The 66,529-nt window shown below is 44.6% G+C and overlaps 1 protein-coding gene, 2 long non-coding RNA genes and 1 other non-coding gene across 9 annotated transcripts; 2 read left to right on the top strand and 2 right to left on the bottom strand.

The window, feature by feature from the left end:
* The first annotated feature begins 32,785 nt into the window (after nt 1–32,785).
* On the top strand, nt 32,786–32,857 carry TRNAP-AGG (transfer RNA proline (anticodon AGG)). The gene has a single exon. It is a non-coding gene; the product is annotated as a tRNA-Pro (tRNA).
* An 11,150-nt stretch (nt 32,858–44,007) lies between these two features.
* On the bottom strand, nt 44,008–45,234 carry LOC123097326 (40S ribosomal protein S28). The gene is made up of 2 exons (XM_044519024.1): nt 45,058–45,234; nt 44,008–44,481 (listed from the first exon to the last, which is right to left on the bottom strand). Exon 2 carries the CDS (start codon nt 44,478–44,480, stop codon nt 44,283–44,285), a length of 198 nt encoding a protein of 65 aa, XP_044374959.1. The 5' UTR covers nt 44,481; nt 45,058–45,234; the 3' UTR covers nt 44,008–44,282.
* Nucleotides 45,235–46,164: 930 nt separating this feature from the next.
* On the top strand, nt 46,165–47,938 carry LOC123097327 (uncharacterized). Its single transcript, XR_006447043.1, has 2 exons — nt 46,165–46,409; nt 47,684–47,938. It is a non-coding gene; the product is annotated as an uncharacterized lncRNA (long non-coding RNA).
* A 650-nt stretch (nt 47,939–48,588) lies between these two features.
* LOC123099861 (uncharacterized) lies at nt 48,589–51,393 on the bottom strand. 6 transcript variants are annotated; one of them, XR_006448264.1, is made up of 5 exons: nt 51,135–51,393; nt 50,691–50,897; nt 49,570–49,827; nt 49,374–49,468; nt 48,589–49,007 (listed from the first exon to the last, which is right to left on the bottom strand). It is a non-coding gene; the product is annotated as an uncharacterized lncRNA (long non-coding RNA). The 6 variants fall into 6 exon arrangements; XR_006448266.1 differs by having other exon boundaries at nt 50,734–50,897; XR_006448265.1 differs by having other exon boundaries at nt 51,150–51,393.
* Nucleotides 51,394–66,529: the final 15,136 nt, after the last annotated feature.

The following is a 66,529-nucleotide window of genomic DNA, read 5'->3' as shown; positions in this document are numbered from 1 at the left end:
GAGGAGAAGAAGAAGAGGAAAAAGGAAAGGAAGAAGAAGAAGAGGAGGAGGAGAAGAAAAAAGAAGAAGAGGAAGAATAAGAAGAAAAAAGAGGAGAAGAAGAAGAGGAAAAAGGAAAGGAAGAAGAAGAAGAGGAGGAGGAGAAGAAAAAAGAAGAAGAGGAAGAAAAGGAAGAATAGGAAGAAGAAGAAAAGGAAAAAACCCCGACCCGACACGGCACCCCGACCCCGACCCGGCACCCCGACACGACACCCCGACCCCTAGACCCCGACCCCGACCCCGAGCCTGACCCGACACCCCGACCCCGACACCGACACGGCACCCCGACCCCGACCCCGACACCCCGACCCCGACCCCGACCCCGACACCCCGACCCCGAGCCTGACCCGACACCCCGACCCTGACACCGACACGGCACCCCGACCCCGACCCGGCATCCCGACCCGACACCCCGACCCCGAGACCCCGACCCCGACACCGACACGACACCCCGACACCGACACCCTGACACCACACCCACCCTTACCCCGACACCGACACGGCACCCCGACCCCGACCCGGCACCCCGACCCGACACCTCGACCCCGAGACCCCGACCCCGAGCCTGACCCGACACCCCGACCCCGACACCGACACGGCACCCCGACCCCGACCCGGCACCCCGACAAGACACCCCGACCCCGAGCCTGACCCGACACCCCGACACCGACACGGCACCCCGACCCCGACCCGGCACCCCGACCCCGAGACCCCGACCACGATACCCCGACCCGGACCCCGACCCCGACACCCCGACCCCGAGCCTGACCCGACACCCCGACCCCGACACCGACACGGCACACCGACCCCGACCCGGCACCCCGACCCGACACCCCGACCCCGAGACCCCGACCCCGACCCCGACACGGCACCCCGAGACCGACACGACACCCCGACCCCCGACACCTCCCGAAAAGGTGTTCTTTGGCCTTCCAGAAGCCGACGGGGTCATATATTTGTGAATTATTAGTTAGGTCATATATCTTTCGATTTTGTTATGAAAAACATCATATATAATTGTGTTGATCGGGTAGTTTTAAATGTGCAGTTGTTTCATCGCTGCGAGGTTTGGTGTTCGACGACCTCGCCGTGCGTTTGACGAGCTCTGCCCCTTCGTTCGTGGGTGAGCACAAATGACATGTCCTCCTCCCCCATTAATTATTTGATCTATTCCGATGAAACTTGATAGCTAGATATATATGTGTCTTGAATCATCAGTATGCGTAACCAATATGTGTCTCCCGTTCGAAAGCGTCATAGTTATAAATATGCATGCATTTGCATATTTATAACCTTGATTCTTTCGAATTGTCCAACGCTATCCATGGACAGCCCGAGTATGTTTAGATTGGGTTCGTTTTCCCATATGCTTTGCTCCGGATCCGACGCATAAATTTCGTCAGTGCCTCCCCTGTTGTTCTCCGGGTACACATCCTCCCTGTTTATTGCAGAGACGTGTATCAGGAGAACAGCGGGGAGGTGCTGCCGAAATTTTGCGTAGGATCCGGGGCATAGCATGGGAAAATGAACCCAATCTAAACATACTCGGGTGGGATTAGGACCTATCATTACCTATTAGAGTGTAGGTTGCATGGACGTAATAAAATTGACAAAGTAGATCAACTGATGAATACATACATGCTGAATTATATATATATATATATATTTGTTGTGTGTCTAGTAGCTCTGAAAGTCAAGATGAGTGATCGTGCGTGGATGTACACCGGTCACACTGGTCAGAACAAATGGAGCACTGAATGGTTCACAAAAACCAAGGGGTTTGTGCGAGCCGCATTTGCAAATGGCCAGAGGAAAACCTGGTGCCCCTGTTTACGGTGCGGCAATTGGGAAAAGAGGACAGAGGCTGAAATGGGCAAACACCTGCAGAAGAGTGGTTTTACGCCCGATTATACGGTGTGGACATTTCATGGTGAGTCTGCCCAACGTGACCGAGCTGAGGTGGATCGTCGTCGCACCGACGAGCATGGTACCGGGATGGAAAACATGGTGCAAGACTTTGATGATGCTCGGGATTCGGACGAGGAGATGGAGGAATCTGCAAAGGCCTTCAATGAAATGTTGGAGTCTTCAAAACGTCCGCTCCATGAGCACACTGAGCTTTGTCAGTTGGATGCCATCTCACAAGTAATGGCTCTGAAGGCTCAGTTCAACTTGGGCAGAGAATGCTACGATGCAATGATGACAGTATTTGGACGCTTTCTACCCAAAGGCCATGTAATGCCTGCAAACCTATACCAGTCGGACAAAATCCTCCGTGCACTGAAGATGCCCTATGATAAGATACATGCCTGTGAGAAAGGATGTGTCTTGTTTAGGCTTGACTATGCGGACTTGAACTATTGTCCCATTTGCAAGTCTTCCAGGTATGTTGTGGTAGACAACGGTATGGGTGAGAAGACACAGACCAAAATCCCCGTTAGTGTTCTTCGGTATATGCCAATCGTACCAAGACTTCAACGTCTTTTCATGGTCGAAGAGACGGCCAGACAGATGACATGGCACAAAACGGGCAAAAGAACCGAACTAGATGCAGATGGGAATCTGATGATTGTACACACATCGGATGGTGTTGCGTGGAAAAAGTTTGATGAATTACATGGTGACAAAGCGGCAGATCCGAGGCATCCTCGAGTCGGCATCAGCACGGATGGGTTCAGTGTGTTTGGTATGACGGCAGCCCAATACAGTTGTTGGCCCGTATTTGTCTTTCCACTCAATCTCCCCCCCGGACAGATTATGCAAAGAAAGAACATTTTCCTGACGTTGATAATTCCAGGGCCCAACTATCCGGGGAAAAATATGAATGTGTACATGCAACCGCTTAAGGACGAATTGCAAGAAGCCTGGGATAATGGGTTCAAGACATACGATGCCTATAGCAAACGGAACTTCATAATGCGTGTCTGGTACATGTACTCGACGCATGACTTGCCGGCGTATGCGCTATTCGTTGGCTGGTGTGTGCATGGAAGGTTCCCGTGCCCCACATGCAAGGGAGCTCTTGAGTTTCGTTGGCTTCAGGCCGGTCGCAAGTTTTCTTGCTTCGACATGCATAGAGAGTTCCTGAATCCTCGCCATAAGTTCAGGAAAGACAAGAAGAACTTCATCAGAGGTAGAGTTGTCAAAAACTCTGCACCACATGCATTGACAGGCCAACAGACCCTGGATCAGTTAAACGCTCTCGAGCCAGATCCCGAGCGTCCAGGGTACTTCAAGGGGTATAATTCTAAGCACGCCTGGACTCACAAAACATGCTTATGGGATCTGCCTTACTTCAAAGACCTCCTTTGCCCACACAACATCGACGTGATGCACACTGAGAAGAATATCGCCGAGGCACTTTTTGGTACATTGTTCGGCATAGATGGGAAGTCAAAGGATAATACTAAGGCTAGAGTCGATCTGGAGGCGCTATGTGATAGGCCGTTACAAAACATGAAAGAACCGAAAGGAAAGCAGAACTGGACGAAGCCAAAGGCATGGTTCAATCTTGGAAGGCCGGCTATGAGGGAAATTATCTTGTGGGTGAAAATGCAGTTGATGTTCCCCGATGGGTATGCAGCGAATCTACAGAGGGGAGCCAGTCTTGATAAATTGAAGATATTTGGTCTCAAGAGTCATGATTGGCACATATGGATTGAGCGGGTAATGCCGGTGATGTTGCGTGGCTTCATCCCTGAGGATGAATGGCTAGTACTGGCAGAACTCAGCTATTTCTTCCGTGTTCTTTGTGCGAAAGAACTATCGCCTGGCGTGCTAGAAGAAATGGAAGAGTTGGCGCCGGAGTTGATCTGCAAGTTAGAGAAGATCTTTCCACCGGGCTTCTTTAATCCAATGCAACATTTGATTTTGCATCTCCCGACCGAGGCAAGATTGGGGGGGCCCGTGCAAAATCGTTGGTGCTACCCAACTGAGAGGATGCAGAAGACGCTTCGACAAAAATGTAAAAATAAACGTAGAATTGAAGCATCGATGGCTGAGGCATTCATCACTGAGGAGGCGGCAAACTTCGTGACAGCACACTACGAAGCCAAAAATCGTCATTTGCATAATCCGAAGCCTCGGTACAATGCTGACGACCCTAAAAAGGGTGGATCCAACCTCAGCCTATTCAAAGGGAATCTCGCACCAGCCAGTGTTTCAAATCCAGTATCTTTGGATAACGAACAATGGCGGACCATTTCGTTGTATATCTTCAACAACCTGATAGAAGTGCGGCCGTACATCGAGTAAGTTCTCGGTACATAGTTTCGCAACTTCTATTTCCTTTGAACTGCTCTTATTCCTGGATATTTCATACAGTCGATACGTCGCCTTATTCTCGTATGGAGCGGTGATCCAAAAGGATTCTGTCGAAGAGTATGAGCTTCTCGCAAAGCAAGGAGGCGGCTATCCCGGTTTCATCTCTTGGTTCAAACAAACGGTAATTTCTATTAGACTTGTAGGCTAATTTGTAGGCGGCTATCCCGGTTTCATTCGCTAATTTGTGCGTAATGCAACAATCCTTTCATATTAAACTTGTAGGCTAATTCAGAGTCTATGGACGCCGAATTGAGACAAGTCGCTAATGGTTTTGACTATAAGGTCCGTTCATTTGACAAATACGACATCAACGGGTATCGCTTTCGTACCTATGGCAAAGAGCTATCTATGGCCGACCGAAAGTCTACAAATTGTTGTGTATCTGCTATCGGCGAAGGAGGTACCGAGTATTATGGGAGAGTTGAAGCAATTTATGAACTTCTATTCTATGGTGAAAACCCACCGAATGTCGTAGTCTTCAAATGTTATTGGTTTCAGCCGAAGGAGACTAGAAGGACTCATGAACATATAGGGCTAGTTGAAATCAACCAAAGCACCCATTTAGATGTTCCTGATGTCTATATTACGGCTCAACAGGCGACCCAAGTATTCTATCTACCGTGGGCCTGCCAAACTAATCCAAATCTGAAAGGTTGGGATGTCGTTTATGAAGTGCCGCCACGTGCTAGACTATCTCCCCCAAAGGAAGAGGATTATGAACCTCACATTAACCCAGACACATATGAAGGAGAATTCTTCCAAGAGACACGTCTTTCCAAAAAGCGTTTCAAGAACCGCTATACTTCACCCCAAAACATTGAAGTAGACAGCGACAGTGAATCCGACATCACCCCAGAGGAGGAACAAGAAGAGCCGGAACAAGAAGAGCCGGAACAAGAAGAGGTTACTGCTGCGGATGACCTGTCATTGCTTCACCGATTACGTCAAGGTGGCCTTGCACATGTTGATGCCACTGAACCCTATGAGCCCGTCATTGATTATAGTGATGATGATGATTATGCATTTATTGATGATACTGATCGAGATTATTAGTAGTGTCAGGTATTAAAAATTTTAATGTTGTACTTGATGATGATACACTTAAGTGATACACATATTATTATTCATGTCGGTCTTTTTTTTATGTTGTACTAATTTCGTTTACTGTTTGTCATGGCAGGTGTTGAAAGATGGTGGGCGCTGGTCGGGAGCGCGCCAAGGCCCCTTCTTCGTCGGCGCGTGGTCTGAGGTCTTCGATTCCAGACGTACCTCTCCGCCGAGCGTTGCTGGACAGTATGTCCACACCGCCGGGCCCTTCTTCGTCGACCGCGGTGCCCAGCAGGGGACGAGGTAGGAAGAGAGGAGGTGGGGCACGTGGTCGCGGGAGAGGAGGTAGGGTGACTGCTAGGGCACCTTCCTCGCCGCCACCCCCAGCTGTTTCACCCGAGCACGTGACTGCTAGGGTGGACTCGTCCGAGGAGGAGGCTACACGGACTCCGGTCCACGAGCCTCCGGTCCACGGGTCTTGGGCCCACGAGCCTCGGGTCGACTGGCCTTCGGCCCACGAGAGTTCGGCCCACGAGACCCCGGAGGAGCACACGTCCGGATGGGGTACCTGGCCGGATCAGCCCGAGGAGCCGAGTGGCCATGCTGGTGATGGCGGGGAGCCGACTGATCTTGAGGAGGAGGGTGGCACCGTGTACCAGCGTGGTGCTACACGGCTCCCGTCCGTGCCGGCGACCCGCGAGCAGAGGTGGTTGATCTTCCCTGATGGGGAGAGGTACGTAAGTGCATTTAATATTTTTGTACCTTCTGCATTCACGTTTCTTCAAATAACTAATGCGTTGGCCTTGTCATGCTGCAGGGGTTGGGACCACCATCATAGTGTCCGCCGGCCCAACTCCGTCCTTGGAGTTCTTTGCCGGCAAAACTTCCCGGGGTTTGTCACGTTGCCTGGTGAGGGTCGGCTTCCAGAGCTTGGGTTGAGCTGGGAGCACTACGTGGCTGCCCCGGCCCCGCCGGATGTCATTATCGACGGTGTCGTGTGCGACACGAGGGCAGACATGGTGATCAGGACGTTCTGGGTAATTTCTCCTTTACACATTTCAAAATCTTCAACTAGCTAGTTATTAATTGTACTAATCAATATTGTCTCATTTGATTGCAGACATTCTACAGGTGTGAGGAGGGATACGAGGAGGACTGCGCAAATGTTATCCAGAACGTCTGCAAGCGCCTACTCCAGAACTTACGGCACGAGGCTCGGGTGCAGGCTGTTCGAGACTACTACGCCTTGCGTGGTATCAAGAAGACCAAGCCGGCGTGCCGCGATAAGTTCCTGAGTAAGGAGCAGTACATGAAGGTAATTCTTAAGGCCTTCTACTTAAGTTCCTTCATTTAGTAATTCTTAGCCGTAGCGCTCAAGTTTCTATTTGCTAACTTAGGCGCCTCCGAGATGGTGTGCGGATCGGATGGATTGTTGGGAGGTGTTGGTCGATGAGTGGTGCTCACAAGAATGGCTAGCCCTCCACAACCAGGCCAAGGACAAACGTGCCCAAATGGAAGGTGTGCCACACCATCAAGGCAGCTCCAACTTATATCAGTTCGGGCGCAACTGGGTATGTGGTTTGCTTCATGATTCATGCAATTCATTCATCATGCTAGCTTGAGCCCTTTAATTACTAATTTTCATTGTTTCTCTCTTTCAGGCACGCCACAATAAGGCGGATAAGGTGCCAGAGGTGTACGACCTGTATGCCATGGCCCACACTGGCTCTTACAAGAAAGTCAAGGCTTTCTCTCAGTCTGACCTCGATGATGCAAACAACTTCACCAACATCTCCTCCCACAACAAGCTCGTGAGATATAGAGATGAGGGGAAGGCGAGGAAAGGGGAGGACTTTAACCCGAGCCAGGGTCCCATTGATCCAGAGCTGGTGATGATATCTGGTGGCGGGAGGTCCCATGGCTCCATAGCCATTGGAGATGGACTTATCCGTTGTCCTAGCACTCTCCCGGAGATCAAGGCGCGCCAGTCGAGCTCCGCTCCTGAGATAAGGCCTCGTGAACGGCCAGTGCAACTCGCCATCAAGGTTAGTGATACGTACTCAGTTATCTTTCTCCATTACATTGTGTGCGCTTCCATCAATGATTACAAATGGTCATGTGAGTGGTGTTGCAGGCTGCTATACAGACTGAGAGAGATAGAACGGAGAAACTTCTGGCGGAGGCGGCGGAGAGGCAGCGGGAGATGGAGGAGAGGACGAGAAAGATGATGGAGGAGGAGAGGGCACGGAATGACATGCAGGCAAGGGCCATGTACGAGCTCCTTGTGGTAAGTTTCTTCTGCAGATTACTTGCTAGTCTTAACATTTGAGTCTCATTACTAACTAGTATGACTCTGTTCTGAAAACCAAATGTGCAGTCTGTGTGCGAGAAGTCCGGTCAGCCCGCTCCGCCGATGCCAGTGATTGCTCCTGGGAGCACGGTGAGTTTAGTTTGAATGGACATTACTTGGTAGTCTTAACATTTGAGTGTCGTAATGCTAACGAGACATTGGAAATGATCTTTGGTGCAGCTTAACTCCAGAAACGCATCGCACGATCCTTCTCCAGGTAGCGGCACTAGCCACCCCGCTCCTACACCTCCCTGATCACGGTAAGTTTCTCTAGTGTTTTGCTTAACAAATGCATAAAGACCTAGACTTAGCTTTATTTCCTCCAATATGCTTACCATAATGACCTAGAGTTAGCTTATTTTCCTCCAAAATGACCCATTTTACCTAGGTTAGCTTATAAATGATGCAGTTCATCCAAGTTAGCTCAAAAATGACCCATTTTACCTACATTAGCTCCTAAATGATCCATTTTACCTACGTTAGCTTTAAAATGGCCCATTTCACCTAGGTTAACTCCAAAATGACCCATCTTACCTAGGTTATCTCATAAACGATCCATTTCAACTAATTTAGCTCATAAACGATCCATTTGACCTAAGTGAGCTAAAAAACGATCCATTTCACCTAAATTAGCTCTTAAATGATCCATTTCACCTAAGTTAGCTCAAAAAGATCCATTTCAACTAAATTAGCTCTAAAATGACCCATTTTACGTAGATGAGCTCCTAAATGATCCATTTTACCTACGTTAGCTTTAAAATGACCCATTTCACCTAGGTTAGCTCCAAAATGACCCATTTCACCTAGGTTAGCTCCAAAATGACCCATTTCACCTTACTTAGCTCAAAAACGATGCCCTTCACCTTAGTTAGCTCATAAACGACCCATTTCAACTAAGTTAGCTCATAAATGATCCATTTCAACTAAGTTAGCTCATAAACAACCCATTTCAACTTAGTTAGCTCATATATGATCCATTTCACCTAAGTTAGCTCATAAATGACATATACTTCTTGTTCTAGTCTTCTTCTTGTTCTAGTCTTCTTCTTGTTCTAGTCACCTATTTCTAACTTTCTTATTTACCATTTTCCAGATTTCATTCACTTGATGGAAGCTAGCTTGCTATGATGGAGTGCTTGCTTTTCCTTTGATGAAACTTTGCATTGTATCTAGCTTGCTATCTTCATGACACTTTGCATTGTAATATATATATGGATGGAACAATGTGTATGGATGGAACTTCCTTATGTATGAACAATGTGTATGGATGAAACTGATGTGATATGTGATATGAAACTTATGTGCTAGATATGTGTTGGATATGTGCTGGATATGAAACTTATATATGTGATATGTGCTGCAAATTGTGGGATTTAATAAAAAACAGAAAAAACAGACAATATGCAGGCTCTTTGCCGTCTGCCACCGACGGCAAAGAGCTCTTTGCCGTCTGCCGCGGACGGCAAAGAAGCCACGTGGCAGCCAACTGTGCTTCCTGGGAGCTGACCCATTTGGTCAGTTTGCCTACAGTGGCAGACGGCAAAGACTTTGCCGTCCGTGGCAGACGGCAAAGAACCTGCACTTTGCCATCAGTGGCAGACGGCAAAGAACCTGCCATCTAGTGACGTGTAGATGACATCATAAGGCGGACGGCAAAGACCAAAGGCTCTTTGCCGTCTGCGGCGGACGGCAAAGGTCTGCCGTTAGCCACTTAACGGACTGACAGCGCAATTATTGCCGTCCGCCCTCTTTGCCGTCCGCCGCAGATGGCAAAGAGCCTTTGCCGTCCGCCGCCAGGAAGCAGACGGCAAAGCAGCTGTTTACCGTAGCCTTCTTTGCCGGAGCCTTTTGCCGTCCGCAGCTGACGGCAAAGGTCTTTGCCGTCCGCCTTTCGAGCCTTTGCCGTCCGCCATGGCAGACGGCAAAGTAGTTGTTTCCTGTAGTGCATGGGAGGCGTAGGATGAAGATGGTCTCTCTCAAACAACCCTGCAACCAAATAACAAAGAGTCTCTTGTGTCCCCAACACACCCAATACAATGGTAAATTGTATAGGTGCACTAGTTCGGCGAAGAGATGGTTATACAGGTGCAATATGGATGGTAGATATAGGTTTTTGTAATCTGAAAATATAAAACAGCAACGTAACTAATGATAAAAGTGAGCACAAACGGTATTGCAATGCTAGGAAACAAGGCCTAGGGTTCATACTTTCAATAGTGCAAGTTCTCTCAACAATAATAACATAATTGGATCATATAACTATCCCTCAACATGCAACAAAGAGTCACTCCAAAGTCACTAATAGCGGAGAACAAACAAAGAGATTATGGTAGGTTCATAGCGCGACTGTGGTTTAACGGGGGAACTTTTGGGTTGTATTTGCATGCTGTTAACACTGGTACGCGTCGGTGCTATACAAACAGATTTGAACCCCTTTCCATGACGGCATTTGGAACCGTCGCCAAGTGAGTGTGGGCGATAGGGGGGGTACTTCCCACACGACCCAGAAACCGTCGGGGATAGGCCCTCCTAGCACACAGGCTGGGGCAAAATGAGCTCGTGTGCTATCGGGCGAGGCATCAAAACCCAATCGTTTCCGTTCGTATGTACATACCACACGGTGAATCCCAGAAAAACATTTCCATTCTTATGTATATAACACACAGTCAATCGAAGGAATACGTTTCCGTTCTTATGTACATCCCACACAGTCAATCCAGGGAAAACGTTTTCGTCCGTATGTATATATGATGTCTACTACACAACCTTCTTCTTGTAGATGTTGTTGGGCCTCCAAGTGCAGAGGTTTGTAGGACAATAGAAAATTTCCCTCAAGTTGATGACCTAAGGTTTATCAATCCGTGGGAGGCATAGGATGAAGATGGTCTCTCTCAAACAACCCTGCAACCAAATAACAAATAGTCTCTTGTGTCCCCAACACACCCAATACAATGGTAAATTGTATAGGTGCACTATTTCGGCGAAGAGATGGTGATACAAGTGCAATATGGATGGTAGATATAGGTTTTTGTAATCTGAAAATATAAAAACAGCAAGGTAACTAGTAGCAAAAGTGAGTGTAAACGGTATTGCAATGCTTCTAAACAAGGCCTAGGGTTCATACTTTCAATAATGCAAGTTCTCTCAACAATAATAACATAATTAGATCATATAACAATCCCTCAACGTGCAACAAAGAGTCACTCCAAAGTCACTAATAGCGGAGAACAAACGAAGAGATTATTGTAGGGTACGGAACCACCTCAAAGTTATTCTTTCCGATCAATCCATTGGGCTATTCCTATAAGTGTCACAAACAGCCCTAGAGTTCGTAGTAAAATAACACCTTAAGACACAAATCAACCAAAACCCTAATGTCACCTAGATACTCCAATGTCACCTCAAGTATCTGTGGGTATGATTATACGATATGCATCACACAATCTCAGATTCATCTATTCAACCAACACAAAGAACTTCAAAGAGTGCCTCAAAGTTTCTACCGGGGGGTCAAGACGAAAACATGTGCCAACCCCTATGCATAAGTTCACAAGGTCAGAGAACTCGCAAGTTGATCACCAAAACTTACATCAAGTGGATCACGTGAATATCCCATTGTCACCACAGATAAGCACATGAAAGACATACATCAAGTGTTCTCAAATCCTTAAAGACTCAATCCGATAAGGTAACTTCAAAGGGAAAACTCAATTCATCACAAGGGGATAGAGGGGGAGAAACATCATAAGATCCAACTATAATAGCAAAGCTCACGATACATCAAGATCGTGTCAAATCAAGAACACGAGAGAGAGAGAGAGAGAGAGAGAGAGAGAGATCAAACACATAGGTAATGGTACACACCCTCTGCCCCGAGGGTGAACTACTCCCTCCTCGTCATGGAGAGCGCCGGGATGATGAAGATGGCCACCGGTGAGGGATCCCCCCTTCGGCAGGGTGCCAAAACAGGGTCCCGATTGGTTTTTGGTGGCTACGGAGGCTTGCAGCGGCGGAACTCCCGATCTAGGTTTCTTTTCGTGGGTTTCTGTATTTATAGGAATTTTTGGTGTCAGTCTCACGTCAGGGGGGGCCTCCGAGTCGTCCACGATGCAGGGGGCGCGCCTATGGGGGTAAGGCTCGCCCTCCACCCTCGTGGACGGCTCAGGACTCTTCTGGCCCAACTACTTTACTCCGAGGGCTTCTTTTGGTCCATAAAAAATCATCAAAAATTGGCACATCAATTGGACTCCGTTTGGTATTCCTTTTCTATAGAACTCAAAAACAAGGAAAAACATAAACTGGCACTGGGCTCTAGGTTAATAGGTTAGTCCCAAAAATCATATAAAATAGCATATAAATGCATATAAAACATCCAAGATGGATAATATAATAGCATGGAACAATCAAAAATTATATAAGTTAGAGACGTATCAATATCATACACAGTCAATCCAAGGAATACGTTTCCGTTCTTATGTACATCCCACACAGTCAATCCAGGGAAAACGTTTTCGTTCGTATGTACATCCCACACAGTTTTATGTATAGGCTCGTGTGTGAAAAGTGTAACTATCACACACGCTCTGCCTTGGTTAACCGCTTGCTTTTATCAATTACATCACACACGATTTGATGAAGAAAACTATGTGGCATTGGGCTATCCATCACAAGCGCTTTTACTGCCAGAACCGTTTGCGAAGTTCCATGACCCATTTAGCAGGTTTATTAGTTTACAATTAATAATTCCAGTATTACGCAAATTCACATTTCATATCGAACAGTTGTTTGCCAATTTCATATCAGGCACATAAATATATTTTAACATCACAGTACGATAGCTACCTGAAAACAGCATAGTACAGCATATAGCTAGTTCAACTTCATAAGAACAATATTAGAACAATATAAACATTTCCCTAATCGAGATCATCCAGGGACGTCTTATCCACCTCTGCTTTCAGTTCAGTAAGAACCTGTTTTGCACTGTCCAACTGGGAAAGTGCCTCCTCCTTCGCCAACACCATCTTAACAAAGTCTGATTTAAAAAATCTGAGCTCATTCTCCACCTTCCTCTTTTTATCCCGCATCTTCAAATATTCTTCAACATTGACAACACTTTCTCTAAGCCTACCTCTGTTCTCTTCCTCATACATGCTCTAGAGCTTTACTAGGCACATCTTCAAAGACTGTGGCCACTCTTGATCAACCCACTCCAAGTAAGAACACTTCTGTTCATCCTATAATATTTAAAACTAGATCAATAAAAATTGTAGGGGAAATGGGTTTATAGCAACATAGAAAATCACCAATACTTATTTTAAAAAACTAAAGAAACAGGTTAATTATGACATATCTTCTCAAAACAATCAGTGTGCAAATGAATTAATTTCTACTGAGACAACAACCAAATTCTGAAACATCAGAAGCTATAATTAACTACAATAATGCTACAAGTTCTTACTCATGTACTATAAATAACAAATTGAACATTTTATGAGGAAGGTAAATAGAACTGCAACAGCATAGCGACAGGGTTTGGATGATAGCAAATTGATACTAACAGGTGTGTACATGCACAAATTTAGTAACAGAGAACTAATAGCACTAAGGCCGTCCACTTTGTATGCCAAAACCGGTGTAAAGACAATTGTTGCTACATCTCGCACCGGTGCCCTGCACTGGCGAGCCGATGCAGCGGAAAAAATCAGGGACCCGGACTCCGGAGCACCTAGTTGCTCTGATGCCCAGTTCCTTCGTGCCATAAAGATTTAGTATTTTACTGCTTGGCTGCTCGGATGTGTGGACCAAAGTTGGTTGCACAAACTACTGAAGCAGTGCCAAATAATTTTCTAATGGCACCGCTGATATGGCAACATTTTTATATACTAGGTACAAACTGTGACACTGTCTTAGGATGCGTTTGGTTGATGGTGTGGTATGAATGGGTTGGGACCATGGCAGTGTCTAAATCACATCTAACAAATGATTTGTAACAACGAAAGAGGGTCTCACCTTCTCTGCACATGCCAGAAACTTCCTCCCACTGTCCACAGATTCAAACGCAACTAGCTTCACGCATGGAGATTGATGGTGACAACGAGCAGACAGATCTTCAGCCACCCCGCTCCATTCTTTGCAAATGATGGTCCTAGGGAGCTACAAGAGGAAGAAATGACTCAAATCGACCGCCGGGTTAAAATTCTTCATTCCAAGTGATAGCCCAAGAGAGAGAAGAGAGGCATACCCGGGTGGTGAAGTAGTCGTCATCGGAGGATGAACCGCTGGAGAGGTCATTGAAGAAGACCATGGCGACCCCGGCGGTAGGATGCGAGACGGTGAAAGCGAGGAAGCGGCTATAGCTTAGCAAGGAAGGAAGGAATGAGGAAACAGGGGAAATGTGACTTTTGGTCAAGGAGAAAAGGGGGTGGGGAAGGGGGGTAGATATTTTGGCGGTAGGCCAAAATTTTGGAAATGTGGAGGGAAACTTTGCATGCGGTGCCGCCGGACACCATTCACTTTGAACGATTGTGTGCATCGCAAACGATTCTTCTGCTTTACGTGCATGGGATGAGTTTGATAATTCAAATTTTGGTGGAAATTTCCCCAGGTACATCATTGCATAATTTAACATTGCTTCCAAATTTAGGCACACAAAAGAGCGTACAGCACACAGACCACACTTACTGAATCGAGCAATTTTAGTAATTAAACAGAGCCAGTTGACCTAAACATTGCTCTAACAAAAGACCAGCATTAAAAAAGCCTAAGTGCGCATAATTTTAACAAATCCGCTGCCGCGCCGGCCTATGCATCGCCGGTGTGAGATGAGAGGTTAATGACTTGTCCTGGCGAAATGCCGCCGTTGGAGGACTCCGCGTCCCCCCTGCTGAAGTCGACCGCGTCCTCGTCCTCGTCCTCGGCGCCGTCCTCAAGGTTGTAGTACTCGTAGTAGTGGTTGCGCCAGAGCTCACATTGGTACTCCACCGCTGATTCCTCGACGGACAGAATCTTCTCTACCTCGAGCTCGGCCACGCGCAACTCCTCCTCCCGGCGCTCCTAGATCTCCGCCACCTCCTGCATCTCGAGCGCCCGCTCGGCGATCTCATGAGGAAGCAGGTGCTCCATGGCCACTGCCGCATTTTCGTATGTGGGTTGCTTGCTGGATTCCGAGGTGGCCTGGAATATCTTGGCATGTGCGTCCTCGATCTTGGTGTGGATGGCCTCGACCCGGGCCAGGGCGACATCGGCGGCACGGACGACAGCTCGAGCGCTCTCGGCGTTTGCAGCCACCGTCGCAGTAGCAGCCACATGCCGTCGCTGTAGCTGCCCTGTCGGCTGCCGCAGACGCCCTCTCGGTGGATGCGGCGGCACTCTCGGCGTAGGCGGCCGCGCTCTCGGCATAGGCGGTGGCGCTCGGGGAGGAGGCGACCATCGTACAGGCCTTCACGAAGCATTTCCACGACGTCATCTTTGCAAGAAGGCGGTGTGGGAATGGGGATCGACATTCGTGGATTCAAGGGTTGCCAGCACTGGAGCAGACGAGCCGGTGAAGCTTAAGGAGGAAGACTTAAATAGACCCCGAAATTTTCATCGCGAACGGGCCTACAAAAAAATTGTGTGATGTTGTGGATATTTTTTATTAGCTGTGAAAGACGAATTTGGAGTAAAGTGGCAACGGATGGTGTTTTAAATGTATGAGAAAATTTGTAGTACTAATACAACTGTAATGTAAAATTTTGGAAAATTTCAGGGGTCATTTGACCTTTTAAGACATTTAAGTGATTTTCTAGCAATTTAATGGCCGTAATTCAAATTTGAACTACATGTACATGCAACAGCTAACCATAACGGTTTGAAAGGTCATATTTTGTGTACTTGTGTGCGATTTAGTTCCATGTGTAGTAATTGGAAGGACTATTCAAACATATTGGTCTAACGGCTATGACACAACTAAGCATGGAGTGCCATGACATTTAAATTCCAAAAAATTAAAAATATCAGAAACACATAAAACCTTGCTTGATGTAATGTCAGGCCACCAAGATGATGTGGTAAAAAAATTGGCATGTTTGACGAAAGTTTGGACACACACCCCACACAAACCGAAGCAACTCACTAGAAGGCTCGTGTTTCCGAGAGGGAACAATGCATGTTTGATGATGAACGGGAGATAGCTTCCCCTTATGGCCTTCAAATTTTTCTACATTTAACATGCACTAATACAACTGTCATGTGAAAATTTGGAAAATTTCAGGGGTCATTTGACCTTTTAAAGACATTTAAGTGATTTTCTAGCCATTTAATGACCGTAATTCAAATTTGAATTACATCTACATGCAACGGCTAACCATAACAGTTTGAAAAATCATATTTGTGTACTTGTGTGCGATTTAATTTCATGTGCAATAAATTAGAAGGAATTTTCAAACATATTGGTCTCACGGCATGGACACATGCATGAAGTGCCATGGCATTTTAATTCCAAGAAATTAAAAAATGATCAAAAAAACATGAAACCTTGCTTGATGTAATGTCATGCCACCAAGATGATGTGGTAAAAAAATTGGCCTGTTTGATGAAAGTTTGGACACACACCCCTCACAAACCGGAGCAACTCACTAGAAGGCTCGTGGTTCCGAGAGGGAACAATGCATGTTTGATGATGAACGGGAGATAGATTTCTCTTACGGCCTTCAAATTTTTTCTATGTTTAACATGCACTACTACAACTATCATGTGAAAATTTGGAAAATTCTAGGGGTAATTTGACCTTTTAAAGACATTTAAGTGATTTTCTAGCCATTTAATGACCGTAATTAAAATTTCAACTACATCTACATGCAACGGCTAACCATAACGGTTTGAAAAATCATATTTTTGTACTTGAGTGCGAGTTAATTCCTTGTGCAGTAAATTAGAAGGAATTTTCAAACATATTGGTCTCACGACATGGACACATGCATGGAGTGCCATGGCATTTTAATTCCAAGAAATAAAAAAATGATCAGAAACACATGAAACCTTGCTTGATGTAATGTCATGCCACCAAGATGATGTGGTAAAAAAATTGGCATGTTTGACGAAAGTTTGGACACACACCCCTCACAAACCGAAGCAACTCGCTAGAAGGCTCATGTTTCCGAGAGGGAACAATGCATGTTTCATGACGAACAGGAGATAGCTTCCCCTTACGGCTTTCAATTTTTTTCCACATTTAGCGTGCAGTAATACAACTGTCATGTGAAAATTTGGAAAATTTCAGGGGTCATTTGACCTTTTATAGACATTTAAGTGATTTTCTAGCCATTTAATGACCGTAATTCAAATTTGAACTACATCTACAAGCAACAGCTAACCAGAACAGTTTGAAAAATCATATTTGTGTACTTGTGTGCGAGTTAATTCCATGTGCAATAAATTAGAAGGAATTTTCAAACATATTGGTCTCACGGCATGGACACATGCATGGAGTGCTTGCCATGGCATTTAAATTCCAAAAACTAAAAAAATGATCAGAAAAACATGAAACCTTGCTTGATGTAATGTCATGCCACCAAGATGATGTGGTAAAAAAATTGGCCTGCTTGATGAAAGTTTGGGCACACCCCCCTCACAAACCGGAGCAACTCACTAGAAGGCTCGTGGTTCCGAGAGGGAACAATGCATGTTTGATGACGAACGGGAGATAACTTCCTCTTACGGCCTTCAAATTTTTTCTACATTTAACGTGCAGTAATATAACTATCATGTGAAATTTGGAAAATTTCAGGCGTCATTTGACCTTTTAAAGACATTTAAGTGATTTTCTAGCCATTTAATGACCGTAATTCAAATTTGAACTTCATCTACATGCAACGGCTAACCATAATGGTTTGAAAAATCATATTTGTGTACTTGTGTGCGAGTTAATTCCATGTGAAGTAAATTAGAAGGAATTTTCAAACATATTGGTCTCACGGCATGGACACATGCATGGAGTGCCATGGCATTTTAATTCCAAAAAATTTAAAAATGATCAAAAAAACATGAAACCTTGCTTGATGTAATGTCATGCCACCAAGACGATGTGGTAAAAAAAATTGGCCTGTTTGACGAAAGTTTGGACACACACCCCTCACAAACCGGAGCAACTCACTAGAAGGATCGTGGTTCCGAGAGGGAACAATGCATATTTGATGACGAATGGGAGATAGCTTCCTCTTACAGCCTTCAAATTTTTTTCTACGTTTAACGTGCACTACTACAACTGTCATGTGAAAATTTGGAAAATTCTAGGGGTCATTTGACCTTTTAAAGACATTTAAGTGATTTGCTAGCCATTTAATGACCGTAATTCAAATTTGAACTACATCAACATGCAATGGCTAACCATAAAGGTTTGAAAAATCATATTTTGTGTACTTGTGTGCGAGTTAAAAAATCATCAGACAATGTAAATATCTGGTGTTCACAAGATATAAAGATGTGGCAAGACAACTGGCCCCTACACGGTTGGCACTATTCGCGGCTCGAGGTTTGGTAGGTGAGTGGCGGGGGTCATTAATCAGACACGGTTCTGTATTGGAAACCGTCAGCTATTATGTTCACACACGGATTTTGCTGCGGGAATCGTGTGTAATTCAAACTACAGTACTCGTAAATTCCGGAGACTGGCGTGTGTACGGTTCCGGTCGATCTAGATTCCGGCCGCCAATAAATACTACCTTGCTCAGGTCGTCCTGCCTGCATTCTCATCTACATCCTACCCTTGCTCACCCTCTCTCTCTCTCTCAAATTTCTGCCATGGCGCCGCCGGTCTTCCCACGCTCCTACGAGGAGTCGCCGCCCCCCCGAGGACGCTCACTCAAATAGCAGCGACGAGGACCCCTACGCGCCGCCGAACGAGGTTGCACTGGACCCCCCCAACTTTGGATTGGGGCCAGTACAATCTTTGTCTGTGGAAGTTGCTGCTGCCGACTGAGAAAGCCAGGCAAGTGGCATTTAAGAAGGAGATGGCGGAGGAGGAAGCCAGGTACGGCGGCCTGTGAAGCCCGTGATGCCGCCTGGAAAAAGGAGGTGGCGGAGCTTTGGGGGCGGGCGCGTCGTCGTGCGGAGGAGCTGTACAAAGACGGGTACTTCGCAAGGAAGGTCAAACGCGCTGGGCGCCTCATCGCTACATGGAGGTGGGCGATAAGCTCCAACGTGTCACCGACGAGGAGCTCCAGTGGGCACCCAACGAAATGGCAAGATCGTTCGCGCTCGTACGCCAGTAAGAGGCAGATTGATACGTCAAGCGCTCCGAGGAAGGGGAGGTGGAGTACTGCCTCCGCATTGGGAAGACACCGCGCACCATGGAGCTGCTGGCGAGGGGCTCCAGAATACTGGCCCCAGGAGGGATTATTAGTTCTAGTATTATTTGTTCTCAATTTTATGCATTGTACCTAGTAGTTAAGTATCATCACGTATATGTGATGATATTATATATTTTTTGTGATAAACTAATGAACAATTAATATATATATATATATGTGTGTGTGTATTATGAATTCCATTTTCTATCTGTTTTCGTATACTAATTTGAATCTAGCTGTTATCATCCACATATACAGAATGGAAAGCGTATGTACACACATTGAAACAGAACATATAACAACGGAAAACAGAGTACACACATTGAAACAGAGCAATACTATGATTGTTGTGAATACATAGCTATCCACGTCGAAACGACTCAACAAAATAAAACGCGTCCATGAGACCATGACCAGCAGCCCTTGCCTATGATAGCTCTTGGCTCTGCCTGAACTCGTGTTGGCGTTCGTCCAAGCGGCCGACACGCTCGCGGTACATCTGGAGCGCGATCTCGAGCTCCAAGTTGGCTATTTCATCAGATGAAAGAACATGTGGTGCCCCCATGTTTGGTTTTGGTAATTGACGACAATCTCTATGGACTAATGGTTGCCTTGAGTTATATTTGAAGGTTTTGTCCATATGCTTTTCTTGGAGTACATGTGTTGGTTTCAAGGAGAGTTTGTGTTGACCAAGGTGCAATTAAGGAATTATCCAAAGATTGGTCATGTGAGAGTTGAGCTTATTGCAAGCATGTCTTGAAGAAGAAGATTGTGTGATCATTCATGTTTACCTTCAAGACATCATCCAAATGAAGAGAGTTGGAAAGATTCTAGGTTGATCAAGACTAAGTCAAGAGTGAATCAAGTTGATCAACTCACAAAGCGTAGAAGATGTACCGAGAGGGATCAAGTGATCCCATGGTATGGTAAGCATTGCCCATTGTGCTTTGTGTACTAACCCATGGTCTATGTGAGAGTTCTATGTGGGGTTAGGTACGTGTTCATGGGCTTGCGTCAAGAGGAAGATATCACTCAACCCATGGAGAGGATGTCATCAAGTGGTGATCGTAATCAAGATTGCCGTGTGCAAGTTCAAGTGGAGCGTCACGAAGAGATCAAGTGCTTGAAGCTTGCCGTCCATTGTGGTGACAATGGACTTGTGAAGATGTGCCGAAGAGTGGCTCACCCATGGTGGACTATGGGGGAGTAATCATCTAGTCTTCATCGAGCCAACGCAATCAAGAAAGGCGGTCCAACTTGAGGGAGTCAAGATCGTCATCATCTAGCTCAAGTGGACCATGTGCAAGGCAAAGGTTTGCCCTTGATAGGTTTTCTATTTTACCGGTCTCATGGTGGTAGTTGGGAGACCGGGTTATAGGATCGATAGCCGTACTATCAAGGGGGGCTCTCAAGTGAGTAGCTTGATCGTATCGTTCGTCGAGAGCTCAAACCATTGCATCCTTGCATCATGTTTCTTGGTTCTTGTCTGGTTCTCTTTGTGAGTCTTAGAGCTTATGTTCATCTTGATGACAAGCTTGAGTTCATCGAAAACGGAGTTTGCATGCGTCTTCTATGATGTTTTCGATGTTGGAGGTTTTACCGGTCTTATCCGAGGAAGGGTTCTCATCATTTTCTTTTGGGACTTTTCTCATTTTCTTCTTATTGGTATTTCTATCAAGATTGTGTTAGCCCTTGTCGCTAGCTTTCCAACAAACTTGGTTTCGTCGAATTCGGAGTCCGTTTGCAGAAGTTGTGTCAGTTTTGGTGTTCTGAAAAGGCTGCAGCAGTACTACCGCGGACAGGAGCGGATGTAATTTTTTACTACCGCTCTTGGGAGCGGTACTACCGCTTGGAGCAGTACTACCGCGGCTACTTCCGCTCGGGACCAAAAACTCGTCACAAGTCCAGCGGTGGTAGGCACGGATGTAATTTTTTATTACCGCTCGCAAGCAGTAGTACCGCTACCCTTAGCAGTAGTACCGCTACCCCTAGCGGTAGTACCGTGAGGTCAAGCGGTACTACCGCTCTGACGGTTCTTCTGGCTTTTTTGCCTCCTCGCTGTTGTGTTTCAAAGGGCTACTACCGCCCTAGCGGTAGTACCGCTCCTTGGAGCGGTAGTACCGCTCGGTGCGGGCTGTGACCATAACGGTTGGATTTTTCCCCACCTATAAAAGGGGGTCTTCTTCCCCAATGAACCTTATCCTTTGAGCTCGTGTTCTTCCCCCATTGTTGACCTTCTTCGAGCTTGCTAACTCTCAATCCCTCCATGGATTCTTGCTAGTTTTTGAGGGAAAAGAGAGAGGAGATCTAGATCCACATTTCCACCAATCACTTTATCCTCTATGTGAGGGGAACCCCTTGGATCTAGATCTTGGAGTTCTTGGTGTTCTCCTTCTTGTTCTTCCTCTCATTTTCCTCCCTAGCATTAGTTGCTTCGGTGGGATTTGAGAGAGAAGGACTTGGGCACTCCGTGTGCCCTTGCCATTGCATTTGGTGCATCGGTTTGAGTTCTCCACGGTGATACGTGGAAGTTACAAGTTGAGAAGCTTATTACTCTTGGGTGCTTGGTACCCTTGAGCTTGTTCCTCTTGGGTGCTTGGGCGCCCTAGACGGTTGGTGGTGTTCGGAGCTCAATCATTGTGGTGTAAAGCTCCGGGCAAGCGTCGGGGTCTCCAATTAGGTTGTGGAGATCGCCCCGAGCAATTTGACGGGTTCCGGTGACCGCCCCCAAGGGTTGCCAAAGTGTACGGGTTCGGTGACCGCCCCCAAGGGTTGCCATTTGTACGGGTTCGGTGACCGCCCTCAAGGGTCCCTTAGTGGAATCACGGCATCTTGCATTGTGCGAGGGCGTGAGGAGATTACGGTGGCCCTAGTGGCTTCTTGGGGAGCATTGTGCCTCCACACCGCTCCAAACGGAGATTAGCATCCGCAAGGGTGTGAACTTCGGGATACATCGTCGTCTCCGCGTGCCTCGGTTATCTCTTACCCGAGCCCTTTACTTATGCACTTTACTTTGTGATAGCCATATTGTTTCTTGTCATATATCTTGATATCACCTAAGTAGTTTTTCTTGCTTAGCATAAGTTGTTGGTGCACATAGGTGAGCCTAGTTGTTGTAGGTTTTGTGCTTGACAAATTAACCGCTAGGTTTATTCCGCATTTGTTCAAGCCTCAACCGTAATTATTTTAAAGCGCCTATTCACCCCCCCCCTCTAGGCGACATCCACGATCTTTCAATTGGTATCAGAGCCTCGTCTCTCTTTGTTAGGCTTAACCGCCTAGAGAGTAAAGATGTCGACTAGGGGATTAGGATTCTGTGACACACTTAGTTTCGATGGCACAAATTTTGATGTTTGGGTAATTCGCATGCTTAATCTCTTTAGGGTCATGGACCCAAATTTAGAGCGAATTGTAGATATGGGTTTTTCTCCTCCAAAAGATCCCCAAAGATTATCTTTAGAGGATGAGAAAAACTCTTATCTCAATGCTCAAGCTTCTAATATGCTTTTCGATGCTTTGAGCAATGTAGTTATATTTCAACTCATGCCTTTCCGGGATGCTCATGAGTTGTGGACAAAGCTTCAAGATAAATATGGCGTGTCCAAGTTTTGTGGGGATGATTGTTCTCCCTCCACCTCCGGTCGTGTTGTGTTCTCAACTTCTTCTACTTCACCTACATGTGGTTTGCCACAAGGTAATGACATGGTGAGTAGTGGTGTTCATTGCAATGATGATAGTGGGCTTAGTTTTGATAATCCTTCATCACTTTCTTGTTGCGATGCTTCATCTTTGGACTCTAGCACTTCGAGCACTCCAAATGTTTCACATGCTTGTGTTGATAGTCCTTGCATATCATGTACAAATTGCTTGACTAAATCTCATGATGATATGCTTGCTATGTCTTGTTGGCATGATAAAAATGCATGTATTTCCTCGAGTTGTTGTGCTAACAATGTAGAGGAAACCCAACACTCCATGGAACAAGATGTGGTCTTGAATGGTGCTTCAAGGGATCCCACATCATCATCTATTGCTTTTTGCCTTATGGCCAAGGCTTCAAAGGTATCTCCCACTTTGAATCCCAATATATCTTGTGATAATATTGATGATGGCAAGAGTGATGATGATGTCGATTATGATGAAGAGAATGATGATGTTGCCTCCTTAAAAGTTAAGGGGGAAATAATTTTTAAAGCTCTTCTTAAGAATAAAATTGCTCGTTCCAACTTCATGGAAATCATGTCTATTGCTATTGAGGGCAAGAAATATATTGATGAGTTGGAATCTCGTCTTGAGGAGCATGAGGTCACCATTGATAAAATGGAAGGTCATGAGCGTGATTACGCTAATGAGATTGCGGACCTCTCTCAAGCTCTTGAACTTGAACAAACCACCAAGGAATCTCTTGAGGAGACTTTTGCTCTAGAGTTATCTAGAGTGAAGGAATCTCATGATAGAGCTCTTGAGGTGGCCAATGTTTTTGAAACTAAAAATGCTAAGCTTGAAGTTGCTCATGCTAGACTCCTTGAGGATTTTGAGCACCTCGAAAATGGCTCAAGGGTCATCAAGGGTGAGCTCATCAAACTCACCGAGTCTCATGCTCAACTTGAAGCTTCTTATTTAAAAGAGCTTGCCAAGTTGCCTTCTCCTCTTGTTGTTAATGATGATGCTTGTGCTACTAACTCTATTTCTTGTGAAGCATCCATTTTAAAGGAGAACGTTGAGCTACGGGCTCAACTTGAGTTGCTATCTAGCAATTATGGGAAATTGGAAGAAAGCCATGAAAAGCTCTCAAGCTCTCATGATGATCTTCTAGTATCCCATAATGTGCTAAAGATAGCTCATGAGGCCATGATTGCTAAGGTAACATCTAGTGAGCCTCATGTGGACACTAGCACTACTTTTAGTCAAAATGCTATATTGCCTTGTGCTAGTCCTCGCGATTCATCCATGCATAACGTTGGTACATCTTGTGATGAATTGCTTTCCTTGCCTTGTTGCTCTAACGATGAAGCTTATACTTCCTCTAGTGCTTGTGTTGAGACTAACCATGTAGAGGAAATCAAAGAGCTCAAGGCCCAAGTCACTTCTTTGAAGAAAGACTTGGAAAAGAGTCATGAAGGGAAATTTACACTCAACAACATCTTGAGAGTGCAAAAATCCCCCAATGACAAAGGTGGACTTGGATTCAACTCCAACAAGAAGAAGAAGTCCAAGATGAACAAAAAGAAGGGCCAAGAACAAGTCAAGAATTCGGCCAAGATTGTTTGCTTCAAGTGCAAAGTAGAAGGGCATCATGTTAGATCTTGCCCATTGAAGAAGAAGGCCATTAGTGACAAGCAACAAGGGAAGCGGCCACAAGTTCGATCTCATGCTCAACCACAAGTTGAAGAAAGTCCTCTTCCCAAGAATCCTCAAGCTAATGCTTCTCAAGTTGAGAAATCAAGTGAGAAGAAAGTGAAGAGTAGACGTTGCTACTTATGTCGTGAGAAAGGTCACCTCGCCTCTTCATGCACTAGTGGTAACTTATCCAACCCAATTATTATTGATGATATCTATTCTCTTGGGAAGGATAATGTTGGCCATGTGTTTGCCAAATTTGTTGGTGCTCAAAGTGGTGTCAAGAAAAGAACCATTTGGGTAGCCAAGCCTATTGTGACTAACCTCTTAGGACCCAACTTGGTTGGGGACCAACTAGCTCAAACTTGATCAATAGGTGTTGTTGGAGGGCATTGGAGACTTGGCTACATTATGAAGATTTAAGGGGACTTCATCATTCTTATTGTCTCAAGCCAAGTCAATTGGGTTATCAAGTTTCTATTCTAGATCCAATGTGCCTCCTTCCGGTAACTTGTACTTAAATTGTTTACATCGAAAGTTACTTGCCCCTTTGCATGTTTTGGTTTTGTTCCTTGCATGTGGTTGTATATGTTGTGCCTCCAATTTGCTTATCTTGAGTAATCAAGTATGTGTGTGTTGGTTTGCACATCATGTACGTGTGTGTAGTGCGTTGAGCCTTTGCGCATCTTGTTTGTATGTTAGTTGGCTCTTGTGAGAGATTAATGGAACATCCCATTTTGGGGGAGTGATGTGCTTTGTGCACCTCACGGTCCCATAAATGTGTTTACATGAGGAATACCACCTAGTATTGATATTGCAAGCTTATCTAGTCACTATGTGGTATGTCTTCTCATGAGAAATTCAAATTCTAAATAGTCCATTAATTATCTCTTGTTGGATCCTCTTTTTGCCTCTTGTTAAGTTTTCTTTAATTGGTATCACATTATGGGGGAGTAATATGCTATGTATATTACTAGCCTAGAAAATGTGTACATTTGAGATATTGTCACCTAGAATTGATATTGTAAATTATCTTGTTCCTACGTGGCATGTTAGCTCTACAAGTTGCAATTTGCTTGTGTTTGGTGTGAAGATGATGTCGGATATCCTTGCTATCTACCACCGGGAATTATTTCCAAATACTTCTTGTCTTTTGACAATTGGTACTCACTTATGTGTGGTAGAAATTATTGATCATCTTCACGTTGGCGTTTGCTTTTTATTTGCCTTATCTCTTGCCAAGTTTGTGTCAACTCCCATTGCCTTCCGTGCCACTTGAGGATCTTGTTGTTTTCTTGATCTTGTCTAGTGTTTTCCTTGATATAGTGAACGTGGTGATCCTACCTTGTGCATTTTGTATTCAAATGCAAATTCTCTATAATGCACAACTCGTGGGGGAGCTATCCTATTTTCTATAAAACACTAAACTTGTGATCCATTTTAAGTGTGTGTTGGTGGACGGCAAGCCGTTTCTTTTTGGTACTTGTGCCATCATGAAACTTTGTAGAGAGCTTGGTTTGTTTGGAACCATCCTCTCTTTTGGGAGTTTGATATCATTTTGTGGGTTCCAATGGATATCTCATTCCTTGATGTATCTTTTAATGATATCTTCCAAGTGATGATTTCTCCATTTGGTATTCTTTTCACTTGGTATTTCCTTGTATTTTGGTATCGGTTCTTGAAAGTCTTGAGCATGCATATTAACTTCATGTAGTTTCCGTGGCATGCTTTCTCTCTTTGACCCAATATATAGGGGAAACTCCACCAAGTCTCAAATTGGATGAGATGTGCATGAATTTCATTTCCATATCTATATGCACATATTTATGTGGAGTTTGTCCTATGTATTGTTGGTGTTTCTAACTCTTTGGTCCCAATGAGTTTGGGTACCATTTTGTTTGTGTTGTTGTTCTAGGAACAATTGGAGATGCATTGGATGCTCGGCTCACTCACAAGGAAGGTGTTGTCACCATGTGCTTTTTGGAGTCAAGCTAGGATGATCAATGAACTACTTTGTACCTTCAATTGGTATCTACTACATCCTTCCAATGTTAACTCGGTAACAAGTATCTTCATATACTTCATGCACACATTTCTTGCATCAACCTTGTGTAGGTTGTATCATGGCATGTTATTCATTCTCTCTTGTGATACTTGTTTCCTTTCTCAAAGCATCCCAACAATGATCTCTTGTTGCTAGTTGTGATGTCTTTGATGGTTGTGTGGTAGGAATTCATTTATGTACAATAAGACCATATCTAGCCATGTGCTATGCTTCCAAGCAAATATCTTATTGGTATATCTATGACTTCCTTTTGGATATCTTGTTCCTTCGTGTTGTAACTATTTCGGGTGTACATCCTTCTTTGTAGATATATATCATCATGATCTCGTCTACCTAGAACCTTATACACTTGAGAGAAATTACATCTCTAGATGATATCCTTTCTTTCACGTCCACCTTGTCTTTCTTGTTATTTCTTTGGTGGCTCCGTGAAAGCTTTTGCCTTGAGTGCATGTCTTATCTCGTTGCATCTTGATGCACTCCTGTGTGGTGAAGATTATTTTCCTCATGCTTATCTCTACGAGGCTTTTGCCATCTTAATTGGTATCCCTCGTCTTGATGAGGCTTTCATCTTCTATCTTCACCATGGGTTGTCACAAGTGTTGGTTATTCATTTTGCATTTTTAGTGTGCTTGTGAACCCTTTTGCTTGGTGTGTGTGGGGAGGACATGTCATGCACCTTGTATCTCCACTATCCAAGACTATGTTGATGCTTAATGCTCATTCGTACATTAGTCTTCTCAAGTGCTTTGCCATGACTCACACACATCATTTTGGTTGAGCCTACTCTTAAGTTGCCTCTTTTATATGTTGCTCAACCATTTGTTTGTTGCAAGTGCTAGGCTTTGTTTCCTATATGCTCACTTGCACTTGTTGTGAGTTTCTATTGATTTTCGGGGAGTGATGATCCTATTTTGTGCACTCGGTATCCTAATGCAAATATTGTAAGAAGTGCACAAATCATGGAGAGCTTCACTAGTGTCTTTAGAACACTCTGTTGCTCTCTTGCACTTGTCGTGAGGTTCTATTGATCTTGGGGGAGTGACGATCCTATTTTGTGCTCGTTGTATCCAGTTACAAAACTAAATTGTGCACAAATCATGGGGAGCTTCTCTAGTTTCTCTAGAACACTCCTTTGCTCATATCATAATTTATTTCATTCATGTGGCACGTAGGATCATTGGTCTAGTTGGCTCAATTGATATCCGTTGATTGCTTGCTTCAATTGGTATCTTTTGATTGCTTGTTTGCTTGTTTCTCTCTTTCTTATGTCTTTGTGGCATATCTTTCTTTTGTAAACTTTGGGCCTAAATATAGTTTGTTTTCCTCCTAGTATTTACCGTCAAACTTGTGTATTGCATTCCACTCTCTTGTTGAGAAATACACAAATTATGGAGGAACACAATTTATATTGGCCTTCTAAGCTTTTCTCCCATTTTGGCAATCGATGCCAATGGGGGAGAAGTTTCAGAGAGTTTTGTGGAGAAGTTTAGAGAATTCTCTCCTCTTGCTTTGGTTTTGTTCCTAAGCATTTGCATCTCTTACTCATGCATCATTGGTTGTTGCATTGCATGGTGATGCATAATTCCTTATATAAACTCTCTTGAAAGTGATTGTCATCAATTACCAAAATGGGGGAGATTGAAAGAACATGTGGTGCCCCCATGTTTGGTTTTGGTAATTGACGACAATCTCTATGGACTAATGGTTGCCTTGAGTTATATTTGAAGGTTTTGTCCATAGGCTTTTCTTGGAGTACATGTGTTGGTTTCAAGGAGAGTTTGTGTTGACCAAGGTGCTATTAAGGAATTATCCAAAGATTGGTCATGTGAGAGTTGAGCTTATTGCAAGCATGTCTTGAAGAAGAAGATTGTGTGATCATTCATGTTTACCTTCAAGACATCATCCAAATGAAGAGAGTTGGAAAGATTCTAGGTTGATCAAGACTAAGTCAAGAGTGAATCAAGTTGATCAACTCACAAAGCGTAGAAGATGTACCGAGAGGGATCAAGTGATCCCATGGTATGGTAAGCATTGTCCATTGTGCTTTGTGTACTAACCCATGGTCTATGTGAGAGTTCTATGTGGGGTTAGGTACGTGTTCATGGGCTTGCGTCAAGAGGAAGATATCACTCAACCCATGGAGAGGATGACATCAAGTGGTGATCGTCATCAAGATTGCCGTGTGCAAGTTCAAGTGGAGCATCACGAAGAGATCAAGTGCTTGAAGCTTGCCGTCCATTGTGGTGACAATGGACTTGTGAAGATGTGCCGAAGAGTGGCTCACCCATAGTGGACTATGGGGGAGTAATCATCTAGTCTTCATCGAGCCAACGCAATCAAGAAAGGTGGTCCAACTTGAGGGAGTCAAGATCGTCATCATCTAGCTCAAGTGGACCATGTGCAAGGCAAAGGTTTGCCCTTGATAGGTTTTCTATTTTACCGGTCTCATGGTGGTAGTTGGGAGACCGGGTTATAGGATCGATAGCCGTACTATCAAGGGGGGCTCTCAAGTGAGTAGCTTGATCGTATCGTTCGTCGAGAGCTCAAACCATTGCATCCTTGCATCATGTTTCTTGGTTCTTGTTTGGTTCTCTTTGTGAGTCTTAGAGCTTATGGTCATCTTGATGACAAGCTTGAGTTCATCGAAAACGGAGTTTGCATGCGTCTTCTATGATGTTTTCGATGTTGGAGGTTTTACCGGTCTTATCCGAGGAAGGGTTCTCACCATTTTCTTTTGGGCCTTTTCTCATTTGCTTCTTATTGGTATTTCTATCAAGATTGTGTTAGCCCTTGTCGCTAGCTTTCCAACAAACTTGGTTTCGTCGAATTCGGAGTCCGTTTGCAGAAGTTGTGTCAGTTTTGGTGTTCTGAAAAGGCTGCAGCGGTACTACCGCGGACAGGAGCGGATGTAATTTTTTACTACCGCTCTTGGGAGCGGTACTACCGCTTGGAGCAGTACTACCGCGGCTACTTCCGTGGCTACTTCCGCTCGGGACCAAAAACTCGTCACAAGTCCAGCGGTGGTAGGCACGGATGTAATTTTTTAGTACCGCTCGCAAGCAGTAGTACCGCTACCCTTAGCAGTAGTATCGCTACCCCTAGCTGTAGTACCGTGAGGTCAAGCGGTACTACCGCTCCGACGGTTCTTCTGGCTTTTTTGCCTCCTCGTTGTTGTGTTTCAAAGGGCTACTACCGCCCTAGCGGTAGTACCGCTCGGTGCGGGCTGTGACCATAACGGTTGGATTTTCCCCACCTATAAAAGGGGGTCTTCTTCCCCAATGAACCTTATCCTTTGAGCTCGTGTTCTTCCCCCATTGTTGACCTTCTTCGAGCTTGCTAACTCTCAATCCCTTCATGGATTCTTGCTAGTTTTTGAGGGAAAAGAGAGAGGAGATCTAGATCCACATTTCCACCAATCACTTTCTCCTCTATGTGAGGGGAACCCCTTGGATCTAGATCTTGGAGTTCTTGGTGTTCTCCTTCTTGTTCTTCCTCTCATTTTCCTCCCTAGCATTAGTTGCTTCGATGGGATTTGAGAGAGAAGGACTTGGGCACTCCGTGTGCCCTTGCCATTGCATTTGGTGCATCGGTTTGAGTTCTCCACGGTGATACGTGGAAGTTACAAGTTGAGAAGCTTATTACTCTTGGGTGCTTGGTACCCTTGAGCTTGTTCCTCTTGGGTGCTTGGGCGCCCTAGACGGTTGGTGGTGTTCGGAGCTCAATCATTGTGGTGTAAAGCTCCGGGCAAGCGTCGGGGTCTCCAATTAGGTTGTGGAGATCGCCCCGAGCAATTTGACGGGTTCCGGTGACCGCCCCCAAGGGTTGCCAAAGTGTACGGGTTCGGTGACCGCCCCCAAGGGTTGCCATTTGTACGGGTTCGGTGACCGCCCTCAAGGGTCCCTTAGTGGAATCACGGCATCTTGCATTGTGCGAGGGCGTGAGGAGATTACGGTGGCCCTAGTGGCTTCTTGGGGAGCATTGTGCCTCCACACCGCTCCAAACGGAGATTAGCATCCGCAAGGGTGTGAACTTCGGGATACATCGTCATCTCCGTGTGCCTCGGTTATCTCTTACCCGAGCCCTTTACTTATGCATTTTACTTTGTGATAGCCATATTGTTTCTTGTCATATATCTTGCTATCACCTAAGTAGTTTTTCTTGCTTAGCATAAGTTGTTGGTGCACATAGGTGAGCATAGTTGTTGTAGGTTTTGTGCTTGACAAATTAACCGCTAGGTTTATTCCGCATTTGTTCAAGCCTCAACCGTAATTATTTTAAAGCGCCTATTCACCCCCCCCCTCTAGGCGACATCCACGATCTTTCATCAGAGATCACGAGCTTGAGGATGCGACGGCCATGTTCCTCTATTGCGCCCAGGTGGACACCTGGGCCAAGGAGGCGGTCGAGCCTACCGACCAGCACATTGGCATCGAACGGCGCGGCGGGCGTCTGGTGCAAGTACGGCGCGGTCGGTCTGTGGTGCAAGTATGGTGCAAAGGGCCTCTGCCCACTCGTGGCGAGGAATGGGGGTACTGACGGGACGTGTACCCAGCTGCAACGCCCTGTCAATAGCAGGCAAGCGTCGATGGATCCGCTCTTGCTGTGCGGCGCGCCACGTTTCTCGCTGTGGGGCGCTCCAACGGCCTCGCCGTGCGGCGAGCCGTAGCCTATCGGCACGGATGCGCCTAGCTTGCTTTGTGGCGCGCCATCGATCATGTTGTGCGGCGAGCTGCAGCCTCTCGGCGCTGACATGCCTATCTTGATCCGCGGCGCTGAAGCGCCATGCGCCAAGGGTCTCTCAACCCTGGCGATGACACGCATCACGGCATCGTCCATCGCGTTGCCGGGGAGCGCCTCGGCCTCGACGGGTCGTGGCACCTGCTCCTTTTCCTCGTCAACGAGGTTGATGGCAGAGGCGGCGCTTTGCTGGGTTGGCATGCTTCGAAAAGGTGGATGTGCTACAGGCTGCGCTTGTTGCCTCTGTGCGTCGCGCGCCGCCTAGGTTTATGGGCAATATCGCTGGGTGGCGGCAAACATGTGAGGAAATGGCGGAAAACGGTGGCGTGTTCACAAAACGTCATCAATTAATGGAAACTTAGCATATAAGGAACATCGAGCTAGAACAAGAAGTAAATGATGATCAGATGAACACGAACCACACTAGGGAGCCCGTCGGTGATGAATTCATCAATCGCAAACGGTTGTATACTAGCATGCGTTTGCCCACAACACACACAACTTATTCCATCACAAACAGGTCGGATGGATCAACTGTATGCCACGTATTGCACACTGTCAAAAAGTAATGCGGTAGACCTTCTTTAACATGTGTTAAAAAAACAAGGACCTCGAGGTTAATTTAACTAATGGGATGGATCATACACGTCATTTAATTTGACCTGGATGACCCATCCCATTAGTTAATTTAACATCAAGACAACTTCCCATCCAGTCACCCATCTGATAGCTGCTCCAGCCTTAGCACAGTTAACTTGAGATTTCTCTTAGATGAGCTATTGGTGGAACAGCTAGTCCTTGCTGATATAGGATGCCTCTTCGCATCCTTATTGCGTACCGGATGACCGCCCGTCGCCCAATGGCCAATAGATGTTGTGTAGACAGAGCATATCACATACGTCTTATTAGAAGTAATCGTCTGTGTTATTATCGGTCTTCGCACACAATTATGATTACAGACCTGTTTGCCGCGTATCACACACATCTTGTTATATTGAACCGTTTATGTTCTCTTGTCTCAACACAAACAGTTCATCCGAGTGAACTGCATGCCATATATCGCACACACCTTGATCTGGCTGACCGTTTCATTTGTGTTGCCTAATCACAAACAGTTCATCCGAGTGAACCGTATGCTGTATATCGCACACACTTTCATCTGGCTGCCCGTTTCTTTTGTTCCTCCTCATCGCAAATAGTTAATTGAACTGAACCGTATGCCCTGCATCGCACACGCAACTAAAATCTGAACCGTGTTTGATGCATCCGTCGTCGCAAACGTTTTGCACCTTCTTTGATGGTTTTTTACACCACCGTTTGTCATTATTGCATCACACACAGTATCGTCGAAGGGTCTCTAATCGTAGTGTCGTGTTAGCAGCATCCTGCAATAGTGTAAGTTCTGTCTTGTGGCTATGGTTCAACTGGAAAAGTTTTCAGTTGTATCTGCATGTTGTTGTAAGTTAGCATAGCCGCAATGTTGGGCCTGCACATGCAAGGGTGCAGTAAGAAATGATTATATACAAAGCTATTAATTGAATAGACACCAAAGGGCATTTGGTCTAGTGGTATGATTCTCGCTTAGGGTGCGAGAGGTCCCGAGTTCAATTCTTGGAATGCCCCTTTAATTTTTGTATTTTTTTTAAATTTCATGAAGTTTGCCTTTTGTCTACAACCGCTTCAGAGTAACACAGTCAAATTTCCTTTTCCTTTCTGAGTCTTACTTTTTGTAAAAAAAATCATGAAGTTTGCCTTTCGTCTACAGCTGCTTCAGGGTAACACGGTCAAATTTCCATTTTCCTTTCTGAATCTTACTTTTTGTATTTTTTTTAATCATGAAGTTTGCCTTTCGTCTATAGCTGCTTCAGGGTAACACAGTCAAATTTCCTTTTTCCTTTCTGAATCTGGTCAGACTTGTTGTAAGTGGCATGGTGCATTCCAAGCCTGCCCTTGGAAGAGAATTCAAGAAAATGAGAAGATCACGCTATGCCTAAGAATGACGCTCACATGTTTTGGCCTCGTCATTATCGGGATACCGCAGACCAGACTGGACATGTAACAATAAACAGGAAGGATGCAGAAACATTCGTGCTTGCTTGGACAAAGCCATAACATCTCCTCGATGGACTGTCTTATTCCCCAACTATAATGTCACTCACATATGCTCAAGTTGGTCAGACCACTTCCCAGTTTGGCTGCAACTTGGTAGAAGATGGGAGGAGAGCAGTCTGGAGTATGAATGCATGTGGGAGCGGAAACCTAAGCTAGAGGAGGTTGTGGAGGAAGGTTGGACTGGCAGCGGCAGTCTTAATAATTTATCTGATGTCGCACCAAAGCTGGGCGCCATGCAAGTATTGCTGAAGAAGTGGAGTAGCAAGAGCTTTGGTTCAGTGCTCAAAAAGTCAAAACAGATCAGGGATAAAATAAGCAGACTGCTGCAGTTGACAGGGAAGTGAGGAAGCTCTCGGTGGAGCTAGATGAGCTACTACTTAGAGAAGAGATTATGTGGAAACAGAGGTCCAGGATCACATGGCTAAAGGAGGGAGACAAGAACACGAAATGTTTCCATAGGAAAGCAACTTGGAGGCAAAAAAAGAATAAGATCGGCAAGCTGAGGAACGATTCCGGACAGTGGGTGAATGACATGGGAGAGTTAAAACAAATGGGACTGTGTATAGTGAGGACGATTCAGTTGACCCGTGTTAGGGCATATTTCACCTTAGTGGTTTTGATGATTGATGACAATGCTTTTGCGGACTAATTGTGTGCATTGAGCATTTTAGATTATCTATCATATGGCACAAGACGATTCGTGCCTCTCGAAGCTTTAGCGAAGACGGTGTTTTTCCTTCTTTTCATTTTTGGTGGATTTGAGTCGTAGGAACACCGTACTATTAAGAGGGGGTCCGCTATGGAAAGGTTTGGGTGGATCAACACGTACACAGTCTTTTCACACCCTCTTTCTTTCCCGGCATTTGAGCTTGTCCTCCTTGTGCTTGGGCATTCCAGAAGCTCATAAGCGGTAGTACCGCTCCAGCGGTACTGCCACTGGTTAGTGCTATAGAGACTTCCACTTGTTTTTGGGGTTCTGTAAATGGGCGGTAGTTTAGCGCGGTAGTACCGCTCCGGCGGTACTACGGCCCTGACCACCACCCTACTACCTTGGATTCATTGAGCTTCTAATAGCTAAGTGGAAGTACCGCCCACGCGGAGCGGTAGTACCGCTCCGGCGGAACTACCGCTGCCTTGTACCGTGGGAGTACCGCTTATTCTTTGCCTTCTTGACTGCTATGTCCCTTGACTAGATGTAGAGCGGTAGTTGCCAGCGACAATACCGCCCCATGCGGCAGTACCGCCCTGCCTCTCTCTACTACCGTTGTTTCCGCCTGTTGTTCAACACCAAGCGAAAGTATCGCTGGTGGGAGCGGTAATACCGCTCCGGCGGCACTACCGCCTCCCTGACCTACTCAGTTGTACTCAGCGCATGGAACCTCCGTGCCAGCGGAAGTAACGCTCGCGTGAGCAGTACTACCACTTGTGCATGGGCTGTGGGTGCATAACGGTCGGATTTCATCCCCCGCTATAAAAGGGAGTCATCTTCTCCTAGTTGACTTACCTCTTCCTTCCCCAACCTCCACTATTGTTCTCAAGCTCATTCTTGCCCGATCTCTCTTCCTAGCCAATCAAACTTGTTGATTCTTTAGGGATTGCTTGAGAAGGCCTAGTCTACACTTCCACCAAGAGAAATTTGATTCCCCCCACTAATCCCTTGCGGATCTTGTTACTCTTGGGTGTTTGAGCACCCTAGACAGTTGAGGTCACCTCGGAGCCACATTCCATTGAGGTGAAGCTTCGTTGTGGTGTTGGGAGTCTCCAATTCGGTTGTGGAGAGAGCGCCAACGTTGTTTGTAAAGGTCCGGTTGCCGCCTTCAAGGGCACCACTAGTGGAATCACGGCATCTCGCATGTGAGGGCGTGAGGACAATACGGTGGCCCTAGTGGCTTCTTGGGGAGCATTGTGCCTCCACACCGCTCCAACGGAGACATACTTCCCCTCAAAGGGAAGGAACTTCGGTAACACATCCTCGTCTCCACCAGCTCCACTTGTGGTTATCTCACACCTTTACTTTACGCAAGCTTAACTTGTCTTATTTATCTTGCTTGCTTGTGTTGTTGTTGTTGCTAGCATCATATAGGTTGCTCACCTAGTTGCATATCTAGACAATCCATTTGGTGCTAAACCTAATTTATTAAGAAAAACTAAAAATTGGTAGTTGCCTATTTGACCCCCGCCCCCTCTAGTCAACCATATTGATCATTTCAACCCATCAAGACACCTAAAATTCGTACCTGAAAAGGTGACTAGAGAAATGAATGAGGCGTTGGTGAAGGAATTTACGGACAAAGAAATTGTGGACGCACTCTTTCAAACTGGGCCTTTTAAGGCACCGGGGCTGGGCGACTTCCCGGCCCGCTTCTTCCAAAAGAATTGGAGAGTTCTTAGGGCTGATGTTATCAAGGCAGTGAAAAGCTTCTTTGTAACTGGAGTGATGCCTGAAGGGGTCAACGACATGGTGATTTGCCTTATCCCAAAAGAGAAGGACCCCCAAACCTTGAAGGACTACGAGCCTATCAGTCTGTGTAATGTAATATACAAGGTGGTATCCAAATACTTAGTTAACCGACTCCAGCCTTTTTTGGAAGAGATCATTTCTGAAACTCAGAGCACCTTTATTCCGGGATGGATGATTACTGACGACGCTATCATTGCCTTCGAGTGTTTTCACAAGATTCAGAACAACAAGTACGCATCCAATAATCATTGTGCGTATAAATTGGATCTTGCGAAAGCATATGATAGAGTGGACTGGAGATTTCTTGAAGGGGTCCTGGAAAAAGTGGGTTTTTGCCATGTATGGATCAGGTGGATTATGAGTTGTGTAAAGTCAGTAAGGTATGTTGTCAAATGGAATGGACAACTTCTTGATTATTTTAAACCGATAAGGGGCTTGCAGTAAGGAAACCCTCTAAGCCCATACTTGTTTCTTCTACTATCTAATTGCCTGACCAATGTTCTTCATGGTGAGGTGACAAAGGGGAGTTCGTCTCCTCTTAAAATTGCTATAAAAAGCATATCCAACCTTCTGTTTGCGGATGGCGGCCTCTTGTTTTTCAAAGCCTCTATACAAGAAGCTCGTGACATCAAGACAGCCCTTGAATGCTTCCAAAAAGGTTTCAGGCAACTACTTAGTACCCAAAAATGATCCTTATTATTTAGTGAAGTGTGTCCGGAAGAAACTCAGCACGACATTAAAAATCTCCTTGGGGTGGTGTCATCTTCATTTGAAAGCAAGTACCTAGGCCTCCCAACCCCTGGAGGAAGGATGAAAGGGGAACGCTTTTTGCCCACTATGGAAAGGTTCTCTAAAAGATGCTCCGATTGGTGTGAGAGGTACATGTTGCACGCCGCTAAAGAGGTCCATATTAAGTGTGTGTTGTAGGCCTTACTTACCTACCCCATGGGAGTGTTCAAAATGACAAAATGTTTCCATGAAAAGTATGAGAAGCTCATCCGTGACTTTTGGTGGGGGCGAAGAGGGTCATCGCAAAGTGCATTGGATGGCCTGGAAGGACATGATAAAACCAAAAAAAAGTGGGGGACCGGTTTTAGAAACATGCATCTCTTCAACCACGCATTGCTGGCAAGGCAAGGATGGAGAATTATTCATAGACCGGAAAGCTTGTGTGCCAGAGTACTCAAATCAAAATACTTTCCAAATGGTGACATTTTGGACACCGTGTTTGCTTCTGATGCCTCCCCAACATGGAGAGGTATAGAGTTCGGACTAGAGCTCTTGAAGGAGGGATTAGTGGGAGATGGAAGAAACACATGTATTGAAAGGGACAATGGATCCCGAGGCAAGTTGGGCTAAAGCTGCAAAGTTCACAAGAAGGTCGAGATTGTGTTGAGTAAACCAACTGATTCATGAGGAAAGAAATGAGTGGGACATTGATTTGATCAAACAAATCTTCCCGTTCTATGAGGCGGAGGAAATTTGTGTCATTAAGCTTCCAGCTCGGAAGATTAATGATTGCATTGCTTGGCATCCAGAGAAATCTGGTGTCCTCTCTGCTAAAAGTGCTTACTTTTTGGCACAACAAATCAAAGAGAGAGAGAGAACCCCCCCCCCCACTCCCGCATCTAGCTCCGCAAACAGGAGCATTTGGAGTTTAATTTGGCAAGCACAAATCCCACAAAAGGTGAAGATCACAAAATAGAGGATTGCCACCGAATCTCTTGCTACAAGAGAGAACAAACTGCAACGTACATTGGGAAAGATGGCTACATGTACGATCTGTGGGATGGAGGACGAGACTGAATATCATGCAGTCGTCACCTGTACAAAATCCAAAGCCTTGAGATCCGAAATACGACGATTCTGGCAACTACCACCGGAGAAAGATTTTTGCTATACTGGGGAGGATTGGCTCATGTGTCTTCTAAGCCCTTGTGACGAAGTGGCAAGAGTGAGGATACTATATATTGTTAATATGGATGGTGTGACGCAGAGAAGAAAGGTCCAGTGATTCTGCCTTCAGCAGGGGTGACAGGTTAGCACAGTCCGTCTCAATCACTACTTTCCCTTTGATTCTTGACACGAGATCCTTCACACCGCAGTCAATGGCCATCTTGTCTTCTGCACTGGTGCAGACACCGACGCGCCTGCATCCCGACAAGGCGATGGTTCCATTTCTGTCTCTGACCACCCATCCCACAGAGGCACGTCCATCATTCAGATCGAAGGCAACATCTGCGTTCAATTTCCACCAGCCCATCAGCGGGGCCTTCCAATGACTCCATTTCTTGGGTTGTGCAGCACCCTGTAGGTTGCACGGGAATAGTGACTGTTTTCCCACTAGTGCTTGCATCTAGCACCCTGCATTGGTACATATTTCATTAGGAAGTCAACAGAGACAACAATTGAAGCTTTCCCACCCTCATGTATACAGTTGTTACGCAGGTGTCATGCTCTCGTAGGAATCATGGATGCAATGGCAAAGTTGGAGGAGGTGGACATCTTAGTCATCAGCGGGAATGGCAACAGTGTGGCGCATGCTTTGGTGGCTCGCGCTAGAGACGCTGGAGTCTCCATGATGCTGGTCTCAGTGCCTGACCAACTCTCACAGTTGGTGTTTTATGATTGCAGCCACTGTAAAACTGATATGTAAGCCTTGATGGCTACCTCAAAAAAAACATGTGAGATGTCTCAACATTTATTTGTCCGTCTTTAGATTGCTATAAGAACACTCAACATGGGGGATTGCCAAGTGTGTTGTTGCCCTATACTGAACTTGGGGCATCTCTAGCGCCGACCTGCAAAAAGACATGACATTTGTCCGAAAATTGGTCCGGACTGGATAAAAGAGTCATCCATCCAACCCTATACCATAAATGTCCACCGCGGTTAACTTTAAAAAAATATCAATGACATCCAAATAGCCTCTTCCACCAAATTTTGCTACCTGGCTGAGATCTACTGGCGCCAGAGGGGTACCATGAACTGGACCCTTAAGGGCGATTCCCCTACTGCGTACTTCTTTGCTATTGCCAATGGGAGGAGAAGGTGGTGCTCGATCGATATCCTCCTTATCAACGATGCTAGAGTTTCGGATTAGGCCCTCATCCTTGCGCATGTAGTCGAGTTCTTCTCTTCCCTCCTTTCTGCCAAGCCTACGTCCGGCTTCTCGATCTCGCCCTCTCTGTGGGACCAATTTGAGAGGATCACCAAGGAGGAGAACTATGCACTGCTCCTTCCTCTTTCTGAGGAGGATATTTTTTGAGTTGATTTGCTCCGCCAACTCTAATTCGACTTCGGGCCCGGACGGCTTCTCCATTCCTTTTTTCAGGAAGTTTTGGCCGCAGCTTCGCTCCCTGGTTTGCAATATCATACAAGGTTTTTGTTTGGGGACAGTGGATATCTGGCGTCTTAACTATGTTGTCATTACTCTTATTCATAAAGTCAAGGGGGCTGACCTTATTTCGCAATTTAGGCTGATTGCTCTCATTAACAATTTTGCGAAGTTCCCCGCAAAAGGATTTGCCACACGCCCCTCCCCTGTAGCCCATAGGACCCTTAGCCCTTTCCAATCTGCTTTTGTCAAAGGGAGGTTCATCCTGGATGGTATATTATGCTTGCAAGAAATTGTTCATGACCTTAGGGTGCGTAAGGCAAAGGCTGTTATTCTTAAACTTGATTTTGAAAAGGCTTACAACTCGGTTAGTTGGCCATTTCTCCAGCAGGTCCTACTTGCCAAGGGCTTTGATGGAGCCTATGTGCATAGGATTATGCAGTTGGTCTCGGGTGGCCATACTGCGATCTCAGTTAACGGCCAGGTTAGTAAGTTCTTCGCCAATGGCAGGGGCCTGAGGCAAGGAGATCCGGCTTCCCCTCTTCTGTTCAACTTTGTCGCGGATGCCCTTTCTCAGATCTTGTCTAGGGCGGCCTCGAGCGGTCATATCTCCCATGTCATCTCCCACCTTATCCCCGAGGGTGTCACTCATCTCCAATACACGGATGACACAATTATTATGGTTGAACTAAATGATGCTTGCCTTGCTCACCTTAAGTTCCTTCTGCTCTGTTTTGAAGCTTTATCTAGGCTAAAGATCAACTTTTCTAAAAGTGAGGTTATTGTTACTGGTGTGGATGATGAGGAGGCCTTGCGGGTCTCCCAGCTTCTAAACAGCTCCTTGGGCTCCTTCCCCTTTAAATACATGGGCCTTCCTATTTCCCCGGCTAAATTATGTGCTAAGGACTTCGCCCCTGTTGTTTCCAAGGTGGGTAATAGGGTTATGCCCTGGAGGGGCAGGTATAACACCAATGTCGGTAAAGTTGCTCTCATTAATGCTTGACTTTCATCCCTTCCGATGATTATCATGGTTTTTATCTTCTCTCGGGAGGTATTCATGGAGGGTTCGATAAGCACAGGGGTGCTTTCTATTGGAATGTTGCGGATGATAAACGTAAATATATGATGGTTAAATGGAAAGTCATTTGTGGGCCCAAAAACCTTGGGGGGTTGGGTATTCTTAACACTGCAATAATGAACAAATGCCTCATTATCAAATGGTGGTGGAAAATACTGACGACTGAGGAGGACACCCTATGGTTCTCCATCCTCAAGGCTAAGTAATTCCCTAATTCCAGCCCCATGTTTGCCTCTTCTTTGGGAGGTTCCTAGTTTTGGAAAGATCTTGTCAAATTACGTCCTCTTTTTAAAGACCATGTTAAAGTTGTGCCGGTAACGGTAAATCTACTCATTTTTGGCTTGACTGGCGGTGTGGGGATTCTACTCTCTCTGTGGCCTTCCCCACACTCTTTTCATATTGCCCTAACCCGGAGATCTATTATCTGTGAGCTCTCTGATAATAGCTGGGAGTTGGCCTTCTGTCACTCTCTGTCTGCGACTTGTTGCTTTCATCTCCGTGCTCTCGGAGAGAGAGGACTCGGTTGTCTGGCCCCATTCTTCGTCTAGCCGCTTTTCTGTTAAGTCTTTGTATGCCAAGTTAATTTTTGGTACCCCCACTGCTAAGTTTAAACCTATTTGGCGTGCTCGGATTCCTCCCAAGGCGAAGATTTTCTTATGGTAAACCTTTAAAGGTCGCCTGCCTGCGGCGGATCAAATTCTTAAATGCAATGGCCCGAACTCAGACAGATGTGTGTTATGCGGAGACCTGGAGGACACGAATCACATCTTCTTCAAGTGTGTCTTGGCCAAGTTGGTCTGGTGCTGCATTAGGTCTTGGCTTCGGGTCTCCTGGAGCCCTTCCTCCTTTTCTGAGCTCCGGATTTTAGCTAATGGCCTAGTGGGGTTCACCAAGTGTTTGTTTTGGGTTGGCCTAGCTGCGGTTTGCTGGGCCCTTTAGACAACTAGGAACAAATTTACTATCGAGCATATTTTTCTTGCTAAACCTTCTGATTGCTTATTTAAGTCTTGCCTGCTTCTGCAACAGTGGAGATCATTGACTAAGACTGAAGACCGCGATGCTTTCGACCTCCTTGTCTTCTAAAATTCGAGCTTCAGCGTCTTCTATCTCGCGGCAGGAGCCATGTGGCTAGTAGTCCTGGGTGGTCCCCTTTTTGGCTTTGGAGGTGGCTTCATGTGGCTGACTTCCTTTCTCGTAGTCGTCTTAGTCCCGGCATGCGTGCCGCCGTTTGGCCTGAGTGCCTTATACCCCCGTACTTTGCCTTGTGGTTGTGGCCGATTGTCTGGTTCGTTGGTTGTGGTTTGATTGTAATGAACGCTGCCTGATGACTTTATTTATAAAGTCGGGATGATGCCTTTTTTTAAAAAAAAATTGCTAGGTGATTACATAAATATTTCCAAGCCTTCCTTCAAAAGGATGCTAGTTAGCTAGCTTCCGCCAAACTGCATGGCATGAACACACACGCATACTTTCCGCCAACACAGGCCATCAACACAGTTTTCACACGGGCCATTTTCAACGCTGCGTGTTTAAACCAAATCATGTAGCCTTCCGCCAAATCAACTACTCCATATTACATCTTTCCGCCAAATACATGCTAGGATACTAAAAAAACTTTCGTCAAATACATGCGCTAATCGTTCTCCTTTTCGCCAAACAACAATAGCCTTCCGCCAAATCCTGCACGGATGGAGTGGATAGAGGTACATGGTGCCTTTTGATTGGCTAGATGGATGTCCAGACTATCGCAAAGCCCCCTTTTGTTTGTCTCCGGTTTACGGGCCCTTTTGGTTGCCTTCGGTTTGCGGGAAAACAAACGTCCAGACGCGTTGGCGGACCGGCGCGGGACCGTGTCGGATGCAGGAGGTTGAGGATCCGCTTTGGAGATGCCTTTACGGGAACCCAGTTTTTCCTACATGGGTTGCTAGATGACGCCCTCTACGTTGCCCCAGGACAGGAAGATTGTCATGCATTGGTCAGCAGTTCAAAGACGCATTGAATCAGGTTCTGAATTGCACCTAAATATGTTATTCTTACTAGCAAGATGCCCGTGCGTTGCACGGAACATCAAAATGCATTTGTATGAGTAGTTTATCTTGTGAGAGAGAAAAATGAACAAGAGAAGACCTTATTTACAAATGTGAAGAGAGGTCTGGGTATCTTTTTTTGCAAAATTATCATAATTTCCTTCCTATCTGTTAGATATAAATCGCACGGCCTATATTGCAGGATGGTAAACACACCACTGTCATCAACTCTATTTTTTATAAGAGTAGAGAAAAGCAATATGCCTCAACCGAATAATAGAATTCTAGACATCCTATTTAATGGAAAGATACCGTGGTGAAATGACATATACAAAACTGGTAGACTTTTATGGGAAATTCGAAAGCAGTTTTGCAAAGGAAAAAAAGCTTAAGGCGAAAGACAACATTTCAGGGCATCAAATTTAATAGGCTTTCTATCTGTATTCATCATTTAAGCGTAGTACATTTTTCCTATCTCCAATCAGCTGGAGTATGAAGTGCCCATCCAAAAAATAAACCAAGTGTGAAGTGTGCAAAGGAGACCAACAAGCCATGGTAATCTCAATCTGACGATTGTAATACATGATTGGAATGTCATGCTCATTGGAATCCTACAGGATTTGAGTTTGTTTGGTTGCATCACAAGAAAAACAGAAGATCTCTTCAAGAGGTTTAAGTGGACGTTAGATTTCTCATGAAAAATAGTACCAATGATTTCTTAGAAAAAATTCCTATAGGATTCAATTATGCGAATCAAACGGTCAATGTAGGAAAAATTCCTAAGGATTCTAATCCTCAAAAAATATTGTGAATATCCTTTGAATCAAAGAGGCCCTCAAATAACAAACAGCATGACTACTGGCTGACCTATGAACCTTCTCTGTATACCGTGCATAAAATATTCTAGAAATATCATTTGAGTTTCATACAGGAACAAACAACCAAAATGATACCAGCGGATGCGAGTCGACACCTGAAACCTAAGCTTCTTCATGCTGCTACTAGTATTTCCTCGCTTAAACTGAGGCTTCCTCATAGCTGCTACAAACAAATCGCAAATGATACTTTATTTATTTTTGCGCAGGAAATCACAAATGATATTAATATCACTACCATATACACTCTTAGTTGAATTAACCATCTCAGCGCAACTAAAATATTTCATCAATCATTATGGTTAAACCATTACACGGCCTACTTCACTTTGGATAGATGAGGCAACAAACCTGAGTATGACTGCAGGAATCTATTTCTGGAAGAACTTCACAAGGCATTTGGCTACCAGCCTCCTTGCAAAACTTTATTCTCAATGGCACTTTATACTCCCTCCATTCCTAAATATAAGTCTTTTTAGAGGTTCTAATGCGGACTACATACAGAGCAAAATGAGTTACACTCTAAAATATGTCTATAGATCCGTACATAGTTCTTATTGAAATCTCTAAAAAGAATTATATTTAGAAACATAGGGAGTAGATAGGTAAAGAAAATGTACAAAAAGTTTAACTTTGAAATGGCTTCAAACACTGGATTCCAAAACTCCGCACTGGCTTGCATTTGGAGTAACCCAAATCGTGTAGTATGGTATCTGTCAACGCTGTTCTCCGTTCATAGAGCAGCTTTGGATGATAAGACAGCTTTAAGCAAACGGAGCACAGCATTGTGAGAGAAAACTTTGTATGTAACCCAAATTGCATTCACTATTATTACCGGCGGGATTGTTGTGAGAGATAACTGCTGAATTTTCCAGTTCAAGTGTTCAAGAAACAGAAGTCACCACAGGTAACCATAATTTTACTCAAATCATAGGATACAATATAGCATTCATCCAATCAATTCAAATAACCCAGAGGTGCGCAAGGATGATCAAGTCTCACAACATCAAGTGCACTTTAATTCAGGCAACAGAAGAAAACTGCAACCTATTAAGTACTGCTTACATTTCCATAGCCTAGGCAAAAGACAAAGCCAGCGTTCATTAAGTTGATTCAAATGCAGTAGAGTTTACTTCCGAAGACAGGAAAAGCAGCCGCTCAGCGCAGCCTCCTGGCCTCCCGCTCGGACTCGAGCAGGGTGAGGATGTCGCCCTCACGAACAGGGCCCTTGACGTTCCTCATGATGAGACGGTTCTGGTCATCCAGGAACTTCACCCTGACCTGGGTCACCTGACCCCTGGAGCCGGTGCGGCCCATCACCTTCACCACGACTGCGAGCTTGACCTGGGTATCCATGCTGCAAACACAAGGAATTGCATTATGCAAATGCTGGTGTACAATTCAATTGCACTTCAGATCATACAGGAGAGCACCCAAATCATGTATGCAGATCGAAATAAAAAAGCGAATGCCTACATACTAGTAAGTGATCCATAAGTAAGCGGTTACAGATAAGCAAGCAATTCAAAGCCCCTGTTTTGCATACTTTTTTGACGGGCCAAATCAAGAAATCGGCAGCAAAATATCTACCGAGGCATAATACAGCTCCAACTAAAATATGTTTAACAATAAGGTCCAATTCCTCCTCCATACAGATCTTCTGCAAGAATTTTGCAACTAAGAAGCCAGGGCTTATTTGAGATCTAAACAGTGGCTACAAACATCGGCACAAAACTAAGCCTTACAAGTGGAAAATGAAAGGAGTATCTCAACGAACGATAAAGCAACACCATCGGGAACGAAACTCCCAACGAAACTAGGCAACACCATCATCAATCACAGCAACTAAATCCAGCACCAAACGTAACGATAAAGCCCGCAGATCCGTAGTGCCATGGGTGAATAGGCAGGCGTAGGGGAGGGATGTGACAACCTTTCTTCGGGTGTTGGCGACGGGGGATCGCTGCTTCTGCTACAACGACGGAGGCGGCTGCGCAGGCGCAAGTAGGGCGGAAAGAAGAGAGGGTAAAACCCTAGAGCTCGTCCGATGCTTATATAAGGTTGCGCTGCCGGCAGCCGGGGTATGCGAACGAATGGTCTGTTGGGCCTAAAGCCCAAACGAGTGCTGGTTTATTTTACCACTTTCTTTTAATTTGTCATTGCAACTCTAGGCCTCAAATTCCTAGATAAACAAACTTTAGCCTAGAAGGTGTGTTCATGTTGATATTTTCACTTTGTACGATCCTTAGTAATTTTGAATGATTCAAAGCACCCAAGTTGGTACTTACTAAAAAAACAAAGTTGGTACAACAACTGATAATTTTGCAAGGAAAGTTATTTTAATGTTTCACTAGTTTTTTTTGCAAGTTAGCTTGCGAACGAAGGTGGGCAACACAGCTTATCAAAAAAAGAAAAAAAAAACTGCGCTATTGCATTGGTTGATGATGATGATAACATGACGGATGGTACACCTCGACTGCATGTGTTGAGCCTGATTGGCTTCTATTGGCGTGTCGTGTCGTATTACAATGTACATGCCTAGTTTAGCCAGTTTCATGTGATGTCTAAGTTTTCTCTTGAAAATGTTGCTCCTTAAATTGTGCTAGTGAATTGGTTGATGACGTGGCAAATGTGCACCTAAATTGCATGTGTTGAGCCTTATTGGCTTTTATTTTGCGTGTTTGTGTTGTGTTACAATGTCAACATAGAGTTTAGCTAGTTTCCTATTATGTCTTAAGTTTTCAGTCGCGCTTCCTTTTCTCTACCAATTAAGCATTGTAAGATTTAGGGCATGGTTTCACTTATAACTATATGAAACCATATGAGTTCCTGCGGGAAATAACTTGGTATAACTTTTAGGCATGGTTTCACTTGTAAGTAGATGAAATCATGTGAGTTTGTGCGGGACCACATATTGGACAAATTAAATATTAGTCATTTTTCCTTGGGAAACACTGTTTATCATACGGCTGATAGAAAGCAAACGTCAGACTAATTGCTTGACGTTGATCCTGCACCATCTCACGGCCAACAGCTCACTCAAAAAAGCAAAAAAAAAGGTCCAAGCCTCCCAATTAACACACCCGTCTCTATCTCTATCCCCAAATCTCGCCTTTCTCGATCCTCTTTTCCTGCCAACGCCATCAACGACGATCCATCTCCGCCGCCGCGCTGGTTCTCCTCCGCCACTGCCGAGCTCCCGCTCCATGGTCGGCTTCCGACACACCGCACCGCCAGCTCGCAATCCTCTTCGCCCACTCTGACCTCTCTGCCAAAATTACCCAGGTCAGGATCTCCTGCCCCGCACCACAATCCGATGCGTCCTCCGCTCCCCCTCCCCCTCGATGCTCCAACCTGAGTTAGGCCGCCGCGCCCGTGCGTGCCATCACCAGGGAAGTGCTTGCCTCACCTTGCTTCGTGGAGGATAACTAGGCAGCCTGTAGCAGGAGTGAAGGATTTTTCTCCACTCATCTTCACATCTTCTTCGGAGTCCCAGATCGTAAACGAAGACTCCAGCACTGTTTTCAATGAACCTAGGTTTTGATTCACCTTGTCTTGATACATAGATTGATATGTATGTTGGGTTTGATTTCCACCGTGTACTGCCTATTGGATCACTCAATTATTAATCTGTTTATGGGAATTCCCTGGGTACATCACACAAATATGCATCACCATGTTGGCGGTGATATTATTTTTTGTTCCATTTTCACATTCTGATGCTTTGAACTGACACTAGTTATGTTTCCAGAGAACCATTTTCATGCTTCATACTCACCTTGCTTCTTAATTGTAATATATGGTTTTGTGGAGTAGAAGGTTTGGTTTCATTGGAAAAAAGAAAAAAAAAACATAGTCTATTATGTACATAGGTGGCACAAAAACGCATACTCATGTTGGTTGCAAAATCAGTTTGTTTCCATTATCAATGTTCCAAGCTTCCAATTTGATAATGACAAAATTTCGCTTCAGAACATCCACGCTTCCCATGTCACATATACGTGCTTCTTATGTATTGATCAATTGTGGCACTATAGCTTCTCAATTTTTTTAAATTTTTTTCATGTGCATATAGATAGCCACCTGAATTTAAATTAGATTGCACCAGCGGCTTGTTTTGTCACCTCACACGTGTAGTACATGTGCATTACTCCACCAAGCCATGGTGTATCCTCTCCTCGCACTCTCTCCATGGTTGTATGCATGTATGTAAGTTGGATTCCATTATTTATGTTTTTCATGCTTCTTCCATTATATACTCCCATGCTTCCTAACAAAATTAAGCCGGCCAGGTTTTCAAGTCATATGCTGCTAGTTGATGTAATTCTATGCCACCATACTACTTCATATATTTTTTTCTAAATGACAGTTTTTTTTTGGCTTTGACCATACACATGTTTTCCATAGTATTTCGTCAAAACATACCTTTGCTTCTATGCTACAAGTAAACCTGTTATTGCCTTCATGCAAAATCATGTTTTTGCTTCAAGCCATTTGCTGGTAATTTTGTTGTTGTTTTGGTGAACTTATGTATGCAACTGTTTTTTTTGCTGGTGTAGATAGTGACCGCTTGTTGTATTCCCGGTGGAGGTTATATTTTGGTGGTACGCAGCAGCTGAAGCCCAGTTCATGCCTAGGAATTTATAGTAGGGGAGAGTGAAGGCAGTCAAAAAGAAGCTAGAAAAGATGTTGCTTGAACTGGTTAAGGCGCACTCTGAATTGTAATTTTCATTACCTTGGAAACATATGTAATCAGATGGAAATGTAACATTTTTATGTTTACTCGAAACGAATCTATGGGTTATTTGATTCTAGTAGATGTGAATACTTTTTTATGCATCATTGTAAAAAAAAGTTGCTAACATTGGATGCAATTTTTAGTTAGATAGAAACAAATCTCATTTCGGGTGGAAGCAATTCTTTTATAAGACAGAAACACATCGGAAGCAAATGTACTGGATGCAATTTTTTGTTAGACTAGCACAAGGCCCGTGCGTTGCAACGGGGCATATAATTTTAGTGGTTTGACATTATGTTATAGCACAAAAGACCATGCGTTACAGCGAATACAAAATAAATAAGCGTGTGGTTACAAACCTGAAAATTATTTTACCAATCAAACAACTTCTATTATTTGGTGGTTCAAATGAATGGTGTCAAATACACATCAACATTGTCAACTAATAGAATTTGCAAATAATGCCAGCTCAGTAGTCATGTGGCATGTTCCCAATTGCAACAGAGAAGATTCTATTTTAGCTTGTTACACGAAATTTACATTTTTTTCTAGAAGAAATATTGCCTATAAATAAATTAAATAATAATGATAAACTTTAGCACAATGCAATGGTTCATATTTTTTAATTTAAGATGAAGGACATGAAAGAGAAAACGATGACCATACTAAGGCTACAGGAAAGGCATACAAAGCATATCATAAAGTTATTATATAACACCACGCCTTTAGACATTTCCAAATATACAAAACATAAGGTACTGAATTCTTTTACATAGACTGATATGACTCAAAAATACAATGGTCAATGAGAGAAAAAAAAGGCACAGGATTTTCTTTTGTACATCAATGCCAACTAAAAATAATAAGAATTGTAATTAAAGAAAAGTGACCAAAAAAACTGTTAAGAGCATTTGTCTTGCACTCTGACTCAATGTTTTGCTGGCACATTTCCTCATGAACAAATTTGCTTTACTAACCCTCCTATAAAACTTTCAGCTGGATGTCGGTGCCACCGAACTACCCGCTCAATTGTAGGCTCAAGTCCAACCAGCTCCATTCTAGGAATAGATGGATTTGTAGTTTTCGACTCCTACTTCAAAAAAGTTTGTTGGGCCTCTACTTTGAGTGAGAACCATACAGTCATACTGCAAACACATAAAAAGTAACGGTTGAAGTAATGCAGAATAATATTCTCAAGTTTAATATACACAGGAAAATGAAATATCATTATAACAAACAAGGAAAAAGGTTTATAAGTTCTATATTGATGCTCACAATGTCTCTATCCAGCTCAGAAAGTCATTTTACTTTTGAGAGCATCATCGATTTAATCTTTATTTTCTCAAGTGGATAACAATTCATCATTGTCACCAACTACACAATAGGAAATGTGAATAAAAAGACTGCAGTAAGAATTAAGGGAGAAGTCCAGGGAAGTTTAACCCCCACTCTCAAATGAGGGATCCATGTGCTTACTTTGCTTTCCATGTAGCTTCAAAATAATGTATTACCTGTTGTAGATTTTTACTCGTTCTCACTGCCATTCTACTGGAAATTCCACAAGGAAAATATATGCCTTCTTCTTTCATAGTAGTGAATGCTGAACCTGGACCATCAAAGAGAAGATAATTTCTCATCAAATTGCCCAGCACTGTAATGAGAAGAGAAGCATCCATAAAGTAATAAACAAACCGAATCTGAATGTACCTCATCAAATGAAGGTGGCAGAAGTGTGGCGACCTAGCATAGATGTTTCACAGCCTCAAGGCTTGCAGAATCAGAGAAGTCAGAAGCCTGCTATGTATAATATGTAGGCATGTATTCTTACTTCATGAGTCTCTTATCTACTTTCCAGTAGGCAAATTTTTGTAAGCAGACTTATCTTACTTGAGAATCCTCGCTTCTTTCCAGATTTCTTGAGAAAAGTTTATGGTCATTGGTCATCATAACATCTACATTTTAGCGCTGGGTAATGAAAACAGAACATGGTAAATTTACCTGAATATGTCCCACAAATATTTGTACGATGGATGTTAGTTTAACTCGAACCAATTGCACTAATAAAATAGAACACTTAGAAAGAAGGTAAAATCAGCCTCAGCAACAACGACTTTCACTAAGTAGAAGGACATTCCCTTCCCCAGCAGCCCCACACCAAGACCTCGAAGCGAGCTTCTGCTAAAAATCATAAAATGAAATGTGGCTTTACAGAAGATAATGATTTTCCATCAATGTTAGAATATCAGAACTTATCCAGTTCAAAGAACGGAAAGGTAAAGAAGGTGGACCTGTGGGAAAGATCAAGCCTTCATCGGCAGTGCAGAAATAGTCGCAGTACACGCTCCCGCAGTGCACTGCCTAACACAAAGTTCTTTATTGCTTTCTCGGATATAGAGAATAACTAAATATTTCATATTTTTATATTAGGTTTTTTAAACATTTTTTCCACTCTCTAAGTCTCCACTAATTAGACTGAAATAGAGTCTAGTAAATTAATAGCCGATTGATATTTTTTGAGGTTTGGCGGCCATCTCTTTTTCTGTTCAGCTAGTACTATAACAAAATTCTGTAGATACCTTGGCAACAGTAGCGGAATCCTTAACACAAACCAGTAACCCAAGTACATGGTAGCTAAGAATATATAGGCGCTAACTTGGAGCAAGAGAACACCTTTAGGTATTACCATTATTATTGTCAAGCACATCTAGCAGAATCTTTTTTTAAGGGAGAAACATGACAGTAGCCAATTTATTTAGTTCTCATTAGTAAATAAAAACAGGTACTAAAATAGTTATCCAGGAAGGGTAGCTTCCTAGTTGTAATCATACCTAATTGTAGAACTTCGGGTACAATTTAGTGTGAAGGACGCACCTTCTGACCTCCTGACCTCCAGCCAGAACAATCAAATTGATCAACATATTGGATTGGCCTGCTTGGGACGTAGCTAGTAAGCCTCATGAAATCAATCCAGTGGCCTGCTTGGACGTAGCTAGTAAATCAATCTAGCCGAAAACGTCCCAAGCACCAGGAGGAATCTGCTACTTAGTAATAAAATCGATCAGCAAAGATGGTATATGTTCAGATCTTGGAGAAGTATGGACAAATAGTTTACAGATAATCAATTTGTAGATTTCCTAGCTTATGCAGAAATACAATACATCATCTATCCAGGACCGGGAAGCAACACTAAATTATGGCATGATATCATTCACTTCTTTTTGTTGCCAATGAATACTAAATTGACCACTTGCTACTAACAAAACTGAGATTACCAGAAGCAGGTCCACCTGATCTCACGGCGCTCGTTCTGCCGCCACCACGAAGGCAAGATTGATCCACCGCCTACAGGAATCCAAGGGAGAGGAGAGAAAGAGAGAATCGGTCGATGGATTCCGATCCGCCGTCCCGAACTCTACTTCCGCGCTCGCCCAACCTCGAGCGAGGTGGGTGCGCCGAGCGGGGCGGCGGCGAGCGCGACCGGCGGCACGCTGCGGCGGCGGGGGCGGGCAACGCGCGACAGCGGCGGGCGGCGCGCGGTGAGGCGGCGCGGGGCGGGGCGGGGCAGGAGGTGGCGGCTGCGGGGGTGGGCGGCGAGCGGCAGCGGAGGACAAGGCGGGGTGGGGCTGGAGGTCGAGATGGGATCGAGGAGGCAGGCTGTGCGGTGGTTGGGCTATTTTTTTCCTTTCTCTCTCCAAACCGATTTGGGCTGACTTATGTTGAGGATTGCGGGTTGATTACTTAAAACTTCAGGGGCTTTTCTGCAAAATTGCTGACGACGTACGACCAGAGGAGGTTGGACGAAACGTAAGAGGGGAGAGGGAACCTTACGTTTCTTTTAGTAGTAGAGATAGAAACAAATCTCATTTTGGGTGGAAGCAAATTTTTTATTCGACAGAAACACATTGTAAGCAAATACATCGGATGCAATCTTTTTGTTAGATAGAAACGAATCTTATTGAGTGGAAGCAGAAAAATTATTCGACAGAAACACATTGAAGCAAATATTTTTTTGGCATTAACTCAATAATGATACGATGGAAGCATAGTTTTTTTCCCAAGGAGGAAGCAACGCCTGATGGAAGCACGATTTTATTTCCCAAGATCTTAGCTGGAGGAAGCAAGAGAGATAACCGAGTAGTAGTGCATGTGCTTCGCTGGAGCAGTTACTACCGAGAAAATTTAGCGCGGGCCTATTAATGAATGAACCAAGCAAATCTCGTGGGTGGCTAACCACCTGATCGGACGACTTACCTGCACCTGATCAGACGGCCTTCTATTGGTCTGATAGGCAGCAAACATCTGTAGTCTGATCCGTAGCGCTGCCCTTTTTCCTTTGATCAACTACCATTGACATATGAACAAAGCAATACCTCGTTAATTTTGTCCTCACTCCCTAATCTGCAAAAGAAACTATTGTGTGAACCGGATATTTTTCTGTCTTTGGGTGAACGAAGTTTTGTAAAGGATAAAAAATCATTTAATAATAAATGATTGATGAAGGTCCTCTCAATATATTTATAATGAAGGCATTCTACCTAACTTCAAATTAATCAAGCCATATGCTACTTAAGTCGGTACAAGGTGCCGACGAAAACAACTTGCAAAACATATGAACAAGATTGTAAGATCGAGTGCAACAGAATAAAGGGGGTGAATGGTATTATAAAAAATTCTACCTCAAAATATTAGTGTTGGCAAGTTTAAGCAAAGACATTTTGACCCTTTAAAATACCAACACATCGACGCCAACAAGGGTACGATTGTGGAAGATAGCACTTGCAACAAAGTAGGAGCAAAGTTTAGAAGGATGGAAACACGGGATGGCTCGACGATGCATCCCAAGTTTCGTATAATGAGCCCGTTGGCCCGCTCCACCTGTCCGTTGGACTGCGTGTGCGACACTGATGCTTAGTGGATGGTGAGCCTATGGTTGTGGATATTGTTGCACTGAAGTTGGAGCCATTGTTCGCGATGATGCGATGTGGCACATGAAACCGGTGGATGATGTTTGAGATGAATTTGATGGCTATGTCGTCCTCTGCATTTGTTACGGGCTTGGCTTCAACCCACTTGGTAATCTTATCAATGGTGACCAAGAGAAACTTTAAGCTATCGAGGGCTTGCACTACAAAAAAAATACACTTCCATGATGATATGTGTTTGTCACAGTAGGTCACGTTTTCTGTCATGCATGTACATCCATGACAAATTTATGACAGAATCAAGATAGTCATACATGTGTTGTCGTAGAAGTGTTCCATGACATTACCAAAATTATCATCACGGAAGTGTCCACTTCCATCGATAAATCACGCGTCACAGAAGTGCGTTCGTCAAGGGTGACCGACACGTGGAATCCACTGTAATGGAACGCCGTTAAGCTATCAGGTCCGGTTTTGGATCCGATAACCCGTTAACAGCCCGGACCAATGGGGATTTTCCACGTGTAAAATTCTGATTGGCTGACGGAAACACGTGTCAGCTCCGCGTTGGCACAGGTGTCACTCATCCAATGGGTTAGATGTGCCTATGATATGCTTACACGTGGACCGGCCCAAAAGTGGCCCATAAAGTTTAAATGGGCCGGCCCAACTAAAGGCCCACAAAATTTTGCGGTCCATAATGGGCCAGCCCAGCAAAAGACCCACGAGATTTTTCGTATCATAATGGGCCGGCCCAACTAAAGGCCCACGAGATTTTACGGGCCATAATGGGCCGGCCCAGCTAAAGGCCCGCGAGATTTTGCGGACCATAATGGGCCGACCCAACATTGTCAGTTAAGGCCCGTACGGCTAGTGTCAAATCCGCCCGTCAACGGCCTGTCCTAAACTTGTCATCATCGCGGCCCATGATCACTTCTGGCCCATTAATAGTCCGCTAAGTATATGGGCCAAATTACGGCCCGGTGTATTTCCGGCCTGTTAAAGGTCCTGCTTCATTTGGGCCCATTTACAGGCCATTGAAACTTTCAGCCCATAAACGACTGTGAAGGATTTGGGTCATATTCGGCCATGTCTGACATTCGGCCTGTTAGCGGCCCACTATAGATTTGGGCCACTTTCGGCCTGTTGTGATTTTCGGCCCGTTAACGTCGGACGAAATCCATGGGCCATATGTGGCCCAACATCACATCGGGCACATTAACAGCCCATATAAAAATGACGATAATCTAGCCCGACCGAACTTCCGGCCTGTTATAGGCCCGTGTATTAGGTCGGCGCATTTACGACCCGTCCGAATTTCGGCCTGTGAAAGATCCGCATCGTAAATGGGCCCAATCTCACTTTCGGTCTTTTAAAGGCCCATGTTTTTATGGGCTCGAGATATTTACACCTGTAAACGGCCTATTGTTACTAAGGGCCCAAATTACGTTTAGGCCTGTTAAAGGCCCACTATGGCACAGGCCTACCAGAAAAATATGAAATCTTATGTTGATTTAGGCCCAGATATTTTTAGTGGGATACATGCAAATTTCGGCCCATAATCGTTTTTAGCCCAATTGGAATGGGCCCGACGAATGTTGGCATGTTGGGCTCCTACGAAGCTTTCGGCTGAATACATTATTAAGATAAACCTACACTATACAAAAATAGCGTCGTAATTATGCAGCCTTTGGCAGCAGCATAAATGCTGTATCACAACAAAAGGCATGTTGGCATAAAGTTTACAGTCCTTGCAGATAAAAGCACCATCAGATGTATAGAAGCACAGATCATTTGACCTGAGTGCTAATGTTTCGGGCTGTAGAATCTGATGGAGCAGCACGATCTTCACCATTTTTCCGCCATTGCTCTTGAACAACGAAGCGAATGTCTGATAGTCTGGTTTCAAATCCATTCATATCTTGACGACATTTGTCAACTACTATTCTTGTTTCCAAAACGACGTCCATTAGGGATTGGACTTGTGTCTGGAGCACAGATATATCACTCTGTCTAGCAGGAAGATTTTGTTCAGTAGGCGATTTGGACGAGGTTACCTTGACAACCAACCCATAATTACGCAGGAAGGTGCTTTTTGCATTGTTAGTGGAGAGATACTGACGCACTGCAGAAAGAGGTGACATTGTGCCTGTGGTAGCCTCGTCACCTTCAGGTGGTTGTGTCTGTTCAATCATTTTTTCCATAGCTTCCTGAAAGTTTGAACTTGTAGATTATGTACCAGATAAGTTACTAATGAGACAAAAACAAACAAAGTAGGTTACACGTTTATACATAACTTATTTTGGTGAACTACTGTAATACATTAGCATGTATTGTAGTGCCAACTACATAATAAAATCACTTTCGGAACATATGTCCATGTAGCATGCCTACTGTATTGTCTATTTCCTCACATTCGTTGACATCTAAGGATAAAGAGACATGGTTTAAAGTAGGATGAACATAGTATGACATCATTCATATCATGGGCAAACAGATATAAAACAAACAGGCTATTTTATCATTGTGTGCGCACGTGAACATAACAACTAGAATACAGATAAAGACCAAAAGAATATCCTTCATCTCTTTTAAACCATGTAAGGTGAAATGATACGTTAAGACAACTGTGTATAAAAGTGAACAGAGTAACTGACATTGGCTGCAAACCAAGTAGTTAAATGAACACATCACAGTACCAATCAGTTCAAAGGCAGAAGGAGTAAGGACTTACAACAACGGCTTGAACTGGTGTGCTCATGCCCTTCATCTTGCTGGTGTGGCAATCCTTGAAGATTTGCACTACATTCGGTTCAGGTTCTTTTTGGTCCGCACAGGCTTTCCTCTGTATTTGGAACTAGTCAATATAGATACGATAATATGGCACAGGAAAAAGAAGGAAGTAGCAGCTATTTACAAGAGCCTCGCAGTGTGCAATATAGCTACGAGATCCTGTTGTCTGTTGGAATTTCACTTTAGAACGGTTGGTCTTGTTCTACAAACAGTTAGCCTAGAAGAAGATACACTTGTAAGGCACATACATAAATACAAGTTCAATATGTGGTCTGATCAAATACATATAGCCTACCTGATACTTTGGATCAGACCAGTGTTTAACGAGGGCTGTCCAGTCTTCATCTGTAATATATTCCACTAGAGATGTTTGGGCGATTTCATTGTTAGCCTTGCCTTCAAAGTGAGATTTTCTAAGGTGGTACCGATACTGTCGCAGAGCAGACTGAAAAACATGAGTGCATGCTTGTTTAGTTGCATCATCTTTCGGATCCAACTTGAACCTCATCTGTTGAAAAAAGAATGTGAGTCTTATTAGGAGGAAGCTAGAAAGTATGGGACAGAGCAAGACAATATTACTAATTGCGATGAATAACATTACTTACGGATAAATGGTCAAGGAAGGTGTTAAATTGGGTATTGTCTTTCTCATTCCTGTACTGGATCCACGTTGGGAGGATACGTGCATGACACCTAACGGCAACGGCTGCCTCTGATACTAACTTGGCTGACTTTGTAGCATCACGTGGACTTTTTAAACCTGCCTCAAAATGGATCTCCATTCTTCCTCCTTTAGATTTTGTTAATCTGTCAAGCATTATCCCTGATGTCTGTTTCCGCTTGCGTCGTGGTGCTAGTTCAACAACGAATATGGAAAGTGTTGGTGTACATCAAACTGTGAGAGTACATATAAAGGAGCATGCAACTGCAACTTGACTCGGTCAGGTACCGTCTTGGTGTTGATGCTCATGAGGTTCATCTGATCTTGCCAAGTCATGTTGTGTCAGCAGTGCTTCGGAAGTAGTGTTAGGTGTGAAGGCAGCTTGGGAACTGGCCAGTTCCGGAGCAAACGAACGAGTAACTCGTAGAGATGCTGGTACAGTTGAAGCGGATGCTGCAGCTGGTGGAGCAGGTGATACTGTGTTTGTAGATTTAGCCGGTGGACTTGGACCTTCTACTGCACTATAAGTACCAGCAGAATCTGGATGGCCGATCCTTTTCCGTTTCACCCGACGAGTAACACCACTCCCTACTGTATTATTTTCCTTACTCTTTTTTGACTTTGCCATGTCAAGCTGTACCCACAACACAAAAGAATAAAATCGCTCTTCAGAACTCATTGATGCATGATACAGACAAGCAATATTTTGATGTAAGACAACCGTATGAGGATGGAATATGTAAGGAAAACAGGACGGCATGACATATTCACAGCTACAATGTGTAAACTAATCAGAAGGATTTTCAAGAAAATAGAAGTGATGCAAGCTAGACACCATATGAAAGATGCAACCAATATTACTCTGCCAAGTTAAAAGTGTCTTGTCATAAGTGGCAATTCGAAAAATTAGAAGCAGTACAACGTAGAAATCAATGCAAGATGCAACCACTATCAAACTGCCATGTTAAAAGTGTCCAATCATGAGTGACTGATGCGGGATACACAACAACAGTACTTTGATGTAAGAACACGGTATGATAGATAGATGCAGTGTATTCTAGACATATAACGCCATGTCATATGCACATGTATAACATATGAACTCAGCAGGTGCAATTTAATCAAAATAGAAGAAATACAGGCTAGACAGCATATGCAACATGAAACCAATTATCACACTGTCAACTTAGAGCAAGCACCTCCGATGGAGTATGGGAGATGAACTCATCATGTAGACTTGGGACTTCAACTTCATTAGCAGTAGCAGTGGCAAATCTAGAGAGTCTCTGTTTGCGTCGGTGCGGAGGACCACCAACATCCCCTAACTTACTCTTTTCCTTCCTATTTTCTGATATTGCCTTATGAAGTCAAAACCATAAGAAGATGAATAAAATTAGCTCTGCATAACTGGTTGATGCATGATACAGACGAACACTACTTTGATGTAAGGCAAGCGCAGGATAGGAGGATAGAATATATACAAAAAAGACAGCGTTTCATATTCACACGTACGATAGGAGGATGGAATATGTATGAAAAAACAGTAAGCGGAAGGCATTTCAACAAAATTAGAAGAAATGAAAGCTAGGCACCATATGAACATGCAACCAATATCACTCTATCAGGTAAAAAGTGTCTCGTCGTAAGTGCCATTTCAAGAAATTAGAAGCAGTACAAGCTAGAAGACAATGCAAGATGCAACCTACATCACAGTCCTAAGTTAAATGTGTCTTATGGGTAAGTGATCGTTGCAGGTATAAGTTGTAAGCTACGTAGATGCAATTCAACATAATCAAAAGCAATACAAACTAGACATCATACGGAAAACGCAACCACATATAACAGTTCCAAGTTAGAGCAAGCACCTGTGATGGTGGAGTAGGGGAGATGTGCTCATCATGTACACGTATGTTTTAGAAACAGGAACACGTGTCATATTCACAGGCATTATGTGTAAAGTAAGCAGATGCAACTCAACAAAGTTAGAAGCAATACAAGCTAGACATCATACGCAACATGCAACCACATATAATAGTGCCAAGTTAGAGCAAGCATCTGTGATGGTGGAGTAGGGGAGATGTGCTCATCATCTACACAGCTACATTGACTGTCTAGCCTTGCGTTGTCTTGCGAATCTTGTTGGGAGGATGGCGGAGTAGAATCTGTAGAGAACCTCCGTTTCAGTTGCTCGGAAGGACCACCATCATCCAATGCCTTGCCAATTTCCTTCAGCTTTATTGATTTTGCATTGTGAGGTCAAACCGACAAGAAAAAGGAATACAATTCGCTCTTCAGTACTCATTCATGCATGATACTGACGAACACTACTCTGATGAAAGGCAAAGTCATGATACGAGAATGGAATATGTACGAAAAAATGGACGGCTTGACATATTCACACCTATGATGTGGTAACTAAGCATAAGGCACTTCAACAAATTAGAAGCACTGCAAACTAGACACCATATGAAAGGTGCAATCAATATCACTCTGCCAAGTTAAAACTGTCTCGTCATAGGTGGCGTTCATCAAACTAGAAGCAATACATGCTAGAAATCGTATTCAAGACGCAAACCAATATCACACTGCCAACTTAAAGGTGTTCCATCATAAGTGACTGATGCAGGATACACAAGAAGAGTAGTTTCATGTAAGAACATGGTGTGATAGACAGATATAGTATGTACCAAAAACAGGAAAGCGTGTCATATTCACACGTATCATGTGTAAGCTAAGCAGATGCAGTTTACACTAATTAGGAGCAATACAAGCTAGACACCATAAGCAACATGCAACCAGAAATCACACTGCCAAGTTAGAGCAAGCACCTTGGATGGTGGAGTAGGGGAGCGGAGACTTGGACCTTGTAATGCACTATCAGTACAAGGAGAATCGGTACAGATGCTCCGTTTACGTTGCTGCGGAGGATCACCATCATCGCCTTCCTTACTCTTTTCCTTCCTCTTTCTTGATTTTGTGTTGTCAAGTCAAACCCACAAGAAAAAGGAATAAAATTTGCTCTTCAGAACTCATTGATGCATGATACTGACGAACACTACTTTCATGTAAGGCAGCCGCATGATAAGAGGATGGAATATGTATGAAAAACAGGACGACGTGACATATTGACATGTATGATGTATAAAGTGTAAACTAAGCACAAGGTGCTTGAACTTGTTAGAATCAATGCAAGCTAGAAACCATATGAAAGATGAAACCAATATCACTCTGCCAAATTAAAAGGGTGCCCTAACAAATGTATTTGACCAAATTAGAAGCAATACATGGCAACAGGCTAGAAATAATATGCAATATGCAAAGAATAAAGGTGACTCATTGTAAGTGATTGATGCAGGATACAGAAGAGAGGTAGTTTCATGTAAGGACAAGGTAACACATAGATGTAGTGTGTACCAAAAATAGGAAGGCATGTCATATTCACAGGTATAATGTGTAAACTAAGCAGATGCAATTTACCCTAATTAGAAGCATTAGAAGCTAGACACAGTATGCAACATGCAACCACATATCACACTGCGAAGTTAGAGCAAGCACCTGTGATGGTGGTGTTGGGGAACGTAGTAATTTCAAAAAAATTCCTACGCACACGCAAGATCATGGTGATGCATAGCAACGAGAGGGGAGAGTGTTGTCCACGTACCCTCGTAGACCGAGAGCGGAAGCGTTAGCACAACGCGATTGATGTAGTCGTACGTCTTCACGATCCGACCGATCAAGTACCGAACGCACGACACCTCCGAGTTCAGCACACGTTCAACCCGATGACGTCCCTCGAACTCCGATCCAGCCGAGTGTTGAGGGAGAGTTTCGTCAGCACGACGGTGTGGTGACGATGATGATGTTCTACCAATGCAGGGCTTCACCTAAGCACCGCTACAGTATTATCGAGGTGGACTATGGTGGAGGGGGCACCGCACACGGCTAAAAGATCAAACGATCAATTGTTGTGTCTCTAGGGTGCCCCCTGCCCTCGTATATAAAGGAGCAAGGGGGGAGTTGCGGCCAGCCAGGAGGGGGTGCGCCAGGAGGAGTTCTACTCCCACCGGGAGTAGGACTCCCTCCCTTTTCCTTGTTGGATTAGGAGAAGAGGGGGAAAGAGGTGGAGGAGAAGAAGGAAAGGGGGGGGGGGGCGCCGCCCCTTCTCCTTGTCCTATTCGGAATAGGGGGAGGGGCGCGCGGCCCTTGCCTTGGCCGCCTCTCCTCTTCTCCACTAAGGCCCACTATGGCCCATTAACCCCCGGGGGGTTCCGGTAACCCCTCCGGTACTCCGGTAAAATCCCGATTTCACCCGGAACACTTCCGATATCCAAATATAGGCTTCCAATATATCAATCTTCATGTATCGACCATTTTGAGACTCCTCTTCATGTCCGTGATCACATCTGGGACTCCGAACAACCTTCGGTACATCAAAACATATAAACTCATAATATAACTGTCATCGAAACGTTAAGCGTGCGGACCCTACGGGTTCGAGAACTATGTAGACATGACCGAGACACGTCTCCAGTCAATAACCAATAGCGGAACCTGGATGCTCATATTGGCTCCCACATATTCTACGAAGATCTTTATCGGTCAGACCGCATAACAACATACGTTGTTCCCTTTGTCATCGGTATGTTACTTGCCCGAGATTCGATCGTCGGTATCTCAATACCTAGTTCAATATCGTTACCGGCAAGTCTCTTACTCGTTCCGTAATACATCATCCCGCAACTAACTCATTAGTTGCAATGCTTGCAAGGCTTAAGTTATGTGCATTACCGAGTGGGCCCAGAGATACCTCTCCGACAATCGGAGTGACAAATCCTAATCTCGAAATACGCCAACCCAACAAGTACCCTCGGAGACACCTGTAGAGCACCTTTATAATCACCCAGTTACGTTGTGATGTTTGGTAGCACACAAAGTGTTCCTCCGGTAAACGGGAGTTGCATAATCTCATAGTTATAGGAACATGTATAAGTCATGAAGAAAGCAATAGCAACATACTAAACGATCGAGTGCTAAGCTAACGGAATGGGTCAAGTCAATCACATCATTCACCTAATGATGTGATCCCGTTAATCAAATGACAACCCATGTCAATGGATAGGAAACTTAACCATCTTTGATCAACGAGCTAGTCAAGTAGAGGCATACTAGTGACACTCTGTTTGATTATGTATTCACACATGTATTACGTTTCCGGTTAATACAATTCTAGCATGAATAATAAACATTTATCGTGAGAATAAGGAAATAAATAATAACTTTATTATTGCCTCTAGGGCATATTTCCTTCAGGTGGTGTGGGGGAATTGCGGTCATCAACTAGAGAGCTATGTTGACTATCTTCATTTAGCCTTGCTGTTTCTTGAGAATCATGTGGGGAGGATGACACTGCACTCTTTAAACGAGTATGGTGTCTCACAGTAACCCACCCGGGTGACTGTCTCATCATAAGTGATTGACGAGGGATACAAAAGAGCATTAGTTTGATGTACGAACATGATTAATAGACATATGTAGTATGTATCAAAAACAGGAAGGCATGTCATTATCAAAGGTATAATGTGTAAAGTAAGCAGATGCAATTTAACTAAATTGGAAGCAATACAAGCTAGACACCATATGCAACATGTAACCACATTTGACAGCGCGAAGTTAAAGCAAGCACCTGGGATGGTTGTGTGTGGAAATTGAGACCATCAACTGCAGAGCTACGTTTACTGTCTCCAACTGCTGACACTGCATCCTTTAGAGCGCTGAAACGCTTAGTGCTTATCTTTGAATTACACTGGAGCGACTTCTGTCTTTTCTTTTCAGCATTCATCAACACTGCGTCAGAGTCTGAAATACCCATGCATAAAAAAACAATAGTGTGAGTATGGGTGAAGTGTGTGCACAATTAGTAAAGTGTAAAGGTAGCAGATAGCAGGTCGGTGAGAAATAAATGACGGGAGACATATGATAGCTCTACAACATGCATGGCACACTAAATTACTACAGGATTCTATGAAAATAACATTTGACTGAAAACAAATAGGTCAGTCCATTTTTTCTGCACCGTCCGATGTACAAAGAACGGGCAGATCGCCTTCATCTACCTCCAGCCAGTCAGTGTTGACGATCTTCCTCGAAACGGCAGCGACCACCGGCCCAGTCCCCTGCATGCGCCCTCCCCTCGACCTCCCCGGCAATACATTCAAGCCCCGCTGACCTCCAGATCGAGCGCAAGCAGCTCCTGCGCCCCACACCCCTATGATAGACACCGATGCACCGCTTCCCCGGCGAACAGTCGGACTAGGTGCTCCGCGCGCCTAAGCGGGTGCTGCTTCTTTTAATTGCGGTTCGACTGACCCTGAATTGAAATCCAGGCGGGCTACTGACCTCTAGCAAAGGTGAAATAGTAAAGGGAGGAAACCTTGTGCATTTAGTATCACGAAGAAGATGCAGTATGAAGCGCTCAACTAGTTTCTTTCATGGGATGAATACGGTGTGAGCAGAGACGTGAGGTTTGCACGAATAAGGGATGAGGAGTACCTCTTTCTGCTGGCAGTGCTGTGTCCTCCTTCTGTTTTTCCAACGATCTTCTTGTGGTTCGCTGGAAACGAGAAGTTGTGGAGGATGGTGCAGCCTTGGATGAACCCATGGCCAAGTTGTTGAGTGTGGTGCGGTGGCCGTCTGTCGACGGCGGGGAAGCAGATTCGAGGCGGCGAACGACGGCGTAGCGGGAACAGCTCCGGTGCGGTGGACGGTTGCGACAGTGGAGCGGCAGCAGTGAGGCGCAGGACGGCATGGTCGGAGTACTTCTCGTATGGCGCACGTTGGCGTCGGCGTCGTGGAGGCAGCTCTACATCGGCTTTAGCTGCTAAGTCCTTGAGGGCGTTGCGGTTGCGTTGGACGACGACGTCGGGGTACCGGCTCCGGCGTGATGGAGGAGGGCGGCGGTGGATTGGGCGCTATGGGGTGGAGGACGGAGGAGGCTAGGGTTTTGCGGCTGGTGGAGAGGGCGTTTTGGCACCCACGGAGTATGAATGGGGAAACGGAGGGAGGCGGCGAACTAAGGGGGAACAATGTTTCGGTTTGGGACGCGCTTGTTTGAAATTTGGGGAAAGTTACAAACTTTGCGCCCATCTAAAATTTCAGACATATTGCGGTTTGGGGGTAGGACAGTAATTTCAGGTGTCCCAAATGTGGGCGGGATAGATTTCGGCCGAGCGCATGGGTGTTTAGGCGCCCACAGCGAATGCTTCTCGGAGGCGGTTGAGACTGGTGTCTTGGTGAAGTTACACACCTACCCCGGTTTAGACCTTTGGACATCGGGCCGATAGGCTACACGGGCCAGAGTCAGGACAGTAATTTCCTACCACCAAACATTAGTCTCGCGCGGTTTCGGGTGACCAGAGGCCTATTTGGCGCTTCGTTCAATATTTGGGAGGAGAGGCATTAACGTTTTCGGTTCTCTTGAATTGAACATTCAGGATTTGTCAAACTTCACAAATCTTTACTCTTGAAAATCCTAAAGCTACGATTATTTTGGAATGGAGGTGGTACATTTGAATATACATTGTACACGAGTATATATTAAAAAATATGCAACTTACCTCAGTTCATGCATGGTTCCAGATATAATCTCCTTGGTTGCAAAAAAAAGTTAGACATGCGTATGAATATATATAGCATGTTCAAACGCACAACAAAGATTGATGCCCCCTTTTACATCTGATTTACAAATGCCATTATCTCGGGTTCAAATAGATGAATGCACTTCCTATGAATTCGAATCTTCGAAACCCCCTTTATGTTGAATTCGACATGTATTCTATTTCGTAGCTAGCAATTTGGAATGTATCGATGCAAGTGACAAATGTATAAAGTGCTTCACACTAACAACATGGAGTGCACTAATTAATGTTTATATATGAATTGCAAAAGCATCCATTGCCTGTATTTCAAACCGCTCTCACTCTATGGATCGATAATATGAAATAAACACATGCACATGCTAGAATTCAATAGAGTATGGGTGTCTGATAGACCGATTTTCGTCCATACGCAATTTGCAAAATTCATGATCTCATCCAAAAATAATAATGCCATTTATATTTTAATTTAATGCGTAGAACCGCCTTTTACACGTAGATGCACTATGCCTCGGCCCGTTCTCACAAACGCACTATATATCTCTCTATCTACCGCATAAGTGCACACGCTTTATATGCATCGGCATTTCTCTTTCACACATGCTCACAATCTCTCTCGGGGTGTCGGGGAGTCTCACGCACATGCTCTCTCTGTATCTCTCTCTCTCTTTCTGACTACTATGTACCACTCTTTTCACTAATCTCAGTTGGAAAACACTATTTCTCTCACATGCATATATACACACGCACGGTCTCTACTAGCCCTCTATACGCACATATATGTGCCTACGTGTCTCCCGCACACACATTATCTTTAGGCCTCTCTCGCACACATTGCCCCCCCAGACATGCCTCTCTCTTATTAGTTGGCAGATATGATTCCATCATATCATTCGGTAGGATATCCCTGACTGTTAGGCTGGATGGTAATACGAGGCAAAGTTTTACCCTAGTTCGGACCCTTGCAGTTGAGGAAAAAGCCTACTCCTGGTACTGTATATTAGTGATAGGGGTGTGTACAAAGTACGCGTGAATACCAGGCATTGTGCGTGTGTGTATACTATCGACGAATTAGCCCCCAAGCTTCTATAACGTACTGGGGGCCTAGGGTTACAAATCATATATAGTCGGCTTATCACCAGTGGGGATAGAGTCCTCCACGACTCTGGTAGCTAGCTTCGTGTTGTACGCCGAGTCCTCCACATGGGTCTTCGTATAACGCGTCTCGATCCAACCTATGTGGCGTAGGATGGAACCGACCCATGAGTCCTCATGTTGACCCACCACAACTAGAAATGATGTGCCCACCACACCACACACGCAATCGGCCACTAAGAAAATAAGCATATACAATAGTACAATGTTATACATGAAAGTTAATTGCACGGTGCATCAAAAAATATTTGTTCTGCATTGTGAATGTTCATATATTCTCCTAAAATATTAGTCACGGGAAAGAGAAACGAAGGGCATATCTCTCCTTGTCTCCACCGGACATCCCCTCTTTCTACACCACTTTCACGTACGCACACAAACTATCTCTCGGCCCTCTAAAAGTATGCATGCCCACGACACATTCACGCATGACGGTGATTGTATTTCAAGCTAAAGCACTATACGGTCACTGGAGTTCAGAATATGCTCATTACGGTCACCGTATACATTCTCGTGGTGATCATACGGTATCTAGCTCATGATACGTCTCCGTATTTTCTTGATGACACTGACGGACTTTGCATTTGATGCGTGCTCCGTATTTTGTTGATGACACTTACGGTCATTGTATTTGAAGCGAAAGCACGATATGGTCACTGGACTTCAGAATAAGCTCATCACGATCACCACATACATTTTGTCGTGCTAACCAACATGTGGTTGGATGGTTAGGAGGACAGTGGTTTCTCGAGCCCACCAGGGTTAAAGTCCAAGTGCTCGCATTTATCCTGGGTTAATTTTAGTATTTTTCGGCGATGTGCGTTCAGTGGGAGGAGACGTTCCACTCGACTACGAGGCACCTATGGTGACTTCGTAAAATCTCAAGATCATATGATGGCCCGCTCTCTCGAAGGTGCTCATAGGGGTAGGGTCTGCGTGTGTGCGCTTATAGCGATGAGTGCTTGCGCATATATATGAGCCCTTGCGTCTGTACCGTGTTAAAAAAATACATGTCATGATTATACGGTCACTAGCTCACCCGTACAACTCCGTATTTTGTTGATGAACAATCAATTGACCAGTCAAACGTTCCACGTGGCGCAACTAGTGTTGCACCATCGGGGCGCGTAACCGTGGGGCCCACCTGTCAGCCCGTATATGAATGAAAGAAATGGTAGTTTGAGTCTGTACCGTGTTAATAAAATACGGAGTACATTTTAGGGTGATCATACGGTCACTGGCTCACCATACAGCTCCATAATTTGTTGATGACACGATCAATTGACCAGTCAAACGGTCCACATTCAGCAGCGCACATTACCATAGGGCCCACCCGTCAGCGCGTATATGAAGGACAGAAATGGTAATAAATTAGTGGTCGGTGGGTACTCGAAGTCATGAGACCTCTGGTTGGCATTCACCGGCAGTGGGGGGCGTTGATTGGGCGGTGGGGTGGGGATCACCGGAGAAAAAGCTCAGCGCGC

The sequence above is a fragment of the Triticum aestivum genome, chromosome 4D (genome assembly GCF_018294505.1).
Source record: "Triticum aestivum cultivar Chinese Spring chromosome 4D, IWGSC CS RefSeq v2.1, whole genome shotgun sequence".
In the NCBI taxonomy this organism is placed as follows: domain Eukaryota; kingdom Viridiplantae; phylum Streptophyta; class Magnoliopsida; order Poales; family Poaceae; genus Triticum; species Triticum aestivum.
The sequence above is the reverse complement of the archived record's forward strand: the minus strand, read 5'-3'. Positions and strand labels throughout refer to the sequence as shown.

Coding starts and splice junctions, on each gene's coding strand:
- LOC123097326 (XM_044519024.1), bottom strand. CDS start 44,480: ATGGATACCCAGGTCAAGCTCGCAGTCGTGGTGAAGGTGATGGGCCGC.